The 72,089-nt window shown below is 38.5% G+C and overlaps 1 pseudogene; it reads right to left on the bottom strand.

The window, feature by feature from the left end:
* Positions 1-19,108: 19,108 nt before the first annotated feature.
* Positions 19,109-35,403, bottom strand: LOC150008131 (tRNA-splicing ligase complex subunit RTRAF pseudogene; annotated as a pseudogene).
* Between the last annotated feature and the right edge of the window lie 36,686 nt (positions 35,404-72,089).

Below are 72,089 nucleotides of genomic sequence, written 5' to 3'. Positions count from 1 at the left end.
ATTCACATTCCTTGTTATCTATCATATCCTTTGCCAGACCTGAAAGTCATTCCCAAAACCACACCCAGAGCTTCTCCCAAGCATGGGTTAACTAGATGCTCTGCTGATCCTCTTCTGATTGTTATTAGTATATTTGCATAAAAATGTTCCTAATATAATCTTCGCACAAGAAATGGGGCATCTCGTCAGTGTGCATTTGTAGGACAGTCTTCACCCTATTTCTATTGGATAGACTCTCAATTGAATTCTTGGTTCTGTCACTCATTTTGTGAAAGAGTAGGTCCTCCTCTGTCTCCTTGTGGCCCTAGCTCTTTCCTCTTATTGTCTGGCTGAGCTCTGTGGGCTTCTTTGACCTAACCCGCCAGTTTTCAACCAATGGGCTGCAAGAACTTCTAAAACCTGCAATACCTGACTATTTAGTCTGAGACACTGATGTCTTTTTCCTTAGATTGTCAAATTTAAAAAAAAAAAAATGACAAGAGCCAATACAACAATAGCCATCTGGTGTGAAAGAGTCAAAATTATACTTATTTTTTTTTTTTTTGTCAGATTGGCAAAAAATGTATTTTTTGGTGTGCTGCAGAATTTTGGCGTTTCATTTGTGTGTGCCATGAGATGAAAAGGGTTGAATATTGCCGACTTAGAAATTCTACATGTAGGCAGCTCCAATAACATCCCGTCTCTGAGATCTCCGACTTAACACAGTGTGCATCTACTCATCAACTCCAATAACATCTGCCTCTGGTGCATACCTCCCAGATGCATTCTTTGTTTTTCACGCTTTCCTCACAGCTAGGTATGATCATGTGAGTAGGTTCTGTTTTTTTCTGGTATGATCAGGAGTGATGTTCTATTAAAAAAATAAGCGATTACTAGCATTTGCCCTTTTCTCTTCTTGATGGTTGGGAATTGAGGCAACTAGTCTTAAACTCAAAGTTCGAAGTAGGTTTTGAGGATGCAAGCCACCTGCTAACCCCAATCTGTACATCTCTGGATTATTACATGGAAGAAATAGATTTGATTTTCTTCAAGTACTTTTTTTGTTTGGGGAGTGGGAGGGAAAAAGGGGGAGTGGGTCTCTTTGTCTTAGCACCTTTGCCTTTATTCTAATGCAGTGGTTTAAGCTCTAGTTCAGTCTGATTTATCTTGGACAAGTTAATCTCTATGCGTTTATTCAACTATGAAATAAGAATAATAATAGCTATCTTTAAGGTATTGTGGGAATCAAGTGAAATAACGTGTATAAAGTTAAAAAATTTGGAAGAAAGAATTTAAAGTGATGGAATAAGTATAACACAAACTAGATCTTTCTTATTTTCAAAGAGCTGGATCTTTGAGTAACAAACCATGAATACATCAGTGTTTTCAGAATAAATAGACTTGGAAGCATATAGAACTCACTATATAGTACCATAGTAATAAAATTTTAAAAAGCATAGTTAATCATAAATGCTTGAAAACATATAATGGGAAAGAATGTCTAAGTGGCCTAAATCCCAGATTGAGAATCTCAAACATAGGGCTCTATCTTTGCATTTTAGAGACTTGGTTTCGTATTTGATTAAGGGATGAATTTATCCTTTATTGACTTGTGTCTTTCTCCTCTAAAGTGGGGAATCTCACAAGATTTCTGGCCTAATGAATAACAATTTTATGATTATGAAGAGTTTAAATAATACAGAGTCATTATCTGTAATAACCCAAATTAGGATATGTGTATAACAGTAGACTCTTTTCTGTTTTTAGGGTATTCATAGAATAGCCCCATTGTAAAAGGAAAATATATAGGGCTAATTATCACTTCTTTTTATTAGTTCAAAGACCTACCAACACCATCTCATTGAATTCTGGGAGACACATTTTCTTTTCATGACATTTCTAACTTGTGTGGTCTCTTTTCCTGAATGTCCTTCATTCCTATGTATTTTATTAATACTACCAAGCATAAAAGACTTTTTTCCTATTTGAGTTTGTCCAACTATTTTTATGTCAAAACTCTGCTCATGAAACTAAACTAATTCTTTTTTTATTGTCATATAAAATTTTAAGTTTTTTTTTTTTTTTTTGTATTCAGGATCTTTTTTTTTCTTCTTTCACCCTAACTATGCAATACTAGTTCTCCATACTTGCTAGTACAAACCTCTTATTGAGATGGTTTTTTTAAAAGTATATTTTATTGATTATATTGTTACAATAGTTCCAATTTTTTCCCCTTTGGTCCCCTCCACCCAGCACCCCCCGCCCCCAACAATCCCCCCCCCAAGTCCATGCCATGGGTCGTGCATACAAGCTCTCTTGCCCCACCCTTTCATATATTCTTCTTCTTCTTTTTTCTAAACAATTAATTAATTAATTAATTAATTAATTAATTTAACAATAAAAAATAACAATCCCTCTCTCTCAGACTTAAGACCCTTTATAATCTTATAAAGGACAATGGGCAAAGGTCTCGAGCTCCTCTAGCTGCTTCAAGCTGGACATGCTTGTTTTCCTACCTACCCTTGGGTCCAGAAATCCCTAATAAGAGTGGGGATGTGGAGGGGAGGGGCCTTCCCACATGGGGAAGGATCATGCAGACTCCAGGTTGGTTGGCTGTCCCCAGACAATGGTGTGCTTGGTTTAACAGGCTGGTATCCTAGTTGTATTTTGGAGGCAACAGGGTTAGAGGATATCATTCAATCCATAACCACTAGATTACAAAAGACAGGTATTAATTTTTCAATGTCCCACATTAGGGAAAAGAAGGGCTTCTTTGGAGGAAGGTGTGCCAGGCACGTCTCACCTGTCCAAAAACCCTTTTGCCCACTATACTTAGTTTGGGCTGAGGGAAATATTTTAAGTTTCCCCCTCTCAGGCCTCTGGGCTCTTTCTGTCCAAGCCTTTAGGACAGAAAAGAGAAACCAGTTTTAAAGTGAAACCCACAGACTACCCCATTCTTCACTAACCCAGCCACTTAGTTCAGCCAAACCATTGAGTCTCAGGAGGCAGCACTGCAGACAGGATTAAGTAAGGCCTATACATACAGACAATCACTCAGGTAATGAGATCATAGGCTTATGCCCTTTGAAAACAGAAAACACATGTTAATTTATGTAACATAACCCACATACAAGTCTCTAAATCTGTAAGACTGTCTTATCGGAAAGACATCCAGTTGCAAGGCATTTGACATTCTTCTTGCCTGTAAATTAAACATCTTTGATAATGCCACAGACATAGTTTAACTTTCAAATGAAAACAAATTTTAAATGAAAAGAAACTTTAAAGACGGTTAGCTGCACTACTTTATAGTCTACCACTGAGCATTGTGATTTTCCTTGAATTGCGATTTTTCTCCCTAAGATTACCCTCCTTGTCATTAAAGGGACTGCATTAAGTCCATTTTTAATTTATCCTGTTCATTTGCATGAACACAACAAGAGCAGCAAATGATCACTTGTGATCTTTAGTTCTGCTTTGCTGGAACTTACACAAGGAACATTTAGGGTGACCTTCAGTCTGCCCTTCAAGGCACAGAAGCAGAACCACATACTTGGCATTCAGCCTTGCCTGTAAACACCTGTCTTTTCCAAGTCCTTCTGGTTTTCATTGTGCCTTAAGGTCCCTTCTAGCCATCTTTCAGGAAAACAACCTTCATTCCTTCCCTGGAAAGATTGCCATGGACCACGCATCCATCCAAGGTACCAGGCCTTTTATCTCATGGACTTTTATTACCTTTGAAAGTCAATCCCAGTTCCTCAGGGCTTTTTGGTAACAACCAAAGCCCAAGCATGTCTCCTTTAGGCATGACATTCCAGTCAAAGTCTTAGTTAAAAAAAACAAACAAACCTCTATTAACAACTAGTCTTATTAGTTTTATGCAAAGAAACTTATGTCATTACTTACTTCTTTAGAATGCCAAACTCTGGAGGGATCAGATAGGGAGAAAAATATACAGTGTGAAGGAAAATCCTTGTCCTTCTAGTATTCACTGAACTTGCATTTCCATTGTTTATATTTTTATTTTTTTCCGCACTAAAATTTTTTTGTTTTTCCATTACAGTTGTCCCACTTTTTCCCCCCTCTTGCTTCCCTGCACCCTGCCCCCCCTTCTCCCACATTCAGTCCCCACCCAGTTGTCCATGTCCATGGGTCATTTATACATGTTCTTTGACTAGACCCTTTCCCTTCTTACTCCCTTCTCTCCCTCCCATCTCCCCCTTTGTTACTGTTAGTTTATTCCTTGTTTAAATACCCCTGGTTCAATTTTTCTCATTTGTTTGTGATGTTCATTAGTTTCCCGTAATAGGTGATAGCATAAGGCATTTTTCTTTCGTTGCCTGGCTTATTTCGCTAAGCATAATTCTATCTAGTTCCAACCATGTTGTTGCAAATGGTAGAAGTTTCTTCTTTCTTTCACTACTTATTCATTGTCATTTCCCCCCTTGTACTCGTGTTCCTCTCTGTCTCTCTCTGTTTCTTCATTTTCTTAAAGCAGACCCTTTAGCATTTCTTGCAATGCTGGTTTGGTGGAGATGTATTCTTTTAGCCCCTGGCTGGTTTAGCTCAGTGGATTGAGCGTCGACCTGCGAGCTAAGTGTCGCTGGTTCGATCTTCCAGTCAGGGTACATCAGAGAAGGAAAACTCTGACTCCAAAAAACCTCCGCTGCCTTGTGGCATACCTCTTCTGGGGAAAGGCTAAGGGAGTAAACCCCGACAGAAAATCCGGAGCCGGAGTCCCTAAGGCGGTTTGACGTTGTAGTCAACACCGGCAACTCCTGCGGCGCACCTGAAGCCAAGCTGTATCGACTCCGTCTTTCCCTTGGACCCTTCAGCTGCGAAGAGAGGGGGGGTTTGCTGCATGGGCAACAGCAGACCCTCCATATCACCCTGCCCAGGCTCTGTAGCTTCAGCTCCACTGGAGAGGACACTCCAGCGTCATCCCAAGATGTCGATTCAACACGGGAGGAGACAGATGCCGTGTCACTCCCGAGTCGGACTGCACAGCCATTCTCGGCGGTGCAGATAGACACTTAAGAAGCTACACCATCGTCTCTCGAGACGGACGGCTGCCGACGACGACGACGACGATTCTTTTAGCCTTCTTTTGTCTTGGAAACTCATTTCACCTTCCATTTTGAATGAGAGTCTTGCTGGGAAGAGTATTCTTGGTTGTAGGCTTTTGTTTTTCATTGCTTGGAATATTTTTTGCCATTCCCTTCTGGCTTGTAGTGTTTCTGCTGAGAAACCTGATGAAAGCCTTATTGGCGCTCCCTTGTATGTTATTAGTTGTTTCTCTCTTGCTGCTTTTAGGATCCTCTCTTTGTCTTTGAATGTTGCCATTTTAATTATGATGTGTCTTGAAGTGGGCCTGTTGGGGTTCATCTTCATTGGGACCCTCTGTGCTTCCTGGACTTGTGTGACTCTTTCTCTCCTCACGTTAGGGAAGTTTTCTGTCATTAGTTTTTCAAAAAGTTTTTCTATCCCTTGCTCTTCTTCTTCTCCTTCTGGAATTCCTATGATACAGATATTATTACGTTTCATGTTGTCCTGCAGCTGTCTTAGAGCCTCTTCAGTCTTGTTCAATCTTTTTTCATCTTGTTGCACTGTCTGGGAGTTTTTGTCTACATTGTCTTCCAGCTCGCTGATCTGGTCTTCTGCTTCCTCTAGCCTGCTTTTAATTCCTTCTACTGTGTTCTTCAATTCAGAGATTGTATTCTTCATTTCCTCCTGGCTCTTATTGATAGCTTCTATGTCCTTTTTCATGCTGGTGTAATTCTCAGTAAGTTCCTTGTAGTTTTTCTGGAGTTCACTGTAGTTTCAACTGAGCTCATTGAGCTTCTCTATAATCCATGCTTTCAATTTCATATCTGATAGTTGGCTCCCCTCTATTTCATTTAGCACTCTTTCTGGGGACTCTGCCTTTCCTTTCGATGGGGGGTTGTTTCTCTGTCTCCCCATTTTTGTGACTCCTATTGTTTGTTGGTGCTTCTTAGAATCAAGATGGTTTTTTAAATATGTATTTGCAAACCTAGTTTTACCAAGAAGCACCAAGTATTACGAAGAGATAATTTTGAGTTAATTACTAATACACACACATGCGTACACCACACACTGTAATTTAGAAACATCACATTATCATCTACAAAATTTTACCATCTTGGTGAATATGAATGCATATATCACACTATGTATTCTTCAGACCTTGGACTAAAACTTGTATTGCCATCTTTGTGCATTTGTTTGAAGATTTTATAAAAGAGTGTCATTCATTAGGAAAGGTTTAGCTTAGAGTCTTTACTTTTCTTTCAGGCTTTTCTATTGTTTTGGGCTGAATTGTGTCCCTCGCCCAAATTCATGTGTTTAAGTTGGACCTCAGAACATGGCCTTATTGAGGGTAGGGTCTTCATAGTCATATTCAAGTTAAAATGAAGTCTAAAGCCTGAAGGGCAGGCTCTTATCCAATGTGACTGATATGCTGATGTTGTTACAGAAAGGGAAAATTTGGACACACAGACATGCATAGGAAAGACAGTGTGAAGAGACGTAGGGAGAAGATGACCATTTTTGGTCAAGGAGAAGGGCCTGAAACATATCCTTTCTTCACAGCCCTCAGGAGGCATCAACCCTGCTGAGCCCCTGACTTTGCACTTCTCGCTTCATGACCTTGAGACAACAGCTTTCTGGTATTGAAGCTGCCCTGTTTGTGGTGCTCTGTTACCACAGCTCTAGCAAACTAATATGTGCATGTGGAACAGACAGTGTTCTTATTCTATAAATATGTATATTTTAATACAAATATTTCAGTGGATGGCTGCACCTTCTGTTTAGTTGGCCAACAAAGACCATTCTTGAGTCCCCCTTTCCCTTATTCTTTATATCCAAACCATCACCAAATGTTTCTCAACTCTTACCACTGCTCATGGGAAGCCTACACCACCACAGTGTATTGTCTGGGACATTGAAAGGACTTTCCTACTGGTTTCCTTGCTCCCATTTTTAAAATTTACGATCCATTTTTTATAAGCAGTTATATTTAGAAAACGTAGGTCACCTCATGTCTCTTCCCTTCCTGGAAACTCTGTGAAATCTAGGCTACTTATCTGGTCACCAGGCCCCTCACAGTCTGTCCCATGTTCTTCTAAAATGCAATGCAAGGGACTTCTGCATCAGGCCTCTTGGGATAACTAGTATGCAACAATGTCCTTGTCTGAAATTACTAGAAAACTAGACAAAGTATATGCATTTGTTTTAAGATATTGGGAAGTAGGCAGTGCCCAGTTTCTAAAAGGGTGTCATTCAGAAGTGCACCCTTTTTCCTGTCCCCAGCTCCAGAGTTTTGGTGCAGATATTTTTGCCCTAAGGGACAGGTAAGCCATAAAACAAAGAACTCCTAGGTTGTTCCCAAAGGCATTGACTTTAGTTGCAACAGAGTGTGGAAAAGTTCAAACCCGAAGGCAGTCTCAGATACAATGGAGGTTGTGGAAAAAACATTTAAGAGGAGACTGTTAGTTTCATGAGAGACATAAGTTACACCAAGGATCATGAAGAAACTAAGCAATTTGCTTGAGGTCAGTCGATACAGGTGATTTAGGACTAGCGTCTTTGATTTTGAACTCTGTTTACTCAACTAGTTACCAAGTTTGAGTTGAGTCCTGCCCCTACGCTCGGATTCAGAGTTCAGTGGAAACAGGGTTCAGCAGAAGCAGAAATGGATCCTGTTGTCTTGAATCTTAGGACACAGTGGAGATATGAAGACTATGAATACCCAGAGCTGTGGTGAGTGCTACAGGAAGTGGACAGGCGGTGCTCTGATGCAGGGGATGGACCTGGGCGGGTTAGGGAAGACACCGAAGGCTTTTCTGTGCCAATGGCAGGCGAGCTGAGATCTGAATGAAGATCAGGCACAGGTAGGGGGAGCAGGAAGGGCATTTCATGGACACCCTAAGAGCAGCTCTGTGGTGGGAGTGGGGGAGCACAGCACACTTGAACAGTAAAACACGGACCCACGTGGCTGACCCACTCCGCTGCACAGCAACTCAGATTCCAGAAGTCTTCATAAAACCAAGCCTTTGGTTTTCCTGCATATGAACTGTCTGGCTAAGATCAGATAGCATTTATCTTAAATTCCACATGTCCCGTGTCTTTCCACATAGTTGTTATTGCTTTGTTAGCATCTCTTTTTGGTTCAAAGCTTTTGAAATGAAAAAAATTATAATCGAGAATGATATCATATCTTCTTTTCAATCCTATGTATTAAAACCCTGGAGTAGTGTTTAAGAAATTCCTAGACAATATTTCCATATTGTTATGGGAGATTACTATATTCTTAAAAAAGCCTCAATAATCAATAAAATATACAAATTAGGAAGAATTTCTAGAGTTAGGCATTTTTGTACTGGGAAATGGAGCAGCCCAATTTTTCATTCAACCTTTGTTGTTCTTACCAGCATCTTAGTTTAATATACTTTTTCTTTGTCGTTAGCCAGCAAATGCAGAGCAGCTAAGATGCAATGGTAAGGGCTCAGGAGTGCGTATCTGATTGAATAACCAGGAAACAAACTGCAGTGTTTCATTCCCCCTAGAACCACAGGCCTTGTTTCTGCAAATATAGATCCAGATCATGGTGGCAAAAAGTTGGTCTGATCCCGAGAATTTTATTGTTTATTTCCCCCCCGGAATTCCTCTATTGTCTTGTATGTTCCTGTCATGTTCTTTCTAAAAGTTGCTCAGGAAGTCTGGGTGAAGCTAATGGGCAAATTGTGAAAGCGGTCACTTTCTATATTTTACAAATGTGAGACTGATTTGAAAAGAGGGAACATGCAGAGTTCATAAATGAATTACCTCACGGAGTCCACAAGCAGGAGAAACTAGACTTCTCTCTTTTGGCATCTCGTCGGCAGCCGTCCGTCTCGAGAGACGATGGTGTAGCTTCTTAAGAGTCTATCTGCACCGCCGAGAATGGCTGTGCAGTCCGACTCGGGAGTGACACAGTATCTGTCTCCTCCCGTGTTGAAGCGACATCTTGCGATGACGCTGGAGTGTCCTCTCCAGTGAAGCTGAAGCTACAGAGCCTGGGCAGGGTGATATGGAGGGTCTGCTGTTGCCCATGCAGCAGACCCCACCTCTCTTCGCAGCTGAAGGGTCCAAGGGAAAGACGGAGTCAATACAGCTTGGTTTCAGGTGCGCCGCAGGAGTTGCCGGTGTTGACTACAACGTCAAACCGCCTTAGGGACTCCGGCTCCGGATTTTCTGTCGGGGTTTACTCCCTTAGCCTTTCCCCTGAAGAGGTATGCCGCAAGGCAGCGGAGGTTTTTTGGAGTCAGAGTTTTCCTTCTCTGATGTGCCCTGACTGGAAGATCGAACCAGCGACACTTAGCTCGCAGGCCGACGCTCAATCCACTGAGCCAAACCAGCCAGGACATTTTGGCATCTAATATGTAGACTAATGTAGCAATATCCATGACAGTACTAGTCCATAGAGATATTTTGTTGAGCGAATACCTTTGAGCAAGCTTCCCTTTATGCTAATATTATATATATGTATATATACATATACACACCATAAGACTCTTATTAAAGGTAAGAATTTAAGTTGCTATAATACTGTTAACTAAACTACATAATTTATTCAGGTTTGACTAGTTTTTTTCATTAATTTCTGTTTTTCTGATCCAGGGCCCAATCCAGCATCCTTCACTACATTTATTTATTTATTTAAATAATTTATTTATTTTTTTTGTTTATTTATTTATTTTTAGAGAGAGGGGAAAGGAGAAAGAGAGAGAGAGAAACATCACTGTGTGGTTGCCTCTCACTCACTCCCCCAACTGGGGACCTGACGTGCAACCTAGTCATGTGCCCTGACTGGGAATCGAACCAGCGACACTTGGCTCGCAGGCCAACGCTCAATCCACCGAGCCACAGCAGCCAGGGCCATACTACATTTAGTTGTCATGTTCCCTTGGTCTTCTCCAATCCATGACAGTTTTTCAGTCTTTCTATTCCACGGCTTTGACACTTTTGAAGAAAATTGGTCACTTATATATAGCAAGCCCTTTTCAGCTGGTTTGTCTGATGTGTCAAGGGTAGGTTAAGGTCATTCTCCATTGGGCATGACATCACAGAGGCCATGTGCTCTCTCTCATCAGTGTCCCCTGTCAGGGACACTTGAAGTCAGTGTGTACTGCTAGTGATCTTAACCTTGACCACTGGCCAAGGTGGTGTCTGCCGGGATTTTCTATTGTGAAGACACTATTTTTTAATTTGTAACAACTAACTACTTTGGGGGGGAGATACTTTGAGCTTTGCAAACACCTCTTTTCTGCTAAAGTTCTGCTCACTGATTTCCGCACCCATCTGTGGGCCTTGCCCACGGCAATCATGATTGCTGTGCTCTGCAGCTGATTTTCAATTTCTCTTATCCCTCCTACATATAGTAATCAAAATTCTTCTGTGAAGAACAGTCCTTCCTCTCCATTTCTTTTTATATTATTTATTTATTTATACCACTGTGATCTTATGTGTTAATATATTTACAGTGGGGGGGGGTGTTGTAATCTGGTGCTATTGTTCTTTCTTTTGTTGCTCAGTTTGTTCCAGCTTGCCTAGGGGGAACTCTTTCATGCCGGCTTCTGTGCCCTTTCTGTATGCTCTCATTCTTTTTTTGAGCGCTTTGCTTTCTGGTGCTACAAGATGCTCCAGGCTTACGTTTCTGCTATGCAGGGAAGTAAGCAGAGCCCAAGCTCTGTCTCCGCATTGTTTCTAGAGTTTGCTAATCAAAACAGAGTTCAGAGGAGCAAACATACAAGATTCGTCTGAGCTCTCTGACCACTTGTTCTGATTCATAAACCAGGACCTGAGCGCTCTTCTTTTTGATATAAATCCCTCTCCCCTTCTCTGCATTGCAATGTTTCCCACTCTGCCCTCACTCTTTTAACGACTGGACAGACAATTTCAAAAATGAGGGGAAATTGATGCGGTTCATGCATCTAGAGACTTGGTTCTGCATTAGAGGAGTGTGATGAGGGAGAGACTGTTCTAGCTCACCCTGGGCTTGCAGCTTTTTCTTTATTATAGTTCCAGTTCTCTTGATTTAAACCTGGTAAAAATCAGGAAAGGGCTGGAAGCTGAGCATCAGCGAATCTAATTAACTTTAAAAAATGACTGCTATGATAGTGGACAGGGAACAGATAAAAAGGGAATTTCGATAGACTGTGTGTAGATGAACACCGGCATTGTCATCCTTTGCCATGTTTCAAGATGAATAAGAAATTTTTAATGTGAATTATATGAAAAATATTGTAGAACACAATAAATGCCATAGAATCTTTCATAAGATTAGTTGCACCGTCCAGAAGAAAATTTCAGAGAAATTTTTGGACATAAGCCTTCAGATCAAGAAGTTTGTGAATGAAAAACAAACAATAAAGCTAATATATGAAAAACAGCTGAAAAAATGAAAAAAACAGTTAATCTAGAAAAAGGGAGAAATTCAAATTGAAAAATAAGTTCAGATTTTGCTTCTTTCATAAAAGTAACAAATCTACCCTATATGAGGGAAGACAGAAATGCAAGTAATATCGGGAATAAGAATTAGAACATAAATATGGATGAGATTGAAAGAGTAAAAAAAGTGTTAAATAATAAGAAAATTTAATCAAAAGGATTCATTTTTAACAATGATATTGTGTCAAATTAAGAAGAAAAAAATTTAAAGACAATAAATATAGCTGAAATAAAAAATGTCAAAAATAGTTTTCCCAAAATGTGTTGGTCCAGGTGGTTTGACAGATGAGAAGATTCAGTGAACTGCACTTCCCATCCATGGGAAAAATTTCCAATACCTAAAAGAGATAGAAACTTTTCAGTTCACTTCATAAAAACAGCATAATTCTACTATAAAAATGTGGTAAACATAGATCCCAAAGGCCAACACACTTATGAATATCAACACAAAAATGCAAGAAGCTATTAGCAATCAAATTCACAGATATATTAATTACCTGCTTTATTTTAGGTATATGGGAGTGTAATGAAATAATTTATCACATCAGTAAATGAGAGGAAGGAAACCCTTATTGTCAATAACAGACGCTGAAAATGTACTTAGGAATATTCTTTATTTCTAATTCAAACTCTTTGTAAACTGAAAACAGACTTTTAATGATACCCTAGACTCTCAACATTACACATTCCACCTAATAGTTACTTACAGATGAATTAATCTGTTAGTTATAGGTGATTAAATGTAAAATGTTAGACCACAAAATACCAGAGGATAATGTGGTTGTATAAGTATATAATTTGGAAGCATGATGTCAAAAGCAGAAACAAAAAGTTTGAGTATTTGACTACATGATTCTTGAAAAATTCTTTACCACCAAATATAAGGAAATAAAATGTGTATGAATGAAGTAAAAGACAAACAGTACACTGAAAAATGCTATTACATTAAAAAAAAAGAACATATATATAAGAGCAAAAATTATTCCTTACAAATTAGTAAGTTAAAGGTAAATAAGAAAATTTCATGATCATCCATTTCACAAATGGGAAAATACAGTTGTCCAATAAACATGATAATATGTTCAATGACTAGAATTAATCTTTAAATTAGAGCCATAATGATAAATCATTTTTTATCCACTACAGAAACATTAAAAAGAATTTCAATGCACAACATTTGTAAGAGTGTAAGGACACCATTTTTACACGTTCAGGTGGAAATTTACTTGGCCCAACTGTTTTGAGGACATTTGATAAGTATCAAAACATTTGAACAACCTAAGAAATCTACTCCTATTTTTTCTCCCAAGGAAACAATTGTACAAGTTTACAAAGTTGTATAAACAAGTATGTTGATTATATAGTATTACAAAAAAGTATGTGTATGTGAAACCACTTAAATATATACAGTATGAAGATTAGTAAAATAAATAATGTAACATCTTTAAAATGACATACCAGATAACCATTAAACTGTTTACTTATTGACAGAAAGATATACACCACACATTAAGGGAAAATACCAGTTTATAGCACTATATATATATATATATATATATGTATGTATATATGTGTTTATGTATAAACATATATACTCTTCCATAAATCTTAACATCAAAATGTTAGTAGTAGCTTTCCTTGATGATAGCATTATGAAGAATTTTTAATTTTGTTGTTTATGTACATTTTAAATAATATTTACTGTGGGTGTACTTTTGCAATAAAGAAATAACAAAATCTAAAAATAATTTTACTTACTATCAAGAAATCAAAAGTTGACTAAGCCTTTGGGGCGCAAGACTTTGCAAATATGGAGTCCACAATAATGAGGAAAACTCTAGTGGAAATACTCCAGGATGCATGCTGGGGCTCAGGTTCTTCGAAGGGCTTCCCCAGCTAGCAAATTATAACTGGGGCCGCTGTTGGTCATCAGCCTAACTTGTCCCAGGAAGTCGCCTGGGCTGTGTTGTTTGTGGCATCCTTCTAATGCCCCAGGCACTCTCCTAGAATTCATTGTCTCTATCCTTTCACAAACTCTGGCTTCTAAAGACTCTTACCACTTCCTGGAAAGGAAGTTCAAGTCTTTTTGATGGAAGCTTAGAAAGTACACTCAGCTTCCTTCTGCCCCTTGGTAGGCAGAGCGTTGAGAATGCTGTTGAGCCTCACCTAGTCCCTGAAGTTATATGAACTTTCCACTGCCCACAACCTTCAGAATTTGGAAAAAGACAACAAAATGGTCCTTAAAAGAATTTGCTTTGGCTAAGTCTCTGCTTGAGAGGGGTATTTAGACATGTTGGTGAATGAAACAGCATATATTTTATAAAAGGTTCTGAAGTTATCCAAGAAAAGTTGCACACGACACAGAAAATACACCTAGGATGTTCTTAGAAACATCCTCCTAAGGTGCTGCTCAGGAATTAATTCCCTGCTGTGATATGTGAAGTTGGAATATTTTATCTGGTGTGAATTCCCTCTTCTTTGAGTCAGTTATGAAAATATCCCCAAATATCTTTTTTTCATTAATAATTTTCATTGTTTAGCCACTACATTTATGAATGAATTATTATTAGGTACAACCCACTTCAAAGGGCCAACAGGTTTACCTGGCGTGTTTTGATCTAATTAGGTGTCCATCATTTTCATACCACAAGGTGGAAATATGATCAAATGTTTGTTTGAAGTATTTCACTCTCAAATACTTTCTCCTACATTTGGAGTCATTTTTATTAGTGGGAAGTGAAGGTATACTCCAGAAAATGAGAGCTATTTTCACCACAAAAACAAGCAAATGAAGAGACAAACAACCTTTGCAGAAAATAATATATGTTTTTATTTATTACATTTAGGATGCCTCCAAGACGAACGTATATGATGGGCAGCAAAATATGCAATCTAGTTCTTTGCACCTAATACAATCACTTTTAGGTTTTGGGTTTGCTTTAAGAATGTTCTTTAGTCATGAACCCTGAATGCCTTAGGAAGGAAAAAGTCCTGTCGGTCTCTAGACTAAAGGGCTATAAGAATTGAGCAGTAAACAGTGTAGGCGACCCAAAGATGGCCGATGATTATTGAGATTATTGAGATGTACTAAATGATGCCTTGAGGATGGAATTAGTTGGTGTTTTCCATACAACTTCTAGTACTTTTATACTGGTTTCACATAGTTTTGGAGGTGGACTAACTAGTCCTTTTTTAAACTGTAGAAAGATTGTGTCTGGTAACTGAGAAGAAAAAATTCAGCATCTTTACATAGTCATTTAGGACACAAATCTATTCATATTATTGGGAATTAAACAGGTCTAACCTAAAAAAAGGAAGATTGTCTAATGGTATTCTAACTTTTTAAGGCCACAGGAATGCTTTTACTTAGAACATTGGTTGTTTGTTCCTTCTTGAGTGCTTGGTCTGATGAGTTAGAAAGGTTTTCAAAGGACTGGGAACAGATCTTAATGTCAGCTTCCAAGTCTTTTCTCGAATCTCTTAACAGGGTTGCATACAAAGAATTAGGTATGCCTGGATCCCATTCATGGCTTTGCTTTGCTTCACCAGCAGTTGGGAGGGGATCATATGAGATGTTGTCAACACTAGCATGACCAATATGTCATTGTGGGATAGGCTTATGACCTTGGTAAGCTTTTCTTGGCAGCCCAACATTGTAAACTATCTGCCAGCTTTCAGGGTCTAGTTGATGGTGCCAAATGTTTTCATTATGTCACCATGGAACTCCGGGGACTGTTCTGTGTATTAAGCTGCAGAACTCACATTTGGAATTGCACATAGAAAGTTAGAGCTGAAAGGGGCCTAAGAAGTTATGTAGTCTGGCTCTCACTTTACCAATGAGAAAGTAGAGGTCCCTCTCCATGGAGCGACTTACCCAAGATCACAAAACTAGTTAGTGGCAAAACCAGGGCTTAATACTCAGTTCCTCTGAGCTTCAACTTCCACTGACTGATGTTTGTTCCATTATGTAAAAGTTACTCAACTTTGCTGAGCTGAAGGAAGCAGAAGAAATGGTGAACAGGTAGAAATAGGCCAAGTAATGAGGTGTGTCTATTCTTCATTATTCTCACTCAGCACATAGATTTAAAAGCACTTTTGGTTGTTCCAGCATTTTTTTTTAATATCATTTCACTTAATATCCACTGTTTAGGTCTTTTTCACTGATTAACTTTTGTGCTTAGGGACAATTTTCATTCAGTAAAATGCACAGACTTCAAGTATGTAGTCTGAAGTCTTTATAAATATATACACACCTATGCATCCATCAACCAAGTCAAGATATGGGATATTCCCATCACCCCCAAAAGTTCCCTTGTGCCTCTTTGCAGTCAGCCTACATCCCTTCCAGAGGCAACCACTATTCTGATTTGTATCATCATGGATTAGTTTTGCTTGTGTCAAGTTCACATGAATGAATGAAATACAACATGTACGCTACTATGGCTGGCTTCTGCTCAACAAAATATTGAGATTCTTTCAGTTGCAGTTGTCTCAGTGGTTTGTCCCTTTTTATTTTTGTGTAATAGTCTTTTGTATGAATTATATATGTTTTTATTTATCCATTCTCTTGCTGATAAACATCTGTGTTGTTTTCATTCTGGGCTTATTATGAATAAAGCTGCTGTAAACATTTTTGTACAAGGACTTTGGCTGACATGCATTTATTGACCTTGGGAATAAACTTAGCAGTGGAAGGGTTGAGGCGTAAAGTAGATGATGCTTACCTTTCTTACACACTAGTAATAGTTTCCCAAAGTGGTTATACCTTTTTATACTCCCACCAACAATAGATGAATATTTCCATTGCGCCACACTTTACCCAAACTTGGTGTTGTCACTCTTAATTTTGGACATGCTGGTTGGGATGTAGTGAGGTCTCATTGTGGTTTGGCTGGCCTTTCCCTCATGACTAATGATGCTGAACAGTTTTCGGTTCTATCTTCTTACAGACCATTCACTCATTTATGTTCTTCTGTGAATGTCTGTTCAACCTTTAGCCCATTTTAAAATCATTGGGTTTCTCTTCATGTTATTAATTTATGAGTTCTTTTACAAATATATCTATTACACATATTTTCCCCAATATCTAGCTTGCCATTTCATTTTAGTAATGACAATTTTTGATGAGTAGTTTTAACCCTTGGTAAAATGCAGTGTATCTTTCTTTTTTCTTTTATGATTAGCGTTATTTGTACCCTGTCAAATATATCTTTCTGTGCTCCAAGGGTATGAAGATTTCTCTCCCATGTTTTATTTTATAAATTTTATAATTTTAGCTTTTACATGTAATTCTTGACTATTTGCATAGAATTAGAGATTTCTACTTTCTACCAAGCCCATGACCAGTGGAGAGAACAAAGGAAAAGTTTCAGATACAATCTCATGAAAATGTAATGCATTGTAACATATTTCTTCTCTGATATACTGTATATGTGCCTATGCAGAAAGGCCTTTTTTTCTTATATTTCTTTCAAAGAAGTGTCAGTGAGAAAAACCCACGATCCTCACAGCTAAGATTGTTTTCCTCGATAGCATGGAATGAAGGCAGCAGTCCTTAGTTCTGCAGCTCTTGAGCTCTGCAGTTTGATCCTACAGCTCAAGTGACCTTTCCTCTGTGCAGTGCAGACTTGTGTTTGACAATGTTCTTCTAGCTTTTTGCGACATCTCCTTGCTAGTATTTGTTTCTGATTGCCGGATGTGGTGGTGTTTCTCATTCTGCATCGGCAGTTGTGAGCTTAGCCTATTACCAATTAGGCAGACTTTCCAGCTTTGTATCCAGGAGGGCACAGCATTAAAAACGGCCTTGTTCTACCTTGAATGTCTCCTTCTACTTTTTGAGGCCACCAAACACGTTTCTGTTGAGTCTATAAAGTGCGAATCGAATGGGATTTTTCTCTGGGCTTGTAGTTGAACAAACGAATCTGTTCCACTTGGATTGCCCTCAAGTCTAGGTATGAATTCAGTATGACCAGAATAAATTCTTTTCTGAGACCTGCCCTCTAACCACAATAGGTATTAGAAGAATGCTGAATTTTTCTAAACAAGCAAACAAACCCATAATTACTCTTCCTCTCACATTCCAGAGCCTCTCAGCAGGATGATCTTACTGTAGAACCCAGAACAAATCTGCCTCAGCTCACATATGCCTCTAGGCGGTCCTCAGGTTTCATTGAGGCCTTTTTTAAAATACATGGATGGCTTCAGTTAACCTTTCTCTTTCATTTCTACTCAGCTCACTGTATGTTGAAAGCCATTATTTGTTTCTATGCACTATATGCTCAAATGTCAATAAATTGGTAGATATCCTGGGACTTCTCTGTATGCAAGTACTACATTTTTTCATGCATGTGAGATTTCCTTAAAATAATATAATTTTTAAGTGATGAAAATAATAAATGCTCATTACATGCAACTTGGAATATAAAATAATTAAAAAATACATGATCTCACCCTTCATCTGAGACACCCACCGTGACTGTTTCACTGTGATTCTTTTAAAATCTGCTTCTAAGGGGATCTGCATTTCCCTGAGAAGAGTGGGAATTGGGTAAAATGAAGAATTCAAGATTGAGGAAATGGAATAAGCATGTTAGAAGAAAAACTGAGTAAAACAATGCTTTTTCAAATTTACTCGAAGATTAGAATGTATAAATGCAAGCAGGGGGTGATACCTTGGGCCAGGTTGATTGGGGACAATATAAGTTGGGGTTTAAACTACAAACAAGGGACTCCAGCCTTTACATGATAAGGTTTAGGGGACTGAGCCCCTAGAAGGGCTCAGCTGGGAGGTGATGAGACAGTCATAGGATGGATTGAAGTGTGCAGAGATCGGAGTCAACAAAACAAGAAACAGAACCATCACCGTTTCCCAGGAGTGAGGTAAGAGGATTGCAGAGCGGGAGAACAATGCAGGAAAGATGCACGAGTTATTTCAGGGGAGTACTCATGCAGGGGAAGGAAATGACACCACGACTTTGAATGTGGTGGGTGAGGTAACAGAAAAAGGAAATGAAGGGGAAGGAATGTCTAGGGAGAGAACATTGTGTTTAGAAATGTGCTGGGCAGTGTTTGGGCCGAAGTCTCTGAAATTCCAGCTCCGTCCCTGATGAATGACATTCAGCATGTCTGTAATGTCATCAAGTCTTTCTGAACTCACTTGCCTCATATGTCCAAATAAGATTAGCAGTCCCAAAGAGTTGTTCTGAGAATTAAAATCGAGAATATGTAAAACTACTAGAACTTTCCGGTCTGAGGTGCAGAGGAATATTGCACAGCCCAGCAGACTGTGTTCAATTTATCGTCATTTCACAAGAGGTCAGAACTGGGTTATAGGCAGTGGACTGAGCTGTGATTGTCCCATGGCTAAATTATTTAACTCTGTTGGGCATTAAATTTTCTTCGGCTTTACCTTTTGTAATTGAAGTTAAAGTGAACATCTCTGTATACATAGAATTAACCCCTCACTTTCCCCCAATACATATTAGAGGGGAAAAAAACCCCAAATGGCAAATATCTGATCAAATTTATGGGGTTTCATTTCCTGAAAAATGAACACTGGATTTCCTTACACATTCCAGAATTGTGTATGGGCTCTGACTTTACTAAATGAGAAGCTGAAATCCTAAAATGTGGATCTTCCAACTTTTTCCAGCCTGTGGTCTGTCTTTGGATCAACAATAATTGCCTAGACAGCTATAATAGCTTCATTAATTTTTGTTTGTGTTCCGTGTTCTTCATGCAGTGATGGAAGAAATGTATCTCTTGTGTCAAAATCTTTATGTGCTTGTCCAAACTGAGCAACTGCTTCTGATATAAACACTCCTGATCTAAAATGCAAATTGCATTAAGGATTTCTACATAATCATCAGGGCAACAAAACCGAAGTTTTGCCAAAACCATTATACCAGCTTCAAAATCAGGAATATTTATGTTTAAATTTATTTTTAAAGCTGCATAGTCAACATTTTTTTGTATTATCAGATGCCAAAAATTTGTATTTTTCTGTATGATATCCATATTCTCAACTTACGGCTAACACCAGTCAATTGTTTCTTATTGATTTGTAATCTCCAAAGAAAGGTTAATATCATGGAGGGACTTTTCAAAGAATTTGTCCAATCACTGTTGTTTATGTATTTCAAATTCCCTCTGTTTACAATCTTGTGTCTGATATTCTGGTCTTTAAGACAAACAATACAATTTTCAGTTTCTGTTTCATCTTTGCAGTTGAATCCGTCAGGGTTCTTTCATGTACAAAATGCTTCATAAAATTTTGTGGCCTCTTTACACGAGGTCAACCCGGTCTCCTCTATATTGTTCCTCTGTCATCAATGGGCTGCCAACTACAGAGCCAGCGGACTTGATTTTCAGAACACTTGGACCGCACGAGCCAGACCCACTCCTTCTAACGTTTTGTATTTTGTTGTGCTCTGCACGGGGTAAGCTCTCAGGTGATTAATAATAATAACAACACAAATAATATCCCATTTATTAAGAAATTAGTTATAAGCACTCTGCTAAGTAATTTACTGATATGATCTCCATCAGAACCTTATGATGTCAGTACTGTTCTTGTCTCTGCATTAGAGTTGAGAACATTGAGACAGAAGAGGTAACGTGCTTGTTCAAGAAAACCTAACTAGTAAGTGGCAGAGCGCAGACTGGACCCAGCTCTCTGGTCCTAAAGCCCTCTGAATAACCATCTCGCTTCATTGCTTAGACTAGACTAGACGAGACTACACTGCACTACACTACACTACACTACACCATACTACATTACATGCTACACCACACTATACTACACTACACTATACTACACTTAACTACACTACACTGCACTACACTGCACTACACCATACTACATTACACACTACACCACACTATACTACACTACCCTACACTATACTATACTATATTGTATTAACATACATCATGAATATAGTATATAACACAAATATAAATATAACAAATATTATACACATGCTGTATACACATCAAAAATACATGACATTAACAGAGCTCTATTGCCTTTAGCAAATATTTTCATGCCCAAAGGCTAAGCAACAACATAATATTGAGGACCTTTATAATATTCAGAATCCATTTCTCAGACTGATTTGCTTCCTGTTTGAACATTGGTTTAATCAAATCATACATATACATATACACACATCTCACAATGTTTTTAGCCTTGGCTTAGTAAAACTGAGTACTTTTTATTTTCAAATTACACATTGTCAGACTTTTATTAAAATGTACAATCATTGCCAAAAAATGTGATATCTTTGAAAAATAAGTACTTGGTCACATTTTACCAGTATGTTTGTCAATTATTTACCTTCAGAACTTGGAATAAAACTGTGTTCAAAATCTGTGTCTTGGGAACCTTCTAATAGGCTCATTACATGCTCTTTAAATTTATAGCTTTCATCTATTAGTTTGTTAATCACCTGTTAATATTTTCATTATTCACAGCCTTCCAAATTTTAAGTAGGATGTAACTGCTTTGCAGGTGACCTCCTCATTACAGTGTTCTCTGCATAGACTACAGTAACTTAAGGTCTGTCAGAGCTGTTGAATGAGACCCTCCAATTGGAGTATTTATAACCCGCCAGGTTAACTATGTCCCATTTCTGAGACACCAAAGAAGATTATGGACATTTATTTTGTTGTAAATTGATGATAGTATGCAGATGTGCTTTGAAATATTTCTTTCCTGAATTAAAAGCCATTTTGATTAGTTACTTTTAAAGATCAACTTTTAGATTAACAATTAGGTATCAAAATTATTCTAAGAGTATAGTTAGAAAATAACTTGAATCATCTGTACTTCAGGATGTGACTAACCCAAACACTGCCCCAATAGACTAACCTAATTTAGACTAATTTGGTTAAAAATTATACATTTACATTTGGCAAATTTCTCTAAAATTATCTCACTGCATAATTCATATATCTAGATGGATTTCAACAGGTTTTTATTTAAAATATTTAATATTCTCTAAACCAAAGAGAAAATGCCAAGCTCATTAATGTTTTTCAATGCAACTATTGGGTCTTTTATTCAAACTCTTTGTTGCATCATGGAAATCAACTGTATCAAGGGTTTCTCCCTCCGCCAGTCCCGCTGGATTTATAGAAGTAGATGCCAGCTGACTTCTATTAGAAACTGCTAATCATCCCAGGAACAATTCTTAGTTTGGGGGGCGGGGTGTATAATGGTAGTCTGGACAATTGGAAGTGAGTAAAATGGGAGCTTCTTTCCCACTGCTCCATCCCAGGTTTAATGAAGGCAAGTTTTAGACAAAAGTCTGCAACATATACAGACATTTATTGAACCAACAATTACTAGTAAGAAAGCAAAAAAGAGTGGATACCACCTATTCTATAAACTTGATGAAGTTCTAGCTTTCTGTTCTTTGAAGAGCTCTACCTATCGCTTTCCATAAAAGATCGCCGTGGGAGACACAGTAACTTTTTAGGGAGAGCTCTGTTATCCCCAGTGTAAGTATTAGGCTGGCAGAAAGCCTCCAAAATGGATGGCTCAACAATGGGACTCTTTGGGGATTAAACCCCGATATTCATTCCTAAGGGGAAAGGGCATGTACTTTGCAATATTCTTCTATGTTTTCTTTTTGTTTATGGAATTTATTGGGGGTGACACTGCTTAACAAAACTATACAGGTTTTGGGTGCACGGTTCCCCAGCACATCATCTGCACACTGTGTTGTGTGTTCACCACGTTGAGTCAAGTCTCCACCCATCACCATTTATCCCCTCTATAACCTCCTCCATCTCTCCACCTCCTCTCCCCTCCCTGCCCAGCAATCACCACGCTGTTGTTCATGTCCGTGAATTTTTCTTTTTCTTTTTCGTTCAGTGCTCCCACTGTTCCCCCACCCCCAAAATCCCGACAGTTGTCAACCTGCTCTTTATCTGAGTCTGTCTATTTTGCTTGTTGGTTCATTTTGTTCATTACATTCCACCATGAATGAAATCACGTGGTACTTGTCTTTCTCTGACTGGCTTATTTCATTTTAGTCCAAATAGACTGTTGCAAAGGGTAAGATTTCCTTCTTTTTTAAGGCCAAGTAGTATTCCATTATGTGAATATAACACAGCTGTTCATGAAATCATAGGAGACTGGCATTAAAATAGCTTTAGCCAATTCACTTTACTTAGATATCTTTTGATTTAACTAGTGAAAACTAGTATGTAATTTATCCTCCTAATAAGGAAGTCATTAATTCTACCAATAAAAAACACATTTTTGACATATGTAATATAAATTAACAAAGTTGTATTATCAAGCAAGATGTATAGAAGGACTTTGGACTTTTTAATATAATAATAACTCATCATTCTTAAAGAATAGGTTTATTTATTTATTTATTTATTTTTATTTTTTTATGTTTGGTTTTTCAATTACAGTTGTCCCATTTTCCCCCCATTTCTCTCCCCCACCCAGCCCACCCCCTCTCCCGCAATCATATCTCTCCCCGTTGTCCATATCCATGAGTCATTTATACACAAAGAATAGGTTTTTGAATAGGGAAAATGACTATCCCTAAGGGTAAAGTTTACATTAATTAGTATATAGTATTTTAGTATATAGCATATATATAATATCACACTGCCTATGGAAATATATTTATATGTAACTTACAGACATCCAAAAAGCTTGGATTAGAAAGACGCAAAAAAAAAATTATTGAAGTTATGTGTTCAAAGTTTTTTTTTTTCTAAATTTTGTATGAGGCTTTCAATTTGTTAACAACATTTCATGTGCTGTAAAAATAGAAATAATCTTTGTTCCAATGTAAAATACGGCTAATACTCTGTTGACAGAGGAAGGCGTCTTCCTTTTGACTTCCCACCCTTCCCCCGCCAGCAGCGGCGCTTTGGCTCGTCCTCCACGCGGCATTTATACCTCTCACTGTGGGTGTCCAGGTTTGGGGGCTCCCAGGACAAGCTCTGTGATGCAGTTCGGAGTGCGGAGTTTTCCTGGAGAACAAGGCCTGCCAAGGGAAAGGTCTGGAAGGAGGACTGGATAGGAGGAGCTGAGAGACTGGTAGAGAAATCTTACAGTCCTGACAGTCTAGAGCCAAGGCAGTTCATGGGAAGAGTCTGGCATTGGGGAGAAATGCTCAGGCCTCTGTTTCTCGCCTGGTTCAGTTGCTAAGGTCCCTTGCCTCCCAAGGAGTGTGCTCTCATATATCATTGCTTTGCCCTCCATTGACCAAGAACTGCTGGGAGATCGGTATAAGCGGGGTCAGAGGTTGAGAGGGATGCTGGAGAGGCTACGAGCTGGTGCCTAGCGAACCACACTCCCACTGTGGAGCGCGTCCTTTCTTACAAAAACATCCGAGGGGTGCATCTCCGTCCCCAGTGCATGCTTTGTGCTGCGTTAGTGCTCTTTTCCGTGCACAGTTGAAAAGCAGCTTCTCCAGGACTCTGGTGGCCCTTGCTTGCCGAGGGCAGACTTAGAAGAGAGAGGGTAATAGAGGTTAGTGCTGGATTACAGGCAATAGTGAGGCCTTGCAGGCAGGAAAGGCACTTCTGTATTGGTAGTAGGTATTTATTCTCATGAGCATGAACCACCGGCTCTTCTAGAAAACGAAGTTCCACATATAACACTGGGAAACACGGTTTTTGGTGAGTTAGATCTGACACTTGGTTTTGACTAACTTTTGGCATCTGAATCCACAAAAGACCCCAGTTTTTCTCTATCACATCAACTTTTTAAGTACAGGATACCCTCCCTTTGTCACAAAAACCGTAAAAATGTACATACAAAGGAAAATAAAGAAAAAATTACCTGAATATTCTGTTTATTTAGAGTTATTTTATTCATATAAAGGCTATATATTGTTACTGTAAGTCAAATTGTGTACAGGTAGTAAAGTTCTGCTACCAAACATACATATTAAGGTAAAAATTTACACTTACAGCATTTTGAAGTTCTCCAAGACTTACTGTAACAATATATAGCCTTTATGTGAATGAAATGACTCTAAATAAACAGTATATTCTGGTAATTTTTTCTTTATTTTCCTTCGTATGTACATTTTGTATGATCTTGGGGACAAAGGGAGGGTATGCTGTACTTAAAAAGTTGATGTGATAGAGAGAAAACTGTGGTCACTTTTGGATTCAGATGCCAAAAGTCAGTCAAAACCAAGTGTCAGATCTAACTCAATGAAAATTGTGTCCCCCAGTGTTTTTATTTGGGTAACTGCTCATCCCTTCTTGTTTTCTTTAGATTATATGTGTTTCATTGCTTTGCTGGCAACCCATCAGGGTTTCCTCTGGGATGCTGTGTTCTATCTGTCACCTCCGTTATTTCTACAGGTGACGGCCCCTGGGTTGCCACTCAGACCTGTTGGCCCATAGCAGAATTATAACCCCCGGGCAGCCGACTACTATGGTCTTAGTGTTTCCAGCTTCGTGGTCACCAGTGAGCCAAGTTTTGTGCTAGTCTTTCCTACCATTAGCCCAGCACAGAACCACCACGGACTTCCTGGTGAGGTCGGTGCCCCTCCCACCGGCGCATTCTTGGTGGCCTTGGTGAATGAGGTGTCCTATGAAGTATGGTCTCTCCTGTGGAGTGTAACGTTCTCGTGGGTCTTTGACCTTAAGGAATCTGTCCACCCCTGATGCTCACTTCCCTGATTCTTTTAATCCCTTTGAGTGTCTGCCAGTCAATCCTGGCATCTCAGTTTTTCCTGCACATGACTTTGCTTTTTCCAGACTAGGAGACACTCCCGCAGAGCATTTGCACTATCCCCTGATCGAAGAGACTGCCACCAAATCCATAAATTGTCTCTTATGCAGTCTAATGTTCTGGGCCCATTAACTTGGCATCTTAAAAATCCAGCCCGTGGAACGTACTATCTAGGACTTGCTGCTGCTTTGAGACAGTCTTTTCCTTTGTACTGACCCAACATTTCTCTGGCTGGGTTGTACACCCACTGAGCTCGGATTATGGGCCTCACAGCCAGGAGAGCACCTTTTGCCTTATGAGAAAAAGTTTTCTTAATTGACTGTTTTCACTGAGCAGGAGCTACATCTTGATGGAGTGTAGTAACCCAATTACGCAGGTTCTGAAGGGTCAGTGGAGTCTTGGGAACCAAACATTTGGAGCACCTGCCCCAAAGTCTCCATTCCATGTTGTGTGTGCGAGGTTTTCCGGACCTGTCTTGACTAGGCACTCAGTCTCTTGGGAGGCTGGCCCCTGTGTTTCTCAAGTGCTGGTCTTAGTTTTCAGTTTTTTTTTTCCTGCTTGTCCACAGCATGACACACAGGACTTCTTTGTAAACCATCAAAAATTTCTCTGGCTTTCATAGTTAATTCGCAATTGTCTATTTATTGCTCTCAATTTTTAAATATCAAGTCTTTAATTTAGTAACAATCATCCAACCCTAATCTCCTTAGATTTATCATTTTTTAAATATATTTTTAACTCTTTCATTATGGCAGCTTGTCACTGAATTCCCCTGCACAGGCAGGCAAACCCAGATCACCATCAATAAGAATTTTAACCATTGGATGACCACCAAGGCATCCACTGAGTGTGATTTGCCATCGGTGACAGATGCTTGGTATTAACTAGGTAGTGAGAGATCTAGTCCAGGCCTTCCACTCACCACTGGCTGGGGTGGATGACTTCTGTGCCGATCGTCACAGATTGAGTTCTCCTTGAAGCAGATTCTGAGATGGGGTTAGAAATGGGGAAAAAAAAAAAAAAAAAAACTCTCGGGATGTAACACATATGAGAGGAAAAGGAAAAAAAAATAGCATTTCCTTATTTGTCCAATGTCCTCTTTGGATAATTTTTATAATAAAGCTACTTTAAATGATATCTTGAAATCACTTTGGGTAGTTTTGGTTGTTTTCCTGGGGAGAGTATCCACAGAGCTCTTCATGCTCCCATGATAGAAGTGTGTCTTCCCTACAATTTATTTACTGTAATTCCTTTGTAAATACAGCTTATATTTTCTATCTTTCAGGGTCCATGTTATGCACTATAGTTTAAAAAATAAGCATGAAGAAAAATATTTATCTTTAACTCAAAAGTTAACATCTCTATTGACTTGATATTATGACTTAGTGTTTTTTCTATAGTACAAAGAATTTCTCATTTTAAAAATATGAAAGTGGTGATGATATTGTATCACATGGTCAATAACTTTTCCTGCTATTAGTGAACATGCCTTTGGTGTTGACAGGCATCAGAAATAAAATTTTTTCTAGGTATCTTCTAAGTTGTGTAAGACTAAATTCATCATATATTTTAAAAAAAAACAACCTTTAACTATTATTTTGCTTTGGATAAAATCCAAGTTACTACCTTGATTTTCTAAAGAATTAGTTCATAAATTAATAAATGTACTTAGTAGTAAGTATGGTAAAGCTTTCAGAGGGCCAAGAAAATGTTATTTAGTATTTTTCTTGCATAACTCATCTTTGATTTTACAGGAAACAGAAATGTTTGGAAAACAGCAGTACAAAAGTGCCAGTTTTCTTAAACCCACCCTAGCTGTAAACATATACAGCCATGATATTACCATGGTTTGCAAAAATAGAAAATTTAGTCAATTTGTTTCTCTTGGATCTATCTCATCAAAAGACTTTCTCCCCATTGCAACATTTGAAAATAGGAGACACTAATTTTCATTTAAAATATATTTGAATATACTTAGACTATAACTCACTGAAAAGCCAAAATTTAAACCATATGTTAATGAATAGGAATTTAGGTCACAGGGAGGATATTGCTCATAAACCAAAATTTGGTGGTTGTTCTTTTGTTTAAGGCAAATTAAAAATTTTTTATTAAAATATAGTTGACATGCAGTATTATGAGTTTCAGGTGTTCAACATACTTAGTCAACATTTATATACCTTGCAAAGTGATTACCACAATAAATCTAGTAACCATCAGTCTCCATAAAAGTTATAATGCTCCTATAGACTGTATTCCCTGTGCTGTATTATTACGTCCCCCTGAGTTATTTATTTTATAAATGGAAATTTGTACCTGTCATTCCCTTTCACTTTTTCACCCTTCCTCCCCTCACCTCTAGCAATTATCAGTTTGTTCTCTATGTCTATGAGTCTATTTGTATTTTTTTGTCTGTTTGTTTTGTTTTTAGATTCCACATGTAAGTGAAATTATATGGTTTTTGTCCTTCCCTCACTTATTTTAGTTAGCATAGTACCCTCTAGGTCTATCCATGTTTTTGCAAATGACAAGATTTCATATTTCATTGTGCCTGTGTATGCATTATATATGTATTCTGCATCATATATATACACATGAATTATATATATATATATATATATATATATATATATATATATATATATACATATATATACACACAAATACCATTCATCTATCTGTGGACACAGATTGCTTCTGTATCTTGGCTGTTGTGAATAATGCAAAGAACATAGGGGTGCATCTCTCTTTTCTAATTAAACTTCTTTTTTGGATAGATACCCAGAAATGGAATTGCTGGGTGATATGATAGTTGTATTTGTGGTTTTTAAAGGAGTCATCACACTGTTTTCCACAGTGGCTGCATCACTTTGTGATCTTACCAGTAATGCACGAGGGTTCCGATTTGCCCACATTCTCACTAACACTTGTTCTGTGTTGTCTTTCTGGTGATAGCCATTCTGACAGAGGTGATACCTCACCATGGATTTGATTTGTGTTTCCTTGATGATTAGTGATGTTGAGCATCTTTTTATGTGTCTGATGGCCACTGTTGTATCCTTTTGAAAAAATGTTTATTCAGACCCTCTGCCTATTTTTAAATTGGATTATTTGAGATTCTTTGATGTTGAGTGGTATGAGTTCTTCATATCTTGTGTATTTTAACCCCTTATTGAATATATCATTTGTGAAGAGATCCTGTTTTCTGGGTTGCCTTTCATATTGTTGATGGTTTCCTTCCCTGTTCAAAAGCTTTTTAGTTTGATATAATCCTATTTGTTGTCCTTCTTAGGGTGACAGATCCAAAAAAATATTATTTGGGCAGATGTCAGAAAGTTTACTGCTTATGTTTTCTTCTCAGAGTTTTATAATTTTGAGTCTTGCACTTAAGTCTTTACTCTATTTTGAGTTTATTTTGTGTGTGGTGTAAGAGAATGGTCCATTTTTACTTTTTTGTAGGTAGCTGTCCTATTTTCCCAACACCATTTATTGAAGTGACGGTCTTTCCATCACTGTATGTTCTTGCTCCTTTGTCTTAGATTAATTGACCATATAAGTGTGAGTTTATCCATTGGTCTATGTGTCTATTTTCGTGCCAGCTCACTGGCCATTACTGCTCTTTCCCTGTATTTCTAAATAGGTCTTATGACTCCAAATGCATTATAATTGCTTAATATATTTTGCTAATTGAAATGACCCGAGAAAAAATAAGAACTAAGTGATAGTGCTGGACTCATAAATCTCATTATTTCAGAATTCATTTCATTGTGTCTTTTGGAGAAATCCTAATAATTTTTCATATTAAGAATTTTGGAATTATATAATTCTAATTAGCAACTTGAACTGATCAGTTTATTATTGGTCATGCAACTTTGAACAAGATACCTAAATTCTCTGATCCTCAGTTTCCTCATCTTTAAAATTATGGAAATTATACCTACTTGGCACAATTAAATGTAAGACAAAAGGCGAAACCTGGCTCAGCATCTGGCACTTTGTGTGAATGCAATGAAGTTTCTCTCTCCTTTCCTGATATTTAAGTAAAACAAAAAGCTATTAGCAACATAAATGTTGTTTAAAGCCACTGAGTGATTTTTTACATTAAAACGTGCACATTTTAGCAATTAAATAAGTATTTTGACAGCGGCAGTGATTACAGGTGTGTAACTTCTGATTCAATAGTAGTAGAGTGTATTGCATTCTTCAGGAGGGGTAGGGCTGGTGAATGATAAGGAAAGCTTATGAAAGTACACATTCTTTTTTTTAAATTTAATTTTATTGTTTTTCGATTATAGATGTCCCATTTTCCCCCCATTCCTCCCCCCCCAGCCCACCCCTGCCCACCTTGAGCATGTTACCTAACCTCTCTGAATATCTGTTTTAGTCTCTATTCAGTGGGAATAATAGACAAGATACACATAATTGTTTTGTGTATGAGGCTTGATTATACAACATGGGGCAAAATTAAGTTTACAGTTGTGGGTATGTGAAACACAGACTTCATTCTTGTGTTATTGCTTATTAATTATTGTATTATTTTTTATATGAACAACTGTAAATCTACTTTGGCCCAACCCTATATAATCTCAGTAACTAGAGCATAGTAGAGTTTCATAAGTGGTAGTTATTATCATCATTGTTATTGTTATAGCTTCATATCTATATAGGCGGTCGTGCTTAGATGTGACATTTATATTCTTATCTATATAGCAAACTCGTCTTCCTACTTTCGAACTATACAGATCTCAATGCCTGCTACCTTCAACTTGACCTTTTAGGAAAAATTGCCTTCCTCCTTAGTGCTCTGCTCAATAACAGGATGGGTGGTCCCTGTTTAGGGGATGCTAGTGACTGGATCGGGAGTAGAATGAACACTAACATTGCACCTTCAATTGGCTGGTGGCTATGGCGTGACCTTGCATGAAGGGTTCTGCCCGAAACTCTGGTACCCTTTAGGATCTGGCCTGGGACAGATGGACAGGGTTGACTCTCAGCAGTAAGTGGACAGTGTATAGTAAGAGAACTGTCAGTGTGCAGAGGCCAATGGAGCAGCAAGACAAAGCAAAGCAAACTCGTCAGGGTATGGGTCCTTTGGAAAAAGGCAGTGAAGATAATTAGCGCCTGAGGCTTTTTTGGTTCAAGGTGACTTTCTAGTTTTAATTCAGGAAATAAATCTCTCAGGACCAACACGTGCTGAGCGTCTGCTCCCTGAAATCAGCCTGAAGATGTGCCTCATATGTTACCTTTCAGAAAGCTTTCCTGATAACCCCCTGGGCCTCCAGGATTAGCTTCTTTGGGATCCCAGAATATGATGTACATACCCTCTTTACTGAGCATATTCTAATAATTTATATTGTTTTCCCCAACATAATATGAATTTCTGTTTTTCTTTATAGTTCTCACATGTCATCTATTCTCTGGCATATAGTAAGTGATGAATGATTTATTAATAACAAATGAGTAAATAAATGAGTTCTTGCTTGTCCTTTCCACAGAACTCAGAAAAGCACATCACTTACAGGCTAAGTGACTTATAAATAGTATCTGTATTTTATTTTATTTATTTATTTATTAATAATTTATTTGTTTGTTTGTTTATTTATTTTATTTTTAGAGAGAAGGGAAAGGAGAAAGAGAGGGAGAGAAACATCACTGTGTGGTTGCCTTTCATTTGCGAACTCAAATGGGGACTTGACGTGCAACCTAGTCATGTGCCCTGACTGGGAATCAAACCAGCGACATTTGGTTCACAGGCCGACGCTCAATCCACTGAGCCACAGCAGCCAGGGCTAATAGTACCTGTATTTTAAATTGAGTGACTACTTGAGCTTCTCTTCAGAATAAATAGCCTTAGGCTACTTTGTTCAGGCAAAAAGAGAGACGCAGAAGAGTGCAGTCATAAAATTTTCCTTTCTAACCTGAAATTCTCATTATGTAACATATTCCTGCTACGTCTTATGAACATGGAGAATTGTGAACAGCACCGATAAGAGCAAAACTTTAGATAAGTGAATTATGTAATTAAATTCTGCATCCTAACACTCCATAAATTTATAGGGCCGATTGTGTAATTAGTTTACAAAAGAAAAAGCATTGGAGTTATTTACGGCAGATGTTCACCTAACTTAAAACAGGAAGAGTCGATTTACTTCTATGTAGTTATTACAATGTAATTAAAACCATAAAACCACCTTATCTGAATTTCAAAGCCAGAGCATGTTTTTCCTTTCCTTGGCCTTCTTGACTGCATTACTCCTCACTGAACATGCAAGGATCATAGGAGAGGGCCACAGGATGGCCTCTGGAGTCTTGCCAGATATTTTAGCAGGCTTTTGTTTTTTTGCTTCACTGTTCGGTGGAGTGATGAGGTAACTGAAAAGTTGTCAGAAACAAACCCAGGACATGGCTGATGACAAAAACCACTTTTGTGCCTATGTTCTGGGAGTGGCTGGGGAGGATCAGAGGGGATTCAGTCAGCAGATACTTACAAAAGATATGTTTTCTTTATGCATAATTAGTGTGTAAACCACTGCCATCTTCTTCCAGACAGGTAAGGAGCAGGAATAGAAGCATCCTCTAATCTTCAGCTTGCCTTCATATAAGACTCAGCGATACACTTAAAATGTGGCCGTGGATCATCTGTCGTGTGACTGTTCACATGCACTTTACCTGACAAAGACGGTCTTAGGCTGCCCGCCCTCAGGGATGGCGCATGTCAAAAGTCCCATGACGGATGATCCGCAGCCACATTTTAAAAGTTCTTGTAGGAAATCGTAGTTGGATTTACAGAAAACATGAACAAGCCCTTGATTCAAGGCATGGGAAGGATGCCCAGATGTCAGATGTCCACTCCAATCACTTCAGCTCATTCCAGCCCTAATCATTTGCTTCTTATAGGAGATTTCTGACTCCTTCATAATGGCTCACTTGGATCAGGGCAATGGTATTCAGGGATTTGACAACATGTGCAAACTCTTTTTGAATTAATTTTCAAAGTCTTCTGTGACTGGTGTCAATTTGGCAACAGTGTTCTTTCATACTTGTGGGCTCAAGGTCTAGAGTTTGGGCTTGTTAGTTCAAGAATGCCCTCTCTAGCGACTCCATCTCACCCTTCCCAAGGCACAAGTGCGGCGTGCATCACGTTATTAGGGTTAAAACAGGGAGAGGAACATAAGTGTTTGGGGTTATGAGGTGATCTTTTTGACTCTGAAAAGAATGTTTAAGAGCAACATAATTTGAGAGTATCTGCCTCATTCAATATCTTCGAAGACTCACAGAAAAGCATAAGAAACTTTTCATATGGAAATGTGGCTGTCATTACACTACAGATATCATTATGTAGCTGTGTTATATAAAAAAAGATGAATTAGTAAAAATGAAGACAAAATCTTGCCTAAGGTTTTAAAATTCTTTTGAAAAAATTATATATAAAGATCGAACTACAGAAGACAAAAGTCATTTCACAGCTTACTTTTGCTCACTGTCATCCCGAGGACCTCATGAAACATTCTGGTGTCTATTGCATTAAGTTGGGCACCGTATAAGGAGAGTTAAAAAAATAAAAAGGTTTTTCTACCCAAAGACTTGGGAGTTGTAGCTGGTGGTCTTGTGAAGCTCTGTGACTCAGTGCGCCAGGGAGTATTTCTCTCTTTGCAGAATAGAGGGAATGGCCAACAAGATGGTGTTGCAGGCCTAAGTTGTCTTCTCTACATTGGCCATTTATTTCATTTACAGATTCATTATTGGTCCTTTCACAGACAGCACTTATTTTAGGTGGGGATCCATGAATAACTTGTCTGAGGTCCTCTCCTTAAAAAAAGTCAAGATGAAGGATAAAAAGAGGTATGCATTTTGGTATATATTATAACACACCAATATACAGATATATTTGCAGGAATCTGCGATCCAGGGTTGGGGTCTAAAATTCCATTTCTTTTCTGAATGCTTCTTTAACAAGTTAATTCGTTTAGTACAAGTTGTAAATCCCTGGCCTAATATTAATGATTAGATCACCACCAGTTTTATATATCTGAAAGAAATTATTTCTTAGATTTCTGTTATCAAAGGAAAAACTAACCACTGTCAATGACAGTCTTAATTGCAATATTTTTATAAATTCCCTTACATTTTCACTCTGGTTTTTGTAACACGTTTTGGCTAACTGCTTTGACTGGTTACATGAAGGCAAATGAGAATTTGGTCTGGAGAGCTTCCATTAACATACGTATTTTTTAAAAAAATTTAAAAGACAGACTTTAAAATAATATTTAATTGGGGTTGGCTGATAGTCATAGGGACATATCATTTTGCTATTATTTTGGTGTTACTTAACCAAATGTATACAATTGTTTCTTGCCAAAATGTTTGTCTATAATCTTGTAGATTTTATTGCAATATCTTATTAAGTTTTTCATTTTCTTTGACGTAAGATTCAAGACCAAGCATACCTCTATAAAATTAAATTTTATTATCTTCATGTTTGTTAAGTCAAAATTCCTTTCCTTAGTATTGCTTAAATACAATTAGGTTTTTGAGGTTTAAATTCCTTTCTTTAGTAGGAATGGTTATGGGGTTTATGTTTTTCCACATAAAAGATATAGCAGTGGTGATGATGCACTCATCAAAACATCCAAATTAGTTGTGTATTTTGCTAATAACTTCTAGTATCCTTAACAGTAAACTTGTATTTCAGTTGAAAATCTGAAATTTACAGATAAAATAGTTGTCACATGAGATCCATGAGAAGGGCTCTGGTTTCCGGATATGTTGACATCTAGTTATAGACAAAAAGCCTAGTTTCTGTCTCTGATCTTCTTTTATTGGTTTGGTCTCCTTGATTTCTCACCATCGTTTTATTTCTACCAGGTATTTAATCTATAGTAAAATTGTTCAAGACTGATTTGAGTTCAGTATCAATCTTAATTTCTAGGAGCTGTTTGTATGTATTAAGAAATGGTATGCTCATGTGCTAAAGCCATACATTTTTTAAATATTCAAGAAGTATTTAAATAATTATATTTTTACACTCTTATAATGACCTAGGCACTACCTCGGTCCAAGAGATACGTGGATAAATAAAAAAGTTTTCTGATTTTAAGGAAATCACAGTCTAAGACATACATGCAAAATAATAATTGCCATGGCCAAGCATGAAGAGGTGCAATAGATACATGAATTTATCTTTTCTGTGGTCAGAATGATTGAATACTGATAGTTCTATATGAGCCCTGCACATACAAAATGATGGAAGGACACAGAAGAAGAGAAAAACGTGCTTGTGAAGGTTGATGAAAGTTTCACAGAGAACACGCTACGGAAACAGTTGTCTGTGTGACGGTTTTCCCCACTGTTCTCAACTAAAGTTAGTCTATGCTTATAACAGTGCCACTGTATTTATTTATTTTTTTATAATTTAAGTATTGTTGGCATACAATAGTATATTAGATTCACGTGTACAATATAGTGATTTGACATTTCTATACCTCACAATGTGATCACTGCATGACTCCTAGTAATTATCATTCACATGCAAACTTCATTGGCTATATTTCCCTTCACCACTTGATCTTTCCCCTGGTGGCCATCAGTATGTCCTCTGTATCTGTGAGTTTGTTTCTGCTTTGGTCACTCATTTTTTTTTTTTTTTTTATTCTACATATAAGTCGGGTCATCTGGTGTTTGTCTTTCTCTGTGTGACTTATTTCACTTAAGGTAATACCCTCTAGGTCCCTCCATGCTGTTGCAGATGGCAAGATTCCATTCTTTTTCTGGCTGAGTAATAGTCCAGTTCATATGTGTACCATAGTATCTCTATTCACGAACCTGTTGATGGACACCTAAGTTGCTTCCGTGTTTTGTCTATTGTATAAAATGCTACTGTCAATGTAGGGGTGCATACAACTTTTTGAATTTTGTTTTCCATTTTCTTCAGATAACAGATACCCAGAAGTGGAATCGTTGGGTCATACCGTAGTTCCACTTTTTAATTTTTGAGGAATCGCCGTAGTGTTTTCTATGATGATTGTTCTGGTTTACATTCCTGCGAGTAGGGCAAGAAGGTTTCCTTTTCTCTCCGTCCTCACCAACACGTTTTTCTCCATTTTCTTTTTGATGATGGCCATCTGACAGGTGGAAAGTGATGTCTCAAGTCGGTTTTGATTGGCATCTCCCTGATGATCAGTGAGGTTGAACATCTTCACATATGTCAGTTGACCATCTGTGTGTCTGTCTTAAAGAAAGCTTATTCAGATCTTCTCACATTTTAAAATTGCATTTTTTTGTATGAATTCTTTATATATTGTGGTTTTGAATCTCTTGTTGGATTTATCATTAACAAATACCTTCTTGCATTTAGTAGGCTGTCTTTTCATCTTGTTGCTGTTTTCTTTACTGTGCAAAAATTACCTAGTTTGATGTAATCCCATTTGCTTATTTTCACTTTTGTTGCCTTTGCCAGAATCAACATATCCAAAAATACAAGGCTCAGACTGATGGAAAAGAGTTTACTGCCTGTTTTCTTCTCAGAGTTTTATGGTTTCAGGTCTTAAATTTAAGTCTGAATTCATTGTGGTTTTCCTTTTGATACAATGAAAGGTCATTGGAGGGATGTTAGGAGCAGAGAGGCTCACACTTCTGAGCTAGGTTTGATCAGGCTCACTCTTGCTGCCACGCTGAGAACAGAATCTGCAGGAGCATGCAGGCCCTTCATGGGTGCCCTTCCAGATCTATTCTTGGCCTTTCTCTGTCCTAGGTCCCTGAGGTGTGGGCCATCTGTGAGAGGGGACAGAGAGGTCTGGGTGTCTATCTCTTCTGCCCTCCTCCCCGCCAAGCCACGGTGTTGGTGGTTTTGGAGTGTCTGTCCCACATCATTTTGGACTTGTCAATAGCTCACATCATTTAAAATGTTCAGTAACTAAAAGAGGTTTCTAAAGATGAAATGACGTTCACTTATATGTAAGTCCAGTTCCTCTTGGTGTTGTTTGTAACCAAAATTTCAAACATGTCTAACAAGCTGTCCCCTAATTTATTTCTTCTTTTATAGAGCTGCCTGCCAGTGGCCACGCAGCTGGAGTTCCTCTGGAGAGATGTCTTGTCCATCACATCCCGGCTGGCAGCAGACGGAAGCCGGGGCTCTGCCCTTGCCATTTTGGGAGGTCTGCAATAGCAGTGCCTGGGGCACCCCACCCACATTGTCACCGTCAGGAAAATATACGCGAATAAGAGGAAACAGCTGCTTCTTCCGTGCATGGCCCGTAACTCCTGCTCACGGACCTCCTGTCCCACCAAAACTGGGAGAGACGCTGCTCGTGGGGCCGAGTGAGTACGTTCACTTCCCTTTTCACTACAGGCGCAACGACACCATGTTTTCCCTGTCTGGGCAAGTTTTTCTGTGGCTTCAAAATATTTACTGGTGGTCTTTAAATAAGACCAGTTCCACAGTTAACAATTCTCCCCATCTGGGCTCAGTTATCATCCAGGTTCATTTTTTTCCCCTTCACGTTGGTTTTCTCATTCTTGGTCTGCGGTTGGCTGGCTGCCCTCTGGGAGGGGGCCTCACCCCGCCTAGTAACTGGGGTGAGGGCCTGATTACAGATCACAGCTAATGATGCTTGGGCTGGACACAGCCTTGCGAGGCTTTCATGTCTCCCTTGTTTCCTTCTAATAGTTCCTTATTAGTCGAAACCTTAAGTAATGCATGGGAGTTTCTTGGAAATGTTAAAACATTTCTTTTTATCTGCTGTACTTTATGCCAGAGTGTGTGTAGGCTAGTGACCTACAAAAGCCATTTACTGATATACGCTGTATAATTTAGCCAAACTGGTTTGATTATATTACTGGGTATGATTTAGGCCCATGGAAGAGTCAACCAGCAATTTGATTGAAGCCACACACCGCCCTGTCATCCGAAGAGCTGCGCAGAAGCCTTCATCAGCCTGGCTGATGAAGCAAAAGTCCAGTGTTCATGGGCTACCTGAAGGACTCTATCACAGGAGTCAATATGGTCTCAGACAATAGTGTTTTCTCTAAAGAGAAGAACAGCCTCAGGAAAAAGAGCTGCATCTCCTCTCCTATTTCTTCAATTAGCATTGTAATGATACAACATTGGTTTTTAATCTGACAGTAGAAACTGCTACCAAACCTTTTTAGGATCAGAATGGACCTAAATTCAACCAAGTCATGTTGTGTTCACCTCCAGCTGGAGGGACTCCATCCTCGAAAAGTATTGTACTTTTTCACCCTTGGTGCCAGGGGCATTGAATAAGCATTGAAAGGCAGCTTTCAGGAGTTAAAATGTGGGACTAGATTAAATTAGAGTGTATTTTAGTGATATCTTTGGGGAAATAATATTTTCTGGTGACATTTATTTGCCAGAGTAAAATGATAGTCTAGATCATGAAACTAACTGTCTTACTGAAGTAAAATAGTTTGAGCAATTATGTTGCTTTTATAATTAATTGAAAAACACAGAATAGAGAACCTTCTAAAGAATGACTCCTGTATATCACTTCCTCCTTCTATCTTATTGGTTTGGGTTCTATCTCCTTGGGCTCTTTAGGAATAATTGCTGTCAGTTTGATACAATTTTGCAATTTACCTGTGCAGGTCTGCACCAGAGACATGGTGGAGGTGTGAGCTTCTGTCGGCTACTTATTAAGGAAATAACCAGATTATTTTTCATATGATATGTGATGGAGAATGGGAAATTGCTTTTTAGTCAGTCCTTTATTATGAAGACTTAACTTACTAAAATTGTTATTTTTGTTAAAAGAAGGGTCTTTTCTACTTGTAGGAACTTTGAGCTGCTTTAATTGAGCTCTTTCGTTTGTTTGTTTTTATTGGAAGAGAGAACAGGAAGTGGGAAATTTTTATTTTGATATTCTCTGTGTTAACTTTTTCCCCGACGATGTTCATGTTTCGGTAGATAAGCCCCAGGATGCTCTAAAACATAAAACATCTGATTTGCTCTCTCTCAGAAAGGAAAAAGGAAATGTCAGACATATAGCCAGGATGTAGTCCACAAACATTTCTGGATAGAATATTGAATGCTGAGTTATTAAATTCATGGGATATATATAGTGTAAATAGTCCTGATCTTGGAATCAGAAGACAGCCCTCGTTTGTGGCCCTAGTTTTGCTATTCATAACTGAGGCTCATAATTTTACCTCTTTGAAAATAAAATGACAGCCAAAAAGATGAGTTGCTCTTTAAAGCATCACTAAAATCTACCCTAGTTTATCCAAGGCTTGAATTTGATTAAATCCAGTGCTTCTCACCTTAGTTAATCAATGAGCCACCGCACCTAATATTCTGTAGAAGGAGCGATCTGCATAAAGCTATTGAGAAAATAATGGAATAGATGGTCACTCACTTTAGCTTTAAGACTTATGATTTCATGTTTTTATAAAAGAGCTAAAGTGAGGAAAGACTTCATATTGTTTCAGTTCAGGCACCTTCACTATTTATAGGACTTCTCCAAATAGATGTAGAGAAGGGATTTTAGGAAAAGGCCTTAGCTAGCAAAGATGGGAAGAGCTGGTCGCCTTCCATTGATGGGGCTCTGTTTTCTGAATCTTAAAGATGCTATTTCCAATTAGAGAATTACTTTCAAATAAAAAAGGAACAAAAGCTTAACATTATTTGGTTTGACCAATCACTGGTCCATCTCCTTACGAGAGAGGAAAACGAAGAATTTTAACATAAAACTCTTCTTCTTGAATGTTATTCCAGAGCATTTTTACTTATTTAATCCCCAAAGCACCAACCATTTCAGGGATCCCTGGGTTCCCTCTCTTAGTGTTTGCTTACTCTGGGAACATAGATTTTTTAAATCCATGTTAAAGCAATCATGGCAAGTGGGCCATCATCAAAACTAGTTTTTAAAAGCAGAAGATGTGAGTGGCCTCATAAAGGTGAGTGGGTGGAGGAAGGAGCTAAGTAATACCATCATTCAGTGAGGTTTGTAATCAAGGCTCAATGGAGATCAAAAAGGAGGGAATGGGGAGTTAGTCTTCACACAAAGAAAATGTTTCAAAACCAACGGACAACGGGATGAAATTGAATAGGCTACAGAGAAGGGGTAAGGAAATGGTAGGAGTGGAGACAGGGAAGAGAAGAATTGTAAGAAATAAATTACTGGCTTTCTGTTTAAGGGATATATTTGCTGTCTAGTTTTAAGTGGAAATTTAGAAAAACTCAAGTGTTGATACATGAAAAGAAGCAAAGAAGTTTACAAAGAAATTAAGACAGTTGTACTAATAATAATAAAAAAAGCTGAGAAGTTGTGTGTACTACTTTTTCCTGTATTTTTTACCCTTCTCTACAATCCCCAAATGTTGAGCAATCCTAAACTCAGTTTGGAAAAATTGCCTTTCATTTGCTCTAAATGAGTAATTGGACACCTTATAGCCCACCATAGTTTTCTGAATATAATTTTTAGAACTATTAATACAACATAATTGACAAATTAGTTATGTGGATATGACAGTGCTTCATCATATATGCATATAGGTATAATATATATCATATTATACATATATATGGTATATATGATATCTATGTATGCCTATCTATTTATCTATAAAACCTATGACAAACACTTGAAAAAATCCTGAGCATTGTATAACAAGAGTCCCCTCCCACACGGTATTTTAGTTCCCCATTGTGTTTTTCTTAACAGTAAAATTGGATTTGACATTGAACACCTGTATCGTTCCTTGCACAGTACCCACCATTGACATTTTACTATGTTTTTTAGAACACATATGTGCTCACCTCTCTATTCTTCCTTGTACCTATTCATTTCGCTTATTGCGATGCAATACGGAGTAACTTGCAGATACTTTTCCTCCTGAATATTTTAGCACATTTAACTAGATTTTGATACTTATTGGTATCAAACTTATTAATATCACATTTTACTAGTTTTTACCTTTGATGAGTAATTTAAATAGAATGTAATACACAGTTATTAGTGTGGATTTGCTGCGTTTTGCACAGATGCCCATATGTATATAATCCAGACCCATTCCAGACACAGGAAATTATCATTAGTCAGGAAGTTTTCTCATGGGGCTGTCCAGTCAGTCTTCACTCCCATCTTCTTAGAGACCACTGCTGGCCTGCCTGTCAATCTAAAATTTCACGTGAATGAAATAATACAGAATGTTGTCTTTTTAAAAATCTTTTAATAAGCATAATATATCTTAGTTTAATCCATGTCTGGTACATCAGTATTTATTTTTTATTGCTGAGAGTGCTGACTATACATACCATTGTTTAAGCAATCTCTTATTGGTGGACATTCAGCTGTTTCCTGTTTTTGGCCATTATCAGTGTGGTTTCTATATTTTATTTTTGGTAAACTTATATTTTCGTGTCTCTTAGGTAAGTATCTAGGAATGGAATTGTAGAGTTGTGGAGTACGTATATGTTTCTTTTATAAAAAACTGTTCTTTATACCTTTTTCCAAGTTGTTGTACTATTTTGCATTGCCACCAAAAATACATGAGAATTTCAAGTGCTCCAATGATAATATCTGTTGCTGTCAGATTCTTTAATTTTAATTATTCCGGTCAGTGTGTAGTGGTTTTATGATTTTGATTGACATTTTTCTAGTAACTGATGACGTTGAGCAGTTTTTCATGGTCTTTTTGACATTCTTTTATCTTATTTTTGGTTGTTTCTTTATTATTGAGTTAGAAGAGTTATTTATTTATGCTACGTATTAGTACCCTGTCAGATATATACTTTGCAAATGTTTTATCCCAATGTATGGCCCACCTATTAATTTCTTTAAGAATATCTGTTAATGAGTAGTCATTTTAAAATGTGATAAAGTCAAATTTATTGGATTTTAAGAATGGTTATTATTCTTTGTGACCGCTCTAAGAAACTTGTATACTAGCCCTACCTCACAAAAATTTTTTCTTATGTTTCTTTTAAAAAGATTTATGGTTTTAGCTTGTTTGTTTGGATCTAGGATCCTTCTTGAATTAATTTTTGTAAATGGTGAAATGGGGCCCCCATTATACTTCACATGTTCATGCTCAGCCTCACAATTGATTGTCTTGTACTATATTGTGTGGTAAAATTTCATTGTCTATTTATCCCCAACAATATATTCTCTCCAACAGTTATTATGTCCTTTCAGGTTATAGGTTGCAATATCCTGGGACCTGGGAGGTCAGATAGTCATGCTTGGGGTAATCATTTATTCATCCCACATTTACTGAATAGTTACTTCATAATATATTGTAACAAATGCTATTGATTGGGAAAGAAATGAGATCTTGCGCTTGCCTCAGTAGGAAAATGTCTGCTGACCATACAAACAGGTCATTGTAGTAGAGATTGAAAAAGATGGTAAGACATGCAAAGAACTGTGAAGGGCACAGGTGAGGAATGTCTAACAGAGTTTAAGAATCAGGCAGTTTCTTATAACAGGTGATTTCAGAGCTTTGACACGAAGGATAAGTAAGAAGATTTAAGTGTGCAACAAGAGGTTAGCAAGACTTCCGCCCTCAAAACCTTATTGGTGACTAAGCAAAGATAAGATAAAAACATATGAATATAATAGAAGAGACAAGGCATCTAATTCTATAAAAGATATAATACTTTGAGATTTCAGAATGAAAAGAAAGTATCTTCCTTAGCACATGAGTGTGTATGTGGGGGAATTTATGGGGAGGTAGTATTTGAGCTGGGGTCATGGAGTTGTCTTTGAGATTAAATAAATTGATAAGCACACAGTGCTTAGGACAGTACCTGACATGCTGTATTAATAATAGTCATTTTATTATTATTGTTGAATGACATATAGGACTTGAGCATTTACATTGAGGAAAATTATTTTATACGCATGACAAAAATTTTAAGCTCTTCTTAGGAATATGAAGTGAAAACTGAGTTTAGAGAATATAAGTTGAGGGCATATTTAGGAATTAAAAAAATAGCTGACTTTAGGGCAAGAGCCTATGGTTTAATAATGTTGGAAAAATAAGATGGGCACAATAGGTGGAGAGCAGTAAAAGACAAATTAAGCATTTTCATATTTTGGTTGTGATGGACATTGCTGGCTTTTAACTTTTTGAGCTTTTTTAAAAATCTGCAGAGGGAAGAGCAAAAGCTACATGCATCCTTATGTGATTATCTAAGTTTAGGAAATGGAAGGATCCAGATAAACAGAGATAGAAGAATCAGGATGACTGTTGTCCAAAAAGAATTGTTGGTCAGCAATTCTTTCTTTTAAAGTATATTTATTATGTTGTTACAGTAGTCCAATTTTTTTCCCTTTGCTCCCCTCTACCCAGTACTCCCCTTCCCTTCAGCAATCCCACCCCCCTTAGTTCATGTCCATGGGTCGTGCATATAAGTTCTTTGGCTTCACCCTTTCCTATATTATTCTTAACGTCCCCCTGTCTATTTTGTACCAACCGATTATGCTTCTTAGTCCCTGCACCATTTCCCCATTTCTCCCCCTTCCCCCTCCCAACTGATAACCCTCCAAATGATCCCCATACCTATGATTCTGTTCCTATTCTAATTTGCTTAGTTGGATTTTGTTTTTATTTTTTAGATTCAGTTGTTGATAGTTGGGAGTTTGTTGTTATTTTAAGGTTCATAGTTTTGATCTTTTTCTTAAATAAGTTCCTTTAACATTTCATATAACAATGGCTTGGTGATGATGAACTCCTTTAGCTTTACCTTTTCTGGGAAGCACTTTATCTGCCCTTCCATTCTAAATGATAGTTTTGCTGGATAGAGTAATCTTGATGTAGGTCCTTGCTTTTCATCACTTTGAATACTTCTTGCCAGTCCCTTCTTGCCTGCAAAGTTTCTTTTGAGAAACCAGCTGATAGTCTTATAGGCACCCCTTTGTAGGTAACTCTCTGCTTTTCTCTTGCTGCTTTTAAGATTCTCTCTTTATCTTTCAGCTTTGGCATTGTAATTATGATGTGTCTTGGTGTGGTCCTCTTTGGGTATAGCTTTTTTGGGACTCTCTGTGCTTTCTGGACTTGTATGTCTATTTCCTTCACAAAATTTGGGGAGTTTTCCTTCATTATTTTTTCGCACGAGCTTTCTATTTCTTGCTCTTCCTCTTCTTCTGGCACCCCTATGATTCAGATGTTGGCACATTTAAAGTTGTCCCAGAGGTTCCTAAGCCTCTCCTCATTTTTTTTTCAATTATTGTTTCCTCATTCTGTACTGGTTGACTGTTTTTTTTTCTCCCTTATCTTCCAAATCATTGATTTGAATACCGGTTTCCTTCCCTTCACCATTGGTTTTGTGTGGATTTTCCTTCGTTTCATTTAGCATAGCCTTCACTTCTTCCCTTATGCGTTTGCCATACATAAGCACATCTGTCAAACCTGTGAGCATCTTTATTACCAGTGTTTTGAACTCTTCATCTGTTAGGTTGGCTATCTCCTTGTCGCTTAGTTTTCCCACTGGAACCCTGATCCAGTCCCTCTTTTGGGCCATACTTCTCTGTCTCCTCAACTTGACAGGCTCCTGTGTTTGTTTACCTCTGTGTCTTAGGTAGAGCTGTCACACCTGTTATGTTGTAAGGGGTGGAGCCTTAGGTATTCATCAGTACTGGGCGACCCGTTTCACCACGTTGTGGCGCTGTGTTTGGGGAAGGGGTCAGAAGCAGAACAATGCTGCTTGCCCAGCACTTTCCTCTTTTCCAGGCACCTCTCCTACTTCCATATGGGACTGGCACTTCTCTAGCTGTTGCCCTGGCCATCATTCCAGAGTGGGTGGGTTTGTGGGTGTTCTAGGATCATAGGGTCCTTTGAACAAGCGAACTCTACTGAGAGATCATCAGTTTCTCCACCCCAACCCCACTGGCTTGTGCAGTCAGAAGCAATGAGACTTTATTTTCCCCGGTGCTGGAACCGTGAGCTGAGTGGTCTGGTCTGGTGCCAGGAGTGCTCCCCAGGTGTCCCTCCCAACTTTTTAAAATGTGTGACTGCGCTTTATGCTGGCCTGCTGCTGCCACCACTTCTGCCACTATTGCTGCTGCCACCAACACAGTGCATACTCTCCGCTTGGCTCTGCCCCTCCCACCTGTCTGGATGGGTATTTCTTCTTTATATCTTTGTTTGCTGGACTTCCATGCAGCTTGATTTTCTGGGACTTCTGGTTGTCTCTAGTTTTGAGGTAGTTGTGTTCCTTCTTAGTTGTGGAGGGAGACACAGTGTGTCTGTCTAGGCCTCCATCTTGTGTTGCTCAACAGTTCTTGATGCCACTGAGAGGATGGAAACTAATAAATAAATAAATACATAATAAAAATAGCAGTTTGTCTCTATATTATTCACCGTAAAGACAGTTTCAGCAGAGGGATGAAGGCTGAAGTCAGATTTCAAGGGATTAGGAGTGGTTTAGGGGTGGAAACTAAATGCTGTATAGTTCATTTGGAAAAAGTCGAATGGTAAAAATAAAAGTAAGGAAGGAGATATGATAATAGCTTGAACAGGGAGCAAAACTGAACTTAGTTTTAAGTATGACTGTGTTTGTCATCTGAGTTAGGATCCAGGGACAGAGACAGAGTGGGAAGAGAAAAAGGGAGAAAAGAAGAGAGACAGCAAGAGGATTGCATTGCAAATAGAAGAGGAGAATTTTGGGGTGGGGGGAAATGCCCAGAGAAGACAGGGAGACGAGAGAACAAAGGCACAAGTGTAAGAGTTGCTCTGGGAGAGATACTTTGTTCTCTGAGAGAAAGTCAAAGGAAAAGATAGTAAGTGAAGACAAAATAATAAGGATGTTTGTGAGGAAGAAGGGATTTGAAGAAATTCATACAGACATCTTGTCGGAAAGTGGGAGGCCAGGCCATCCAGAGGGAAAACTGTGCTGAGAGAACGAGACTTGAGGAGGTAGGAAGGTGAAATGAATCCTGTGGTGTTCAGGAGGCCTGTTAGTTTTCTGTTGCTAAGTAACAATACCCCAGGCCAGGGACAAGGCTCTCAGCAGGCTGCACCTTGAGCTCAGATTTCCAAGTCTTTACAGCTGTGAGAAAATAAGGTTCTATTGTTTCCCACCCAGTTGATGTTATGGTAGCCTGAATGGACTAATACAGTGGGGTGCTATTTCCTAATATGGGAGAAGGGGGAGACAAATATGGAAGGGGGAAAATACTGGAATTAATACTGTGCTGCTGGGCTGAAATTGGAGGTATTGGGATGGATATATATACACATATATATATGTATATACATATATATATGTATATATATACACACACACAAATATGTATATATATAAAATACTTATACAATACATAATACAATATTATATATAATGTACAATACACAATATCATATACCATGTTATGTACATATATATGGATAGAAAATAGATATGTGTATGGACAGTCTTACATATATTAATTGGTTATGCCCACTGAGAGGCCTGAGTGATGAAATGCCAGTAATAATGTGTATACCTAACACACAGATCTTAGTTTCTAAACACAATGTTCAGCTATAATGAGCTATGACCCTTTGCAGAAAAAATTCCTGCCTCCAAGGCTGGGGTAAGCCAAGTACAAGATGAGCATGGAAAATCTTACAATGCCAGAAAGCAAGGAAGGGCTCAGAAAACAATGCAGATGGAGCATGTTGAAGAGCTTCCCATTAGCCAAATATTGACATAATTTGAACATCAAAATAATGAGAGTAATGGACTATAATCCATTGAATAAAATAGGAAGCCATTTGTCCATGTAGATATAAATAAATAAATGCATAAATAAATGGGGAGAAGGAAAAAGCTCTTTGTTAGAATAAAATGTCAATTAAGAAATGCGGATGGAGTAATGGAATTTAGAAGCATCTTTTGGCAGCCATCATATTAACAATTCAGTCACAAAACACCAATGGGTGCTCAAACTAATGGGTGAAAGGTGGATGAGAAATGTCCTGTTAACTTAGTAACAAAGATTTGTTCATTATAAAAGGAAAAGTAATTTTAGAGTAGACAAACTTGGAGAACCCCACCTTTCCCAAAGTTAACACCACCAGTAACAGGACAAATTGAAACCGTGTACCATCTGGAAGAATATAATATGGGTGAAAAGGTGAAGGGATTAAGAAGTACAAATGGGCTGTTATAGAAATCAACACGGGGGTATCAGTTACGACCTGGAGAATATAGTCAATGATACTGTGGTGACTAGGTATGGTGTCAGGTGGTGGTTGGGCTAACAGGGTGGACGTGTGGAGAGTACGTGATTGTCTGACCACTGAGCTGTGTACCAGTAACTGGTACAAAATAGTAGTGAATGGATAAAGAAGAACGCAGCATCACGTCTGTCATATTTACTCCCAAAATGTGTAGCCTGAGTCTAATTAATAGGAAACATCAGACAAATCTAAATTTAGGGACATTGTACAAAATATTTTTTTCTGTTTTATTGAATGTATCAGGGTGACGTTGGTCACCAATATGATCTAGGTTGCAGGTGCACAATTCTACAACACATCATTTGTATACTGTTGTGTGTTCACCACTCCAAGTCAAGGCTCCATCCATCACCATTTATCCCCCCTGTGCCCTCCTCCTCCTCCTCCCTCCCTCCCTCCAACCCACTTCCCTGGCAGTCGCCACACTGTTGTCTGTTTCCATGAGATTTTTTTCTGTTTTCTTCTCTTTTGTTCAATGCCTCCACCCTTGCCCCAGCCAGTTCCCCCACCTACTTCCTGATGGCTGTCATCCTACTCTCTATCTATGAGTCTGTCTCTATTTTGCTTGTAAGTTCATTTTGTTCATTAGGTTTCACATAAGAGTGAAATCTTATGGTGTTGGTCTTTGTCTCACAGGCTTATTTCTCTTAGCGTAATGCTCTCCAGGTCCATCCGTGCTGTCACAAAGGGTAAGATTTCCTTCTTTTTTAAAGCCAAATCGTATTCCATTGTATAAAAACATCACGGCTTTTTTATCCACTCATCTACTGATGGGTACCTGGACTGCTTCTGAATCTTGGCTATTGTAAATAACACTGCAATGACCATAGTGGGGGATATATTCTTTCAAATTAGTTTTCCAGGTTTTTTTTTTTTTGATAAATTACTAGAAGTGGAATTGTAGGGTTAAAAGGAAGTTTCATTTTTAATTTTTTGAGGTATGTCCATACTGCTTCCCACAGTGGCTGCACCAGTCTGCATTCCCACCAGCAGGGCACTAGGGTTCCCTTTTCTCTTCATCCTCGCCAGCACTTGTTGTTTGTTGACTTATTGATGATAAGCATTCTGACAAGCATAGGGTGATACCTCATTGTGGTTTTAATTTGCATTTTTCTAATTAATGACATTAATCATCTTTTCATATGTCTATGGGCCATCAGTATGTCTTATTTGAAGAAATGTCTATTCAGGTCCTTTGTCCATTTTTAAATTGAATTTTTTTTTGGGGGGGTTGTTGGACTTTGTAAGTTCTTTATAATTTGTATATTAATCTCTTACCAATGTATCAGTGAATATGTTCTCCCATTCAGTGGGTTGTCATTTCATTTTGTTGATGGTTTCCTTGGCTGTACAAAAACGTTTTAGTCCCATTTGTTGATTTTTTTTCTTTTGCTTCTCTTGCCTGAGGAGATATATCAGAAAAAATATTGTTATGAAAAATGTCCAATATTTTACTGCCTATGTTTTCTTCTAGGATTTTTATGGTTTCGAGCCTAACATTTAATTCTTTAATCAATTTTTAGTTTATTCTGTAATATGATGAAAGAAGATGGCCTAGTTTTATTTTTTTGCACATATCTGTCCAGTAAGTCCAATAGCATTTATTGAGTAGACTATCTTTACCCCACTGTATATTTTTTACTCTTTTTGTCAAATATCAATTGGCTATAGGGGCATGAGCTTTTTTCCGGGCTCTCTATTTTGTTCCATTGGTCTGTTTTTATGCCAGTACCATGCTGTTTTGATTGCTGTGGTTTTATAGCGTGATTCCTCCAACTTTGTTATTTTTTCTCAAGATCACTGTTGCTATTTAGGGTCTTTTGTGGTTCCCTATACATTTTTGAAGTATTTATTCTACTTCTGTAAAATATGCCATTGGTATTTTGATAGGAATTGAGTTGAATCTATAGACAGCTTTGGGTAGTATAGACATTTTCATGATGTTAATCCTTTCTATCCATGAACACAGTATATGCTTCTACTTATTTGTATCTTCTTCAGTTGATTTCTCTAATGTCTTATAATTTTCCAAATACAGTTCTTTTACATCCTTTTAAAAATTTCTCCCTAGGTATTTTATTCTTTTTGAAGCAATTATCTATAATATTGTTTTTTTTTTTAGTTTCCCTTTCTGATAGTTAAGTGTTTGTATATAAAAACACAACTGATTTCTGGATATTTACTTTGTATCCTGTTACTTCACTGAATTCATTTATTAATTCTAGTTGTTTTTTTTGGTGGAATCGCTAGGGTTTTCTATATACAGTATCATGCCACCTGCAAATAATGACAGTTTTACTTCTTCCTTTCCAATTTGGATGCCTTTTATTTCTTCTTCTGTTTGATTGCTGTGGCTAGGACTTCCAGTACTATGTTGAATGGGAGTGGTGAAAATGGACTTCCCTGTCTTAAAATCATTGGTTTTAATTTTGAAGCATCAAGGTCACGAATATCAAGGAGCTATGTCAGATTATTCAGGGGAACTATTTCAGATGAAAGAAGAACAAAGACACTGCTGAGTGCTATGTGTGACCTTGGATTGGGTAATTTTGCTATAAAGAACATTATTGCACAACCACTGAAATCCTGATAGGGGCTGTAGATTCAATCACAGCATTGTATCAATGCAAATTTCCTGATTTTTATCATTTTATTGCCTTTATGTAGGCAAATGCTCTATATGAATCTCACAACGAAATATTCTGGGGTTATCGGGCATTATATCTCCAATTCTCAAATCATTAAGAAAAAATCTTTGACTGTAGTCCTAAATTTTCTGTTAAAAATTTTAAATATGTTTTAAAAGAGGAAAACTCTCAGCCATATGCTGTTTACAAAAGATATGCTTTAAAATAGTGAAAAATATGCATGTAATGGAATAGAAAAAAATTATTGGGACAGTAATACTTAAAACAAATTTGATGTAGCCATATTTCTGTTATATAAAATAGACTTAATAGGGGAAAATCTTATTACGGAAAATTCAGACCATAATATAATGGTAAAAGTCAGCATTTATAAGAAATGCATATAATTCTAAACATATATATGCCTAACAGCATAACCATCAAGTACAAGTTAATAGCATACAATGAGAAATTTAGAGTTCTCCAGGTCGATGGGATTTTAAATGCACACTTCTAAGTGTTTGATATATAAAGAGACAAAGATTTAATAAACATATATGACAAGGTCTGTTCAGAAAAAGTTCAGCCATTGTTAATATAATGAGAACCATTTGTGTGACATCAATGTAACCTGGCACCCAATTAGAGCGGACTGGAATGCACATGCGTGAACAATGACAACTTCGCTGTACTGGTCAGTGGGGGCGGTAGATGCTGTCGAGTGAGCATGTGCACTGTGTGGCCGTTGCATTCAAAATGAAGGAGTAGGACAATGAATCTGCCTCAAGTTTTGTGTTAAGCTTGAACATTCATCTGTAGAAACTATTCAGATGATTCAAAGGCCACAGCTACGGGCAACTGGTGACTGGCAGCCTCATCATGACAACGCACTCTCTCATACATCATGTCTTGTGCAGACTTTTTTGGTTAAACATGAAATCATTCAGCTTACTCAGCCCCCCTACACACCATATTTGGTGCCCTGTGACTTCTGGCTTTTCCCAAAACTGAAATCACCTTTGAAAGGGAAGAGCTTTCAGACCGTTGATGAGATTCAAGAAAATATGAGGCAGCTGATGGCAACTGGGAGAACTGTGTGAGGTCCCAAGGTGCCTCCTCTGAAGGGGACTGAGGCATCATTGTCCTATGTACAATGTTTCTTTTATTGTGAATCTTCTTCAGTAAATATCTCTATTTTTCATATTACATGGCTGGATACCATCTGGACAGACTTTGTGTAACTCGACTATCTATTTAGCCAGTTCTAAATAATGGGTAATTGTAGAAGTCTGAATTATCAAATTAGAAGATCTACATTATTTTAAACACATATGGAAACCTTACAAAAGTTGACCCTTTATAAACTGCAAAGAGGAGTCAATAAACAATATAAAATTAACCATGTTTCTATCAGGGTTATGTAAAATGGGATCAATAGTGAAACCAATAATCTATATGTCTCCAATAAGCATGGTTGTAAATAGTTTATCTTTTAGTAGTTATTTAGAAGTGAGCAACAACATCAAAACTTATAGAACATAGTAAGAGTGCTTGCAAAGTAATTTATAGCCTCAAAAACCATTATGTTAAGACAAAAACATTTCAAATTTTATTAACTATTCTAGAAATTAAGACAAATCTAACAGCATAAACCAAACATATCAAAATAATGGAAACAGAGACATACATTAGTGAAATAAAAACCACCAAAATAATAAAGATAAGAGATAGTGCTTTAAATATATTGATAAATTATATTTGCTATAGCAGAATAATGGGGGGGGGGAGAAAAACCCAAATAAGCACATTAGGAATGAAAGGGGGACAATCCCACAGACAGAGAGTGAGTGAACAAGTAATAATAAAATTTGTGAAACTCTTAGCAGAAATTTTACCAAAGTGGACCATTTTTTAGACAAACATAAGTTAGCAATTTACCTATAAACCCATTAAAGTAACTAAATCAATAGTTTTCAAATTTGTCGTCAGAAAGCACCATACTCAGGAAGCTTCCGACATATGTAGGTCAGAGAGTTCCTCGTCTCTGTTCCAGAGACTGGACAGGCAGGGGAGCTCCCAGCTTATTTCAGGTAGTTCCTCCCAAGCTTGCTCAAAGACCCCTCCCTGCATCTCCCCCTCTTCCCTCCACTTCCCTCCGTCTCTCCATCTTCCCTCTCCCACTCTATGTAAATTTCCAGTCTATCTCCTACAACCATAAATTCTCCTATTAAAAATTTCTGACAATTTACATTGCCATTCAGCAATATTTGTTGAGTAGTTTAGTATATCCCAGGCCCTGTGACCGTTTTGGAGTAAAAGAGACCACAGAGGAGATTGGCAGCAAGCTAGCTGCAGTTGAAGTCTCAGTCTTGGGTGAAAATACAGTTGGCCATTTACAACCTCCTCCAAATCATCAGTTCATCTGTATGTTCCTTCTTTTTGCCTTTTCGCAAATATTTTGGACTCTTTTATAGACATAGCTTTAAATGCAACACGAATGGCAAAGAGGCACGGGAGAAGCAGTGGCAAGTTATGGCAGCTGTGTCGCAGGAGGCAGCCTGATATGGAGGAAAAGCATATTTAAACAACCAGGTTTATGCAAGTGGCTTTGCTACTGTGTTACCCAAGTCAGATCACTTGGCCTCTCTGTGCTTCAATATAAAAAGAGCTACCACTGCCTCTCCTGTTGTTTTTGCAATATTACTGAGAAGTAAGTGAAATAAAATTAAATAATTGATTTGATATCCTTTGGAAGAGTATAATATAAATAATAGTGGGCTTATTATTATCATCTTCGTGATCATCATCATTAATGTATAGTGTATAACATTGTATTTGAGTACAAGAAACTTCTATTTTAAAAATTTGAGACAGATTTTGAAAGCAAGATGGGCATATCTTTGCAAGGTAAAGGATTTTTTAAGGAAGTACATCTTTTTCCAGGTCTCTTATTTTATACTATATAATTTGCAATGCTATGGCTTTTTAACGCTTAACTTCAGTTAATCTATGTTGTGACCCGATAAACACATGGGCATACACACATGGATATGTATATTATACTATATCATATAATGTCTATATATCATATATGATGCGTATATATCATATATGATGTGTATATATGTCAGAACAGCCTTGTTCTGAGAAACCACCTGGAGACCGCCAGGGAAGCAGGCAACGGATTTATTGAGAGAACAAAGAGGATAGAGGGTGGAGGGGAGAGGCAACTCCTGGTCCTCCTCGTCAGCTGGTGGGAGTCACCTGCCTAGACTTCTGCAGGCATGCTTTTTAGACTTGCCAAATGCACATTTCAGCGAGGGTGAGTTTGCCATATTAGCATATTCAGTAGATCTTTTGCATCTTGTCATTCTGACCTGGTTGATTAACATATCCTGTTGTCTGACCAGGTTCGCATCCTGGCTACCCCTGTATTCTGACCATATATATATTATATATATATTATAATATATATTTATATACACATCATATGATGTATAAATAAGTCTCACAAAATAGGTGTAGTCTGATATTTTCTTCTCTACTATATTACTTTTAATTCTATTTCATTTTAAAAAGCTACATTTATTTCACGACCTTACTTTGAAAACCAGTGTTTAAATAGAGCATATCTCATATCCACATTTTTTCTGAAAACAACTCCAATGAAAACAACCTATTCGTGCTGACGGGAAAGGGCCAAGCAAAAGTCAAATGTTTCTTCTGTTAAATTCCGGAAAAAAGAAGTACTAAAAATTTATGTTCTGCCGTTGAGAGGTTCTGATTGTGCTGCACCCAGACGTCTTCAACTGCAGCCCGAATGGTGATTAAAGAGAACCCCACAGCACCCCAGACTTTCCAGTTTCCTTGCAACGACCTTTAATAGGAAGAATGACTGAAAAGGATTCCTAAGAGTGGGCTCACTAGTGAGACGGAAGGGGTCCTACCTTGCTTCTTATAAAGCGTGAGCTTAGTAAATCCAGCTGAAAAACTTGGATGATAATCTCTGTCTTTTTTAAAGAGGGAAATTACCAACCAAAAATTACAATAGGCAATTAAAAGCTGGGATACCTCCTCATTTTTCTCCACCGTCACCTTAACCGTTAGTAAGTATAGGCAGTGAAAACTATTCATAATACCACCAGGGACTACCTTTTATAGAGCAAGAAGCTTTCATTTACTTAGAGAGAATTAAATGTTTTTCATTTGTATATTAAACTCCAAAAGTCATTTTAATCTAGTGACTGAAATGAGTATCATCTGCTTTTTTTCAAACCTTGATGAATCACAGTATAAATACACAAAGTCATCAAAGATATAATTGAATGGAGAGGGACTTACTTTCCTCCCTTATGGAAAAGACTTCTATAAAATGCATTAGTTTCAGAGATTTTCTTTCAGCATTTCTGAGAAATGATGATGTACAGTCATCATGTGCCTTTTCTACACGAAATACCACGCTTGTTACCTGACACATCTCCTCATCCTCGCAGCAATCATGTGATAGACAGTAGCAGATGGGAAAGCTGAGACTTTGATGATCAAGGGGTTAGAGGGAAATCCATGGTGTAAACTTGGGCTGCCTGTCCCTAAAACCGGAGCCCTTAAATTCAAAGTCCAGGCAGTTTCCGGAAACCCAAATAGCAGTATAGTGAAGAACTCCCAAGTATTACTATCACAGGCATTTTCTGAGTTACAGACAGACGTCCTGTGCTCAGGCACCTCCAACTCACTGAGTCTCCACCTCCTCCAAAGCCCCTCCCAGGCTGACCTCTGGGCAATCTCTCCTTTTTTCTTTTTAACAAATAGCCTTCCTCACTCCCGAAGCTGGCAATCTGGAAGACCTCCTTGACACTCTTCTCTCCATCACCACGTCCACTCCACTCACACCCCATTGTCCACTGAATCATATTGGCCTCCTTGATGGCTCTTGAGTCCTTCCGCTTTTCCCAAGACCAGCTGTCATCACCTGGTCAAATGAGTTTGTTCTTCTCATCAGCGTGTTCCTGGCTATTGTTAGATTCCCCTCACTTATTTTCTGACTCCAGTTGTCCTTTGCTCCTGTCTATTCTCGGCATGGCAGCAAGAGTGATCTTCCTATCTTTCATGTCCTAAGTCTGATCACATCTTTCATGCTTCAAATCCTGGGGCCCCTCATTTTCAGAATAAAGCCTATGATCCTTAGTCTGTCAGGCAAAGCCATTCATCTGTAAGCTAATCTCTCCCCAGTCCTTTGACTTCTTCCCTATGTAGCATTTCTAAATTGCTGCCATTTTTTTCAGCTGCTACACCCCCAGCTTCAGACCTTTCCGTCTGCTTCTAACTCAGCCTAAAATGCCCTCTGCATCCCTGTATGTCAGGAACTCCTTGTAAGTTTTCTCTGAAGGTCCTGGGTATACATATATTATAACAATTCTCATATGCATCGCAATCATCCATCTTCCCACCTGCGTCAGGCTAGGTAGGAAAAACCCTATTTCTTATTGATTTTTGCATCTCTAAGGCTCAGCCTAATATCTGGCACATAAAAGAGGCAAACCAATATATTTGGTGAAAGCACTAAAGCAGAATAGTTTCCACGAGCAAGCTTCTTCAGTATGCTAAGAAGTCCAATGAATGGCTTGAAAAGATTGCATTAACTTCTAAAATGTGTCTAGTTTACTTATAGGACTTTTGACTCTAGAAAAATATTGCATTTTTAAAAGTGAACTTCTTATCCTGGGAAAGAAGATTTGATTTAAAATGAGAATAACTACCAGTATTCACTCATGTTGCAAAATAGGTGAGAACAGGAGAAAGGCCAAGTATAAATAAATACATTGGACCTTTATACTTTGATATCAAGAAAGGACGGAATCATCATAGAATGAGTCTGCTGGCAAGACTCCGACCGAGGAATGTATGGAGTAGCAGGAAGTGGACCCAAGGCAGAGCTCACAGGATGGAGTCACACTCTTCGGGCCGTGGGTGCAAGGGACTGTAGCTTTCGTCAGTAACATGGGCATCGACAGGCTGCCCACCTAGCTTCAGACAAGCCAATGATGAGGCTCAGATGAGAAAAACTCTGTGAGACCATTTTGTAAATTATGTAACAGTATCAAATGTAAGATCTGTGACTCTTAGCTGGTTAAAAGATCACGTATTCGGTGGAGCCTTCCTGAACGCTCCTTGGGAGCACAGCCTCGCTGGGTTGGAGTTGCTTTCTCATTATGGGGCTGCCTGCTGCGGTGGAGCATTCTGTGCTCAGGGGCCATGCCGCACGACGGGTACCTCCAGTTCCCGTGGGGTCTCTGGGACACAGCACGTGCTCCTTACAGGTTTGCTGAATGACTTCTCAAAGGCTGTTGCTCTAAGTGTTGCAACAAGGTTGCTCTTTACATTCATAACAAGCCATCATCGTAGAAGGGCTCTGGCATACTTTCGGTATCTGACATCACTACCAATCTTTGGACTACTTTTAAAAAACCAGCGATGTTTCAGAGAACTTAAGAAGAGGAAGAGAAACAGGTAAGGGTTGATAAAGTTCAGGAAAGAACCATGGAGTTATTTCCAAGAATTCCTTATCCTTTTCTACCTTCAAAACCTGATATTTATTTTAATTTTGACCAGCAAGCACTTCAGGTCTCCTAACACTGACACAGAGCACACAGAGTATACTTCTTTAAAATTAAACCTTTTATTTGGGGAATATTTTATATTTATAGGAATGTTGCGAGTCTAATACAGAGGATTTGCATACATCCTTCACCCTAGATTTTGCTTTCCCAGTGTTCACATCTTACCTAACCCATTTAGTTTTTACTTAAAATGAAGTGGAAGGTAACTTTGAGCAAGTGTGGGAGTGTCTGAAGAATTATGTGATACTCATGGGAAGCCATAAAAGAGAACAGTTTGGTAACAGTGCCAGATTTAGAAATCACCAAGTCAATCATAGATAATTGCTGTTATGTAGAAACATCTGAACTTAGAACTTTGGCTCTGAAGAAAAATGAGTCTGAAAGTAAACCTCTGTGATGATGTTGCTTGATTTGAAGCTATTCTTTTAATAATGGACATAAGAGATATAACTCTCTGGAAAATGCTGAAAAAAGAGAATGTAAATAACTATATTCACCATACATTAGAAAAGGAATAAAAAAATTCTATAACACATACAATTAACTCAAGATAAGTCATGATTAAAATGAAAAATGTTGACATATACAGCCTTATTGATAAGAAACTAAGTTCACGTAGTGATGAATTGAATATTCATTTTATTTCAGCTGCATATCTGTAGATTTATACTTATATTATGGCACAGTTAATTTCCTTTAATATAATTGTTTAAATTTATTGTAAACTTAAGTGTTATTTAAGGTTCTTTGCAATGAGTAATGTAAAAATAATAAATTACACAAGCAAGAATTTGTACTTATAGTCTTTCATAGTGTATAATGATAGTAAAATGTGTTTCATATAAAATACATAGGGCTATGTAAACAGATTTTTGCAGATTGTTTTTTACCCTTTAATAGACTTCACATTTATTATTTTTCCCTTACTATGTTCTTGCTGCATTATACAAGGAATAGAATACTACCCATGGATCTAATAATCGAATATTTTAGGTTAGGCTGATTCTGGAATCAAGACATGTGATTTAATAAAGAAGACCTGGTGAACGTGTTTCAATTCTACAGCACCTTTCCCTTCCTCCTGATGGAGTTAACACTATGAAGACATCGCGTGACTCAGTCAGTGAACCAAGGCTCCCGTGTGGACACGGGTCTGTGCCACAGCCCCGTGAACAGCCTCCGTGGAGGCTTGTACCAGATACTCCCTGGCTGCATGAGCGAGGGCGCTGCCTGCCCTGGGTCCGCCGTGTGATCTTGAGCGAGTCACCTCTCATTCTTGAACCTCAGTCAACCCATTTGGAGCATTAGGTGAAAGCTAAGCCTTAGTGAGAAACAGATGCTACATCTGAGATGAGTTTTCTTGTATAAACAAGTAATTCCAAAGTTTAATTCCGAAGAAAGTTGCCGTGTGGACGCCCGTTAGACGGCTGAAGGAGGCAGCTGGGTTCAGCTTGGGAATAAATGTCTCTGAGTGGGAACGGATAACCATCACACTACTTCTGGGTTGCGTAAAACTGTCCAGTTTTTATTCCCTTCTACTCGGTGTTTTAGATAGTTACTCTTGTGACTTTTGTATAAGTTTAATGCTTTTGAAGCATTTTTATTCAGTAAATTATACTTCTAACGGGTCAATTACACTGTCAAGGTAGGGGAAAATACAACTCAAAATAGTCCAGTTATTACTTAGTGAAAGTCAGTGAAAGTTTAGACCGCTTTTTGGGGAAGAGGGGGTAAAAGTTAACAATCCATGTGGTTTTAAAGACAACAGCTAAGTTTGCCCTTTGGTTTCATTCCCGGTAGATGACTTGTCACTTTGGTAAATTCTTACATTCTCAAACACTTCGGGGAAAAAAGAGATAATTTCTCAAAGGAAAGAAAAACCCTCTTGAGAAAGGCTAGTCTAGGTTGTCTGATTGCTTTCGCTCCTCTGCCACTTTTGCTGATTGAAATAGCTGTGAGCATCCAAGTCAGATCTGCGGTGCCAGTAGCCGTCTGAGCTTGCCGTAGCTCTCAACTCCTATTTCCTGTGTCGACTTGGTGCATTGCCATCATCCATGTGCATTTCAAAGCTTCGGGTTATGCAGGCTGTGGCTTCCCAGTGCATAACCTTCTGTATTTTAAAGTGGGAATCAGTGGCACGTGACTCAGCGAGCTGAGAATGCCGCCTCGGTGAGTTTAGGATTCTCAGGTTTGTTTGTTGGCAGTTGTGGCCTTTGACATTAGCTAAGGAAGCGAGAGCTTGGCCTTTAAGTGGAAAACAATCCAGGAATTTCAGAGGAGAGGAACTAAGCAACAGGAAGCCTGAAGCTATTATCTTCTGAAGGGAGATGAAAGGCACTTCGGCCCCTGAGCTTTCCTCGGGTGCCTGCACCAGGGCTCTTGCCTCCAGTGTGAGGAGAACAGGTCTGGGCGCGGGGAGGGGAGAATCTGGCCCCCGTTTTCTGCAGTGACTAAGCCAAGTCCAGCTGAGTGAGCTGGAACAGAACTGTTGGCTAGAGTGTGGTCACCCATGCAAGACCGAGAACGTGATGCCGTGGATCTAAAAACTTTTGGAATACCATGGGGAAAACCTATACTCAAACTTGATCTCTAGAGATACCCTCTAGCACAGATTTCTAATTCATTGACTATCTTGGGAAGCAAGCTAACTGAAGGTAGTGAAAGAGTCATTATTTTGACATCTTTAATTATTTTGATTGAGTTTTCATCAGGAATAATTTTATACCGGTCTCCTTTGGAGAAGTTGAATTACAAGCATTTTCTCCTCCAACTTCTTACATGAGTGATGTGAGATCTAGGTATAAAAAATAATCTATTTGTCTACCTACCATCTCTCTATTATATTATTCATATATATATATACAATCGTGTATATTCTTCATATAGTATGTATATATTCATACATATAACTGTTTCTAATTTTAATCCTCACCCTCACCCAAGAACACTTTTTCATTGCTTTTAGAGAGAGAAGATGGGAGAGAGGGAGAGAGAATGGGAGAAACATTGCTGTGAGAGAGAAACATCAGTGGGCTGCCTTCTTGCATGCACCCTGGAGGGGGAGCACACCGACAACCTTGGCATTTGCCCTTACTGGAATTGAACCTGTGACCCTTTGGTCCATGGGATGATGCTCCAACCAACTGAGCTACACTGGCTGTAGATGTAATTCTTTTTTTTTTTTTTTTAACTTTTTAAAACAATTTTATTTGAACTAGTATCCAGATTACTCTTCAGAAAGTGGATTTATTTATTTTGATTTATTGTTTTTCTATCATAGTTGTCCCATGTTTACCTCCTTTGCTTCCTCCGCCCCCCAGACCAACCCTTCTCCCACAGTCAGTCCCCACATAGATGTCATTCTTAACATGTGTGTATAAGACCCTCAAATGCAGATACAATATCCTTCCAGGCTCTTGTCAAAGAATACTATTCTGAGATGTACAAAAGAGGAGTAGCTTTTGTTGTATAAACACCAATTCCTCTTTTAGAAGATGGAACCCTGACCTCCTTGCCTCCTGGAGCTGGAGGTGGGCTTGATGAGCATGAAGTAGGATGCAATTATGGGAGTGCTTATGAATCGGGTCTGTATGGAAATAATTAGTTCTGTTTTCATCTGGCACAGAGTGTAGATGCTACCATTATTTTGTGTTGGGAGCATGCTTGAGAAATAAGGGAGTTACAGCGGTAAGAAAAGTTGGGGAGGATGACTTGAAGTGCTAACCTTGGCCTTGGAAGTTTATAAGAGGTGAAGCATGGTATTAAGTATCCCTTATTTAATTTTAGGGAATAAAATTGAGCTTCTGAGTCTACCTTCAGTAGGATTGACTTTTATACTTGATCAGGATGAAAGCTGAAGGGTCCAAAAGTTTTACAGAATATGTGATTCACAAAGGTTGCTCATGAATAAAGCGTTGCAGAAAATAAAATTTTTAAAATGTTTATTAAGGGGACTAAATGGTAATGGAAAAAATACAATAAAATTTTTAAAATAATAAAAAATAAAAACGTTTATTCAGGTGTCTCCTTTTTCAAGATAGACTGCAACAATAGCAAAAACAGAAGAAAAATTTAAACTTTTACTGGAGTCCTCAGCAAAAGCTAAAGTTGGTTTTACATGAGGATTTGAAACATGCCTCCTTAGTTATATATCTGTTTTTGAGAAAAGAATTTCTGCCTCCACACAGCTCTGGAGTCAACATTTGGTATGTATATTATTTATGCTCTGATGTTCAGAGTGTATACAAAACTGAGTGTGTAAACTGGAATACATTTTAATTTGATAAAATGCCAGTCACAAAAGGGTTGTTGATTTTAAAGAAATCAAAGAGTTTAATCTGTTAAATGAGACTGAAAAATTCTTTTTCTTTTTGTTGTGGTCTGTAATACCCAAATAACTTTCATTTCCAAGTTTTAATATTTTAACATTGATTTTTTATATTTAGAGACTTTTCTTTGAAGAATTCAAAGCTCTTTGATTAGTATCTCCTCCAACAATTGGCAAGGCAGGGAATTTCAAAAGAGACATATGAATGAATAAGCTAAGAGATTTCTCCTTTAAGAAAAATGAAATCTCTAAAAATCAACTCCTGGCTCTGTTTTCTTCTTCTTTAATATGAATAGTAATCACCTCTATGCTTTTTGGAATTAAGAAAGAGTAGGAAAAAGTGTTTTATTTAATTAACAATGTCCGCCCACGCAGTAACTTAAAATGGATTTATTCACTTGCATCCAGTGGTCAGTGAGTGCGCCCGAGCCTTTGAGGGGCACTGGGAGCGTGAGGTTGCTGCCGGTGTAGCTGGTGTGTATAGTTTCATGACACCATCTGTTTCTCTTCTCCTTTTCCCACCTGACTTTCTTTTCAGGATGTCAAACAGTTATGGAATAGGGGTGTTCTACAAAACTCTACCTGACCCTGGCTGGTTTGGCTCAGTGGATTGAGCGTCGGCCTGCGAGCTAAGTGTCGCTGGTTCGATCTTCCAGTCAGGGCACATCAGAGAAGGAAAACTCTGACTCCAAAAAACCTCCGCTGCCTTGCGGCACACCTCTTCAGGGGAAAGGCTAGGGGAGTAAGCCCCGACAGAAAATCCGGAGCCGGAGTCCCTAAGGCGGTTGGACGTTGTAGTCAACACCGGCAACTCCTGCGGCGCACCTGAAGCCAAGCTGTATTGACTCCGTCTTTCCCTTGGACCCTTCAGCTGCGAAGAGAGGTGGGGTCTGCTGCATGGGCAACAGCAGACCCTCCATATCACCCTGCCCAGGCTCTGTAGCTTCAGCTTCACTGGAGAGGACACTCCAGCGTCATCGCAAGATGTCGATTCAACACGGGAGGAGACAGATACCGTGTCACTCCCGAGTCGGACTGCACAGCCATTCTCGGCGGTGCAGATAGACTCTTAAGAAGCTACACCATCGTCTCTCGAGACGGACGGCTGCCGAACGAATGAACAAAACTCTACCTACGCACGAACCCTGAGCATACCCCACTCTTTTCTTCCTTCTCCTCTTTTCAGAGGGTATCAGTTGTATTTCTAGTAAAACATTTAGTCACTTTTCTTTTGGCAACAACTCTCTGGTTTTTATTTGAGGAATCATATTTCTCTTGTGCTCATTCCATGGGTTTAAATGGAATTACTTCCTCTACTTGGAGCCACGGATGGCGACATGATCCAGATTTGCCTATCAATACATTGTATTCCTCTGACCACATTGATGCCCAAAGCAGATTAATGGTACAAAATTCTGGACTCCTTTTGGAAGCATTGATTTAAAAAAATTTTTTTCTTCTATCGGTCTTGCTAAGCTGTAGGAAGGAGTTCTTCCAAGGGGAAAAGTTAGCTGACAGAAAGGACAACCCGAGGGAAGTAGAGCTCTCTGTAGAAGGACATCTGCCAATAATAGTGTTTGAGTACATGCATTCCGCTAGGCCTGAAGATGACTAGTCCTGTTCTTTTTAGTTACAAATGCTTCCATTTATTTACTTATTTATTTTAATTTACTTTGAATTGAGCTTCTGTCATTAAGATCAAAGACTTCTCTTTACACTGCATTCAAAAGGCACTAGTGTGCAGTGTCATGTAGACACACAGTAGCAGTATGATGCTTTGGATACTTAGAAGTGAACTGGTTGAAAACTCTATACAATTTGTTACGTGTGGTTGCTGGAGATTGGATTAGTACAGAATCACAGAAGTTGCAAGCTTCAGAGAACTTTAGAAGTCATTTCATCCAACCTTTTCACTTTGTTGCCAAGGAGCGTAGTTATTTACAAAGGCCCTCGATGAAAACTAGGCATTAACACAATGTCAAGACGGGCTTTCTCTGTATTCTACTACCGCTATTCCTAGGGGTGAGTAACACTTGTATATCTGAATGTATTTATTTGTTGCTTTAAAAAAATTACAGGATAAACCAAACCTAAAATAATGGTTATATATAGGTGTGGGAGAAAACAGTGTGCAGGGCAAGAGATATACACTGTATTTCCCTGAATACATCCTGTTTAGCAGATTGCCTTGGAGCCATGCAAATATTACATTATTATGAAATAAAATTAGATGGAAATTAATTCTTGAAAACTGAAGGCATAATAAAATTAATGAACTTTACTTTGTGTCAAGTTGGTGCATAACTACACAGAGTGGAATTATTTCATGTATATTAAAAAACATAATTTTGTTACAGAACCCCTGGGCTGCTCCAGTTGAAAACAAACCCATGGGCTCTTTAGTTAGGGGTCCGATTGCCCGCCGTCAAAATTATAACTCTCAATACCAGAGTTTAGTGAAAAGAAAAAGAACAGTTTATTTAACAGTTATATAGATTTAGATTATTTGCGGATTTCTGCTGTTAAGTCTTATGTTCTTTAAAACACCCACAAACACATATCCTTGCCTCCCCCCTACCAAACCAGACCAGCTTTAGAAAAGTCAGAGAAACCCTTTCCCTACTTTCCAAACACAGTTCAGCTTTACCAGCAGCTGCCAATCATTCAATCCTGATTGGGGAGACCTCGTCTGTGTTATGGGGTCCACCAGCTTTTAATCCAGAACCTCGTGGATTCTTGGCCTCCTTGGAAACTGTATAGTTAGTCCTTTCGTAATCCGCACAGTCAGCCTCAGCCTTAGTCAAATCTGCACAGTCCGCCTGGCTAAAATGTCTGCCGCTTATTTTTAAATCCCTGACTGCGTCCTCTGACGCAGTGGGTGCGGTAACCAGTTCTGACCATTCACAGAACCTCACGCAGGCTCTGTGTGCTTTCTCCATACCGTCGTCCCCTGGTCCAAGTCCCCTCCCATCCACCTGAGGCTTTGGATGCAAAAAAGACACCAGCCACCAGCCTCAGGCGTGTGGAGGCATTCTGAAAGCTGCTTCCTTCTCCCCATGCCCCAGCTGCAAACTCTGGGAATTTTTGGACTCCCCTATTTCTGTAACAATTTGATTGCACACGTGTAGTGAAATACAGCATTCCCTCACTTATCACAGGTATTACGTTCTAGATGCCCCCCACGATAGGTGAAAATCCGCGAAGTAGAAATCTTACATTTATTTTAGTATTTATATATATTTTAAGGCTTTATAAACCCTTCCCACACCCTTATAAACCATTCCCACTCCCTTATTAACCTTTCCCACTCTCTTATTAACCTTTTCCACACTTCTGTAAACACTACTTATTTCTTAAACATATTCTACACTCTTAATCCCACGTAATTTTAACACCATATGTATACAGTACTGCAAAATCCTGCGATATAGCGAAAAATCTGCAATAAGTAATTAAATATAATATTTTTAAAAATCCCGTGATACAATGAGGCCGCGATAAGTGAACCGCGATATAGAGGGGGACTACTGCATAGTCTATGAACAAAAAGAATTACAAAAAGGTCTTAAACTTTTACAGTAATCACACTGTGTTTGAAGAAGCTGTGATTTACTGTAAAATGTCTAGTAACAAACACAAAACAGAAATAATAGATATTTATTTGGTTCCTATGTTCTGGCCTTGCTTGTGAGTGTGTGGTCAGCTTTAGTTTGGCTAGATGGCTCTGCTGATCTTGGTGGGCTCAGTCTGGGATTTAGCTGGTTGTCGATGAATCTAGAAGGACTTGACTGAGACAGATAATAGGATCAGTATGGCTTTATTCTTATGCCTTTCATGTCTTTTAACCTGGTAGCTCCATCAGGCTAGCCCAGGCATGTTCATGAGTGAAAACAGAAACGTGTAAGATTATTATTATTTTTTTTTTTTGTAGCTTCTTTTTGTTTCACGATTGCCAATATCCTTCTAGGCACTGAAAGTCACTAACGGGGCCTGAGTAAGACTGAAGAAACATTTACAAGTTTACACAGTAAGCTGTGCAGACCTGGATGATGATGAAGGATTGGGGCTCTTACTGACAGCAATCTACAACCACAGTGTAGAATAAGACAAAGGAGTTTTTATGGCAATATCTATGGAATCTAGATTTTTATCACACAAGAAAGGAGAAATAAATATACTATCAAAGACATTAAGTAAAAAAAAATATTGTCTTGACTGTAAATTGGAAGTATCAGTAAAAACTTGTATTTTGGCTTCATAACAAATATGAAACCTAGCTCTGTCCACTGAAAAATTCTAGAAGAATGTCCAACCCAGTGGCCGTAAGCATAACTAGCAACCATATTCTTGTCTCTAATAACATTTCCCGGTTAAATAAGCCAGGACTCCTGGGGGCAAATGGCCCATTCCAGGAAATGACAAGATCAGCCTAGAGCATCTTGCATCCAACTGCAAGGGAGTTACCAAAGGCTACGGAGTCCCAGCAACAGGAGACAAGCCGAAGAGATGCCCTGGTCAACGTTGGGAAATTATGAATATGAATGAGAACAACGATGGCAACAGATTCCAACAACAAATATGAAGGGGGCCTCCCCCCAGATGGAATTTATTTATTAAAAATTGTGTATTTATTCTTAACATGTTTAAACTTCAAGCATTTTCAAAATCCTCTCCATTGGATGCACTACACTTTTTGAGACGTGTTTCTACGGCTCAGAACAGTTTTGAACTCATCACTTTTGATGCTTTTTAGTGCTTCTGATGCTTTTTGTTTCACCTCTTCCAGAAAATGTTTCCCTTGGAGGACTTTTTTCATCCAGGGGAACAACAACAAAAACATTGCTTGGGGCAAAATCAGGTGAATAGGAGGGTGGGGCATGGGATCATGCCATTTTTGGTCAGAACAGCAGAACACTCAGCACAGTGTGGGCAGGTGTGCTCGTAAATCATGCATCATGAAATGAGTCTAAAAAATTCACTGAAACTGAACGCAGTCTCTCACAATAATACCAGCTGGCACATGGATGCAGATGGGTTCCTAGGATACTGACCTAGTGGGGGAAGCCTGTAATATAAGGGGCCCGCCCTCCAGAAGATAATTTTAGGTATTTTTAGATCCCCCCTCCTACGCTTACATCCATAAACTTGCAGTAATACCAAAACATGCTTAAACTCTCTACTTAATATTATGCCGGGAAACAAATTTATTATTTAGAAAATTAGTAAATAAAATAAAGGACTTAAACATTTATATGGCCTTTCCAATACAAACTACCATGAGGTAATCAACTAGTAAATAAGAAAAAGTTTCCACAAAAATTTCAAGTAATAAATGAAGAAATGACTATCAAATTATAATATCACAATTTTATAACCCCTAATGAAATAATATCTAAGGAATGAACATCCATGGCTGTTCACATTGCAGAAAAGATTAACGACCAGAAATTATGAACCTCCTAACAAAAGTATAAACAACATCTGTGAAGTGTTCTTGACAAAAAAAAAAAAAGTAAAGCAAACTTAAATGTGCTCAAGACTCTAGATTTAACTATTAATTTACAGCAAGTAAAAGGAACAGAGGAGAATATAAAAAGAACTGTTGAAATAAAATCAGCAAATTCCACTCTGGGAGATGCTCTAGGACCAAGAAGCTGGTCCTTTAACAAAGGTATCAGAATCAAATCAAAAGCAAAAGTCAGTCAAGTAAAAAGATTTAAGAGACATGCCCACTAGTTAAATGATAGGACCTTATTGAGATCCAGATTTGAAAAAATCTGTAAAAAAAAATGAGAAAACAAGAGAAATTTGAGCATCTGTTAGATATTTGCTGACATGCAGAGATTGTTGCTAATTGTTTAAGGTGGGATAATGGTCTCATGATTATATATTTTAGAAGATCTTATCTTTTAGAAATATATAGTGGAACATACATGTATAAGTGACTTAATGTCTAAGAATTTTCTTCAGAAGAATTCAGGGGATTATTGGGGAGGGAGGAGGCAGCAGGATGTGTCCACCACATGGTTGGCCATGAGTTGACAATTACTGAAGTTGAATGATGGATACATACAAATAGGGATTTATTATACTGTTTTGTCTATTTTTGTTATGTGTTTAAATTTTTCCTTATTAAAAGATTTTTCAAAAATCCCCTTTGAGTTTGATTTTCCCCAAAAGTATTAGAAATTTTAATAGTTAAAAATAGTCTTGTGAGTAAGAACTTGGACTCAGCATCAGCTTGCATAGGCTGGACTTCTCTTTGCTTCACTGACTACCCAAAAGACTGTCACAAGTTACCTAACCTGTTAATGCCTCAATTTACTTTCTATAAAATGAGCATATTAACAGTATGTACCTTATAGGCTTGTATTGAGAATTAGAAACTAAAACATGTAGCGATCAGCAGAGTATGAGACACACAGTCGTCATTCAGTAGCCTTCATTTATTAAAAAAAAATGTTTAAAAATAAATTTTGTGTTTCAATTATAGTTGACACACAATACTGTATTAGTTTCAGGTCTACAACATAGCGATTAGACATTTATATCACTTATGAAGTAATCACCCCGATCAGTCGAGTTCCCATTTGACACCACACAGTTATTACATATTATCGACTATATTCTCTACTCTGTGCTTTACGACCACTGATTATTTTTATAACTGGCTATTTGTATTTCTTAATCCCTTCTTTTCCACCTATCTCCTCAACCCCTCTCCCATCTTGTAACCATCAAATTGTTTTCTCTGATCTTCATCAGCTCCTCATTTTCTGCCATTCACCCAGCGCTGGGTCAACCATAAAATGAGCAGGTGCATCAAGGAAAAGGATGCTAGTTTCCCCTTATTCCACAATCATGCCCTTAGCTCTCCCGCTATATTGTCCTTAGCTGCCATGTTTCACTGTAATCTGTATTATGATACATTTTTTTTTTTTGTCATGGCAAGTAACTAAAGTTTAAAAATTTGGTTTAAAGCTGTTGTCAGAGATTTCATTTGCTTCCATCTCCTGGCTTGAGAGTTCTTCTTACATCCAATGCAAACGTAGTGGGTGAGCCTGGCTAGTGTTTCACGCAGCAGCGGGGTTGTGCAGACGACCCTTAAGCTCTTTATTTTGAGCAATGGAAGGGCTGTGCTGAGGGGGCACCACTCTTAGACTGTGCTGCGGGCATTGGTTGGTCCTCACCCAGGCTTGCATGCATGCATTCATTCATTCATTCTTCATTCATTCCTTTCATGTGTTTTGAAAATCTCTTGTGTTCCAGGCAACAGTGCTGGCCCTGGAGATGCCTGATGAAAAAGACTCAGTCCTCTTCCCTTCCAAGTTCATAGTAGCCTCTGGGTCAAGCTCATAACGGAAGAGGCGATCACAATACAATGTATTACATATTGTTATAGTCTGTTTAGTCAGTGCTCTCAGTCATGGGTCAGACTATGTGTGGCAGGGACATGGACCCCAATGCCTTCTTTCTGCCAAACAGAACTGACGTTACAGCAACTCAGAAAGCGAAACTTTAAAAAAAGTATTGAGAAAATACCCTGCAATGCACGCTAGGCCACGATTATTTATAAACATATATATTTCAACCTTTCTATTTGGAGCAACAATTTCAAACCATAATTGGCTAGTTCCATCTGCTGTCAGATGTATGCATCCCCCTTGCAACCGAAGGCAATTATCTCTGAGTACATGAGCCTAAAATTTGGGTTAGGAGTGCCTCAAACCGCTCTGCAAGTGCCGAAACCACAGTAGAAGAAGGAGCTGTCGCAACACCAGTGGGTTCTTAGGCATAAACACCACGATCGGAACAGAAACATGAATCAGTAGCTATAACCAAGATCTGTTATAGCTTTGCTACAACCGAAAGAAGCCCATTAATCCACATTTAATTTTACTCACTGTCAGAGTTTTCTGTCTTCAAAGCTGGGCCGAGGTGATAAGGGGAAAGAGGAGGTATATTTTTGGGTCCCCGGGAAACCAGCACCTTTGTTTTTTAATGTAGACCCTTCATTCAAATACGGAGTCTCTGGACATAATAAAAGGTCAGTCCTAAACTTCAAATCATCCCCAGATATATTCCATGTATCATGAGCAGTCAAAATTAGTATCATTCATACGGAATGAGAAAAGTGGGCCTCAGAGATATGATGCGATTTGCCCGGGATCACACAGCTGTCCTGTGTTAGGGTGAGGAATGAGCCCTACGAATTTCTCAGATGTGTCTGAGGAAGACCACGTAAGAAACCTGGGGCCTAGAGTCGGTGCTCTGTGGGCCACTCCCAGCTTCCTATCCATCAGAGACCAGGCAGGAAAAGAAAACCAACAGCAGATTTCCGATGGAGGACATTTAATGCAGAAAATCATCTATACATTGGAGGAACTTGAAAGAACAACTCCGGGAAGGTGAAGCAAAATCAAAATTAAGCAACTGCAGAAATTCACCGTTACGCACGGGGCTGGAGGAGAGATGGGAGGAAGAGGTGCGGCCATGAGCTAGGAACGGGATCCTTGCTGAGAGGTACTTTTGAGGGTGGAGGTTGGATGCTTCTGGGAGGCAGCATCAGGGGAATACAGCGGTCCCTCGCTTATCGCGGCCTCATTGTATCGCGGGATTTTAGAAAATATTATATTTAATTATTTATCACAGATTTTTCACTATATCGTGGGATTTTGCGGTACTGTATATGTATGTTGTTAAAGTTATGTAGGTTTAAGAGTGTAGAATAAACGTTAGATTCCTACTTTGCAGGGGGGTCTAGAATGTAATACCTGCAATAAGTGAGGGAATACTGTATCTTGGATTCTCTCTCCAAGAGCCTACAAGGCAAGTCCAGTGGGAAGCCAATTTATTTGCAAGGAAGTCTGGGAAGCAAACGGGGACTCCATCCCCCTAAAAAGCAGAGCAGAGCGTGAAGAGGCTGAGGAATGGGATGGGGGAAACAGCCAGCATGTTCTTTTCAGTGGGGTACCTATGTATTTGATCTTATAAATGTGTTTTACATCTTAGGGATGTTTTACTTGAAAAAGCGATTCTGTATTCAAAACAGTTTAACATTCATTAGACTAAACCAACTTTAAGAGAACACCACATCCTAAAACACCAGTTCAGAAGAACCTCAGCACCCCAATATTTATAGCATTATTTACAATAGCCAAGTGCTGGAAACAGCCTAAGTGTCCATCAGTAAATGAGTGGATCAAAGAACTGGGGTGCATTTGCAACAATGGAGTCTATGCAGCGGAAAGAAAGAAGGAGCTCCTACCTTTTGCAACAGCAAGGACAGAACTGGAGAGTATTATGTTTCGTGAAATAAGCCAGGCAGCGAAAGACAAATACCATACGGTCTCACCGATAAGTGGAGCCTGCTGAACAAAACAAACAAACGAGCAGAACAGAACCAGAGACATGGGAACAAGGAGCAGACTGACAGGGACCAGGGGGGAGGGACAGGGAGTAACGGGGGAAGGAAGGGGAAGGGCCTTGTCAAGGAACATGTATAAAGGACCCATGGCATGGACAACAAAGGGGATCGACTGTGGGAGTGGGGGTGGGAGGGTGGGGCAGGGGAGAGCAATGGGGGAAAAACTGAGGCAACTATAACTGAAAAACAATAAAAATAAAAATAAAAAATAAAAAATAAAAAGACAAGCCCAACAAGGAAAAGAAGAGAACACCACAAAGTTCTTTTGGTTTTGTTCTCTCTAAAATGCTGAAAACTGTTGTTTCTATTTTAAAATGAAGAATCCGAGACTCAGGGTAATTAATAGACATTTTCCTCATAAGACAGGGCTAAAAGTTCAGCAGCCAGGACCAGAAATCTGAGCCTTGGGACTCAAAGTTGGGTGCTATACACACTATTCCCAAACTGTGTGCTAAGGCACACGGATGTAACTAAATGTTACATCATTTCAAGGAAAATACAGTAACCTTCTCTGGATGTTGCTTGAACTACCAACAGTTTCAACATTAGATTGCTATGTTGCATTTCTTCATGCTATATCTTTGTGAAGCTGACTTTTTTATGATAAAAACCAGCACTATATAAAAATAAGCTCGGATCAGAAAATGCAAGTAGCATCGATGATGACGATGATGATGATGATGATTCCAAGGTCTGAGAAGTTGTACTGCACTCAGCAGGCACTGAATTATTAGGATAAAATACTTACAATTTGTGAGGACCTAACTATTTAATGAATGGAACTGTTAGGTATTTCTTATAACTTAGGGTGTGCTGCGAAAAAATTACTGTGGCATTAAGAAAACTGTAGCCCTGGCTGGTGTGGTTCAGTTGATTGAGCACCAGCCTGCGAATCAAAATCAAAAGGTTGCTGGTTCGATTCCCAGTCAGGGCACATGCCTGGGTTGCGGGCCAGGTCCCCAGCTGGGGGTGTGCGAGAGACAACCACACATTGATGTTTCTCTCCCTCTCTTTTCCCTCCCTTCTCCTCTCTCTAAAAATGAAATCTTAAAAAAAAAAGTAAACTGAGAAAGCATCTCTGTTTTGGGGATATCACTCCCTTAGGCCCCAAAGGCAACAGGATAAATACATTGAGGTTGTGGGTGAGGGAGGGCGATTGGGGTAGAGAGAATGCACAGGCCCTTGGACTGTTCTTCCATAACCTGACAGGCTACAGCCACCACCTTTGTTTGCTTTTATCTGATGAGTAAACATGGGCTACAGTGAAGTCTAGCAATTGGAAAGCTGAGGTCATCCTTATGAAGAAAAGAAAGCCACGTGTGTCCCTAGACTGCTCCCAAAATGCTCTTCAGATCAATGAGGGGAGAACCTGCAAGATGACTTGCGAGCCCAGCTTGGCACGTGGTTCCCAGCGCGTTTTCTCAGTGCTGGCTCTTTTTTCAACCTGTCTCCGCCATGTGCTCACTCGGGAAGCTTAACCGTGGCAGCAAAGGTTGCCTCTCTTTGTCATTCTGATGTCAGGTTTTTTCCCCCTTCAAAATGTAATTCTCGGAATGATTTTTATAGCGTAAACACTTCCTTCTTATCTATGTGCAGACTTCTAAAATGCGCCTTATAATGAAAATCACACCTGACCATAGATTCTCCAAGAAGAATAGACATCTTAAAAGATCAAAGAAAATAGGCCTTGAAAGTTGTCGGTGATGTTATTTTAAACAAACATGAGTGAAACTGACATTTCGTGACATTATAGGGTGTCATGATGTTTTGTACTTTAGGAACTAGTGAAACATTAAGATCTTCAGATCAAACGATGAGGGATAGAAATCTGAAAGAAATGAAGTTTAATCTTCTGTAAAGGTATGAACTAGTTTTCCTACGTGAGCTAGGACTGGAGCAGAGTCAGTATAATTGCAATGGAAAGACCCTCACTGTAAAATTTTAACATGTCCATTACAGGTGCTGTGGCTTCTTAGTGTGTAAAAGTTCTCAGCCCTGGTTATGAATCAACATCTCTAATGGGACTAAAAAGAAACGCAGATCTCAGGGCCCTAGTCCAGACCTACTGCATCCTCTGGACTGAATCCTCCTGAACCCATGTCATTGGTGTCATCGGGAAGCTTGTTAGAAATGCAGACTCTGAAGGTCTCCCCTCAACCTGCTGCATCGGAATCCGTGGTTCAACAAGAGTCTCAGTGATCTGTATTCATTTCCAGAAACACGGGTCTAGGGGAGACAAACACCAGCCTGGGTCCCAGACGCTTGTGTGCCCTGGCTCTGCCACCAGCTCCTACAAACCATGGATGTCCCCTGAGCCTACTTCTCCAGCGCGAGGGACAGAGATAATGATACCCACCCAACCTACTCTAGGACCGTTGTAAGGATATGAAAGGGAAGATGGAAACTATGTGGAAATACTTCAAAAGATTAAAGCCGCAGTGCACACAAATTGATCCTCAAATGTGGTCAGTAGAACTACAGATTTGTATAACTCCCTGGCTCTTCAGTGTATCCCACCTCTACATTTTGAGCCACATCCCTGATTTCTGCATGGTCACCCCCGATTTCTGCATGGTCACCCCCACAGACATTTGTTTAACCTGCTATAAAAATGCCCAAAGGCAGAACGACTTTTTTTCTCATAATTTTAAGTCACAGGAAAATAAAAAATACAAATGAAAAGATAGCTCAGTTAGTG

Source organism: Furipterus horrens, unplaced genomic scaffold, assembly GCF_987537825.1.
Source record: "Furipterus horrens unplaced genomic scaffold, mFurHor1.1.pri manual_scaffold_5, whole genome shotgun sequence".
Classification (NCBI taxonomy): Eukaryota; Metazoa; Chordata; class Mammalia; order Chiroptera; family Furipteridae; genus Furipterus; species Furipterus horrens.
Note: the sequence above shows the minus strand (reverse complement) of the source record. Positions and strands in the feature narration are given on the sequence as shown.